We start from the raw sequence: 72,089 nt of genomic DNA on the forward strand, positions 1-72,089 counted from the left end.
AATGGAATTATTTTCAACTGCAAGGAAAAATGAAATCATGATGTTGGCAGGAGAGTGGATAAAACTGGAAATCATTATGTGATGTGGAATATGCCAGGCACGGAAAGACAAAGACAAATCCCACGTGTTTTCTCTCATATGCAGAATCTAGATGTGTGTGTGTGTGTGTGTGTGTGTGTGTGTGTGTGTGTGTAAAAGAGAGAGAGAAAGAAAGGAGAGAAAGTGTATGTGTATGTGTGTGTGTGAGAGAGCAAAAGTATGTGTATGTGTGTGTGTGAGAGAGTGTGACAGAGAGAGAGAGAGTATGTGTGTGTGTGTGTGTGTGTGTGTGTGTGACAGAGAGTGTGTGTGTATGTGTGTCTGTGTGTGAGAGTGTGTGTGTGACAGAGAGAGAGAGAGTGTGTGTGTGTGAGAGAGAGAGAGAGAGAGAGAGAGACAGAGAGACAGAGAGAGAGAGAGAGAGAGAGAGAGAGAGAGAGAGAGAGCACATATGGTGATAGAAGTATAAAGAGGAAGAGATCTCAAGGAGGCATGAGAAGGAAATGGAATACACATGGCACGGAAGCAGACAGCTTTTGGGAAGAAAGGAGCCAGAGGCAGTAAGTGACTGGGGGATAGAGTTGTATATGAAAAATATATGATTGTATTTATGTGTTAAAATGTCATGAGGAAACACATTACTTTGTATGCTTACTTTAAAAAAAAAAATAGCAAAGAGGAAGATGAGTCTGCTGTGACAGGTCCATAATCCTACCATTCAGGAGGCTTGAAAGCTTAATGCCTGGCAGGGCTACAGGGTGAGTTCAAAGCCAGCCTGAGCAACTAATCTTCTCAAAAAGACAGTGGGGAGGAGGAAGGAAGGAAGGAAAGGAGAGAGAGAGAGAGAGAGAGAGAGAGAGGAGGAGGGCTAGGGGTGTAGCTCAGTGGTAGAGCTCGTTCCTACTATATGCAAGGCCCTGGGTTCAATCCCCAGTACAGAAAAAATAAAACCAAATTAGTAATAAGGATTTGGAAAGTAAAATGAAAACCATAGACAAGCTTTAAATACATTGTTCTCGTAGCCAGGCATAACCCTCAAATATTCGTACTTCCAAACAAAGGAACAAAGGATGACACATCAACTCACTGTCCCTGTGAGCAGTGGCTGCTGCTATTCACTCTTCATGTTTCTGAAGTCCTTCCTCCTACTCCAGAGCCATTTGCCTCACACAGCCACATAAAGGGGGCACAGAAAGCTCACAAAGGGGCCACTGTGTAATTTAATAGCTATGACTTAAACATGTTGACCCTTCAAACAAAAGATCTGCAGTGTGTTACAGAGATCTTGGAGTCCCAAGCAAAGAGTTCAGCTCCAGTCTTCAAAAGGGGGGCTGGAATGGCAGACACACACACACACACACACACACACACACACACACACACACACACACACACACACACACACACACACAGTTTCTTTGCAATAACAGTTTTTGCTGCAAGTCGGACATACAAATATCCAGATCAACATGACAGAAAGGATCCTATTGGACTTTTCAGCTAATTACTGCAAACATGTCATTTGTCTGTATTTGACTGGCTTGCTCTTGGGACTGTGCCGTTCTCGTCCCTCCCGGCAACTCCCTGAAGCCACAGCTCACTAGCTGGGTGCTCATCACTAGGGCTCTCGTAGAGTTCCTTGAACCTTTGCCCTGGTGAGTCACCATCTCATCTTCTCACTCACCAGCAACATCCTGCCCTGTGAGTCAAGCCAGCTTTTCTGTCCCTCAGATCTGCCACTTCCTACATCCCACGATCTAGCTAGCCCCTTGGCTCTCCCACGAGCACATCCCTACTCCAGTCCACCACAGCTCTGGTGTGACCACAGCCACAAGCCCCTCTCTCATGGGGCTCCCCAATCCCACTCATTCACTGTATAAACCGGTGCCCTCTAAATAGCCAAAGAAGTACCCAGAAACTCAAAACCCGTCACATTACACAGTTCAGAAGGTATCCCCCTCCCCCTTTATAGTGAAAGAGATTCTAGAATACACACAATACCTAAGATGATTCAACATCGGTATCCCTCTCCCAGTTCGTGTATCCCACGCCTCCACTCTGAAGGCGCCCTTAATCCTACACACGCAGCATACGTACAGCCACAACAAACACCTTACACCTCCAAGCTCAGTGGGACCTTTCGCTCCTCTCAGCATCTGCATATGCCTTTGCCTTAGGTGCTAAAAAGCCAGTCCCAACTTCCTGCTCTACTTTTGTTTCCACTGCCTTGCTTCTCTCCTCAGTCCTAAACCTGAAGGTCAGTCTCAGCTTCCTTCTCTCGCCATTGCCTCACTCCCCAGAAGCCCCTTGTGTGGAACACCATTGCCTCACTTCCCAGAAGCCCCTTGTGTGGAACACCAGAGTATAGAGGGAAACAAGAAGGCCAACTAGAAAGTTTTCAGGGCTCAGTGGAGAGATGGAAACAGCTCAGCGGGAGAACTTTGGCCTCGTGCAAGGAGCACTTAGTCAGATGAGAGTGGTTTTGTACTAGAACCAAACAGGCACTGCTGGTATATTGGAGATGAAAGAGAAAGTAACGCACTCGATGACTCCAAGGGTTTGAGTCAGCCAAGGAACAAGCAAGTGGTCGTGCAATTTGCTAAGCTGGAAATGACTCAAAGACAGGCAGGATTTACATCCGGAAATCTTTCAAAGACTCTGTCTAGGTTATCTCAGTGATGTGATCGTTACGCATCTAAGTGAAACGACGGAAAAGGCAACCGGATACGTCAGACCGCTACTATGCATCAACTCATTCCTAAAGCATGGTCCTAAGCGACAAGGCAAACTCGTTAATGCTCATGGACTCCGAGGCGCATGGACCGGGCTATGTCCTGCACACCCAAAGCTTCATTTGAGAAGGATAACACGGTAGGGTGGCCGGAGTTAAAAGCACCTGGAGGCTGTCATTCAAATGTGAAGCCGGGCCCTACTGGTATTGTCAGAGGGTGTGGTGCGTACGTACAGCTTTCCACATGGCTTTCTCACAGCGTGATGACCTCAGAGCAACCCTGCCTCCTCATGATGACTCAAAAGTTCCAAGAACAACTATTCTGGAGCTGAAAAAAAAAAGTACAGATAGTCTGCGCCATCCATTCCACAGAACTACACCCTACTGATCACAGCAGGGCTGAGATGCCCAAGGTAGGCAGAATGGGATGGCAGTATTGCCTCTAAAAAAATCAAAAACATCAAGCCAGGCACTTGCGAGGTACAGGCAAGATCAGGAGTTGATGGCAAGCCTTGGCTACAGGAGACCTTGGTTGAAAAAAGGGATCTAGACTATTCCTGCATGTCCTTAAGAAAATGCAGGAAAGCTTCTGGGTTTAAGAAGCTTTCTGGTGCCCGATATTTGACCCGGTGGCACTCAGAGGAAGGATAGCAGGCTACCAAGAAGAGACTTGATACCCTATGAGCATATACAGGCGGAGGAAGTCCCCCTCAGTCACAGTCACAGGGGAGGGGAGTAGGGGGAAATGGGAAGGAGGGAGGAATGGGAGGATATATGGGATGGGATAACCATTGAGATGTAATATCAATAAATTAATAAAATAAATAAATAAATAAAAAGGAAAAAAGAGTCGGGCCTCCTGCTCAGCCTGGAGGTGCAGCCTACAGTCACAGCCACTTAAGAGACTGAAGCCAGGGGATCACAAATTCAAAGGCTGCCTGGGCTACAGAGTGAGTTCAAGGCCAATCCAGTCCACTTAGTGAGATATTATTTCAAAAAATAAAAACTAGAGAGAGGACCGGGGATAAAGTTCAGTAGAATGTTTGCTTAGCAAGCAAAACCCAGAGTTCCATCCTGAGGGCTACAAGAAACAAACAAACAAACAAAAAAGGAAGGCTAGTTGGAAGAAGAGAGGCAGGGAGGGGTGGCAAGCAGCTTCCTGTGAGAAAGGTCAAGTGGAAGAGAAAATGCAAGTTAACTAGGAATGGCCTCAGGCTAACAGTACATATGGACACTGAAAGAAAAAAAAAAAAAAGCAAACCCGTTTGTTTATGCTGCATAACTTGGTGGGTAAGATGGACCAAATGCAGAAGATGCAATGGGGTCATGTTCCTGGAGACAGTCTCTTCTTGACTTTTGGTGGTTATAGCTGGGGCAAGTCTCAAAACACCACCAGCAGATTTTGATAAGCGTGTTAAACGATGGTTTTACTTTCAAGTAGTTAAAAACTCAAAACCATTTTGGAAGCTGAATCACTGGAAATAGAAACAGCATTCCACCTGCCTGCGGACATCTCGTACTAGAGCAGATAGCTGGACCACAGCAACACAGCCCACGCTTCTTGGTCTCAGGACCCTGGGATCAGGCCCAGCAATGACATGTGGTTATGTCTCTCTGTCCTGCCACCACAGTCCTTCTTCATTGGCCATCAAACGTTAGCTCTTTATGGTGGCCCTGACACCAGCTGCTGGGGCATAGAAAGGCATCTTGTAACTGGCATCAGGCAATGGCCACTCCACCCAGGCTCTTCCCTGCACAAACACAGACTTTGTCCCTTGTCATGAAGGCAGGTGCTTTATATGGCTTTAGACTGGCTGACCCCTGGAGCATGCTTATAATTCACCCCTACATGGGCCCCTCCAGAGTGTCTATGAGTGACGAGGCAGGCTGCTTCTCTTTGTCTCGCTGCTGCATGTTTTCACAGGTGGCTCTGCCAGCCTCTCGGCCATTACATTTCTCCAAGGAGAAACAGGATATCTGGCTTGGTAGAGACCTAATTCACAAACCACATATCCGCGGAACTAGGGAGATGGGTTTGGGAATGTACTCTATAATCATGAGGACCTGGGTTCAAATCCCCAGCACTCACATTAAAAAACAAAAACAAAAACAAAACCCTAGGCATGACTCTGCATGTCTGAAGGAGGAGGGATAGAGACAGGCAGATCCCGGAACCTCGTTTTCCAGACAGCCAATCTGAAACATAGTTTCCAGTTCAAGGACAAAGTCTGTCTCAAGGGAATAAAATGGAGGGCAATAGAGGAAGACACAGGACATTGTCCCCTGGCCTCCTCACAAGAGATCGCCATTTGTGCACACATGAGCATGTGTGCATGTACACCCACATGCACACAGTACACATGTAAATATAAGCTACCATCAAATGCATACATATGCACACGCCATACTTTGATATGCACATCCACGCCATGCTGGCACATGTGCATGTGAGTATGCGCACACGTGCGCCCGCTCACACACACACACACACACACACACACACACACACACACACACACACACGAATCACATATTAGTTTCACTCAAGAACTACTTGAAGAACAGAAGGCTCAGTCAGGTTCAAGCAGCCCATGTGAAGAAAGCAGAGTAAGATCCCAGACAAGCCCTTGCTGGAGGAGTCTCTTCTTGGTATCACTCTAGACACACTACTCCTAGAAACTCATTTCAAGAATCTGGGCTCTGGATGAATCCCAGGGATCTCCTATATAGTCTCATATATGAGTCTCCTATATAGCTCAGATGAATAATATTAGGTATTAGTTTTAAGTCCTGCATGTATCAACCTTGATCTCTCCCTTCATGTTTGTGTCTGTCTCTGTCTCTCTCTTTCTTTCTCTCTGTCTCTGTCTGTCTGTCTATCTATCTCTCTCTCTGTGTGTGTGTGTGTGTGTGTGTGTGTGTGTGTGTGTATCTCTCATCTCGCTCTCTGCCCTCTCCTTCCCTCTCTATTTTAAGATAAAGTCTTACTCTATAACCAATGCTGTCTTGGAACTCTCTATGTAGCCCAGGCTGCCCCAGAACCTGTGGCAGTTCTTCTGTCTCTGTGCCTCAAGTGCTGGGGTTGTTGCTGTGTACACCACACTCAGCTGACATCTCTAGCATGAGGGGGCACATCTATTGGCTGTTTCTCTAAGTTTTGAGGCTTGCGCTGAAATTCCAAGGTGACAAAGCACCAGCACACCCTTATTCTACATACAATAACATTTCTCTTGATTTATCATCGCTACATAGTCTAATCAGGGCTGCCAAAAGAACTTACCACAAGAACAACATGTTCTAAACCTAACTGTGTACTGAGCAAATCAGAGAGCCCAGTAAGCACTTGAAATGTAGCCAACGATAATGAAAAAGTAACGCCGTTACCAATTTTCCTTAATATAAAATAGCCATGTGGTTATTCTTATGTCACTTTTATTATCGAATATATACATGTTTTATGCTTCTGTTAATTTTTTACCTATCTCAGTTACAATGTAAGATGGGCAAAGGCAGAGCCTTTATCTCTCTGTAGCAGTAGTATTCAACCTTCCTAATGCTGCCACACTTTAATACAGTTGCTCATGTTGTGATGACCCTCAACCATAAAATTATTTTGTTGTTACCCCGTAACTGTAATTTTGTTACTGTTATGAATTACAATGTAAATATCTGCTATGAGAAATACCCTAAATGGGATAAAATGACTGAAAAGATGAATGGGTCTGATAAAGCAGCCACCCAGACGGTGACCATGAGACTCTAAGCCAGGCACAGTAAAAACCCCACACACACACGCCACAGGAATATCACCTGCCCTGCCACCGGCACAGATAAAGAACAGCAAGGAAATCACATCCAAGAGAAATTAGTTTTCTTTTAGCTGGCTCCAGAACCAGATATTTCTTAAGGCCAGGTCCATGCTCTTTTATTCCTCCCAGTCCCTTTAATGGGGGCTTAGATTTATGCCTGAGCCACTACCTAAAGCTATGTCAGTCCTTTAATTCTTCAGCGCATACTTCATATTGACTCTATTTCAGGCATGCCACAGCTGTCTGCCCTCACAGACTCTGGTGAACACGATTTACTACGAACTTCGACTATCCAAGGTCTCCCACTTTATCCCAGCAGCTACGTGCTCCACTCGTCCATTCCCATAAAAATTTAAAACACCATGCATGGTTCCATGTTGAGCCCCACTCCACTCCCACATCCTGCTCTTCTGTGTAGCTGAAACAGAGCAGTCTGAACAGACGCCCTGCACTCCAAGAAAGCTGTGAAGATGTGTTGGCAGATAAGGCTTTCCACAGCTCCCTACAAGACACCCTTCAGATACTGGGAGCTTGTAAACAGCACATAAAAAGTTGAAACACGGCCAAAGCGTGTTTTACAAGAATGACCTTCCTCAGAAAAACTTTCTGTAAAACGGCACTAATGGGCAGCCCTCTACCCAACACTTAAAGCTACCGTTTAAACTGAGGCACATGAAACCTGCTGCGTGATTATTCCTTAAAGCAGAATTCTAGCAGTGTTTCCTGGCACACGGTGGCTATCACATCTGAAACCTGCCATCAAGATAGCAATCCGACAGCTGGGCGTGGTGGCGCATGCCTTTAATCCCAGCACTCGGGAGGCAGAGGCAAGCAGATCGCTGTGAGTTCGAGGCCAGCCTGGTCTACAGAGTGAGACCAGGACAGCCAGAGCTACACAGAGAAACCCTGTCTCGAAAAACCAAAAACCAAAACAAAACAAAGATAGCAATTAGAAAAGTACTTGGGTCCCCTGATCAGAAAGGAAATTATTCAGGAAACAGCTTTCTAAGAATGATTAAAAGTAAACTTAAGGTTGAGAACAATAAATACAGAAAAGACGGCTATGTTTAGATGAAGAAGGAACGCAGTCCGCTTGGTCCAGAAAAATTCTCTGACGTTTTCATTTAGGCTTGAAGGACAGCAGGCATGAGAGATGAGGGAGATGGAGGAAACGCCTCAGAAGCGAGCGCTTTGATTTTCAGCCTGGACCTGTGTCCCCTTCAGAACGGTAGGAAGGCAAGCTCGGGGCTTTTATTAGGGTCTGCCTTCTTCAGGGCATCTTGTTGTTTCTCTCAAGCTTCTTGAGGCTTCTAGAATCGTCGCTCCACGCAACTCTTCTCCACATTTCCCCGCTAGCCTTTCCCCTTCACTTCATTGCTCACTCCAGCCCTTGAGAGATCTAGTGCCCCAGGCAACTGGTAAATTAGGGAGGAGACCTGGTAGCTCTTACCTCTCCTCAGTCACTTTTCTCCTTGGAAGAATGTTCCTCCCGCCTGAAGTAGTATAGGTTATGCTGTGCTGCTGAGAGGAAACCTTCTCTCCATGAAAATGAGTGTAGGGAAATTATCTCCCTCCAACAAAAAGCAAACTGCGACCTGATGTCTATTTGCCTAGTTCTGAAGTCTCCTCCTCAGTGCTTGCTTGCTTGAAAGCAACTCCTCGCCAGCAACTGGGGTTTAATCTGGTCTTCCATCGAACATCAATTTCCTTCCCTAATTTTTACTCTGGGGGAAGGAATATGAAAGACATTTGAAAGACAGTGCAGAGAGAAGGGGTAAGAAATTGAGTGTGAAAAGTAAAATGTGCATGTTTAGGATCTGCGATCTGTGAGCCATGGTGTGCTGCGCAAGGTCAGAGCAGGCACGCTGAGCTACTTTGGTAGTGAGCTTGGTCTAGGTGAGCATTTTTAATCTGGAGGGTTGCCATAGTGCAGCACTGCATCTGGCAAGTGTGATTTCCTGTGCAGATTGCTTCCTGCCTTCCTTGGGCCTTAGAGAGGGCCGTTTGGATACTTTAGAGCCTCTGGGACCTCAGCAGAAATGTGGTCGTCACTCAGGAGTGAGAGTCCTTCAGGGACTCCATCATACTGGCCCAATGCCAAGTCTGAAGAGAATGTTAACAATGAAGACCACACACACACACACACACACACACACACACACACACACACACACACACACGAGATGATCGTAGCTATGTCACCTGTGTTGAAAACATGCACATGTGTAGGGACTCATAGCAGCTATGCCAGGAAAAGTGGTTATAACTGTAAGACCCCCAGCACGGTGGTCTTAACGTGGAGACCCCCACCAAGAACCAGCGAGACCAAGGTTTTGGTTGCAACACGCAAGAGGCTTTATTGTAGGGGGACGGGTACCCGGGCGTCTCAGTCTCTGGAGAGGCTGGCGCGCTGAGCGAGTTTTTTTGGGGGCCTTTTATAGGGATTTTAGCGGGAAGCGCAGTTACAGAAGCGAGAAGCATAGTTACAGGGCTCTGATTGGTAAATTTAAATGAGGCGAGGTTATGGTCCGGTCATCAGATGGGAACAGGGGAGTTTACCCGTTCCCTGGGCCAGATGGCCAACCATAAATATCTTGTTTGACAAGGACAAACTGTTTCTGTTATCTCAGCACGCTTTTATCTTTTTCCTCTGGGCCCCAGGCCTTATCTTATCCCGGGAACCTATTATTCTAGTCTTGCCTTGCAAGATAGTGTTACTGCTGCTATGCTTGCTATGGCGGGTGCACAGGGGAGGGGGTCTTACATTCCCCCCTCTTGTTGTAAATTGAATGAAATCTTTCATTCAATGACCTCTGGTTTTACCTGTTGGAGCTGTTGGTATTGTTGGGTTAGAACCAAGGCCTGTACAACCGATAGGCGGTCTCGGATGAATTGCATCAGTCTGTTAAGGAAGGATGCAGGGCCCAAAAAGTAGGAGCAGGATAATAATTAATAAAGGGCCCGTTATGGTAGATATTAAAGTGGTGAACCAAGGAGCCTTATTAAACCAGTTTTTATACCAAGTTCGTCCTGATTTAAATTGCAACTGTCGCTGCTTGAGCCTTTGACTCGTTGAGGAATCGGAAGGGGTCACAGGCAAGGAACCTTGGGGAGTAATGAGATTAAAGGGGCTGATGGTTACTGGCATAGGCGGGAGAGGTGCTAGGACAAGGGGTCTGGCAGGTGAGCCTTGTTCTGGAAGGACTTTGTTGGTCCTACAGGCACTGGGGAAGGACTTGTTAGGGTCAACTTAATTTTAAAAATCAACCCAGGGTCTTTCCCCGCAGCATATAAGCGCAATCCCCAGTTGTTTCCTCTAAGCCAGCTCTGATGGTCTCATTTTTCCATGTTAGTGAATCTCACGGCTATGGGGTTGCAGTATCTGTTTTTACAAGGCCCATTTGGGCTATTGCTGTGGGCGCACCTACTCTCAGGGTATTTATAACTATCTCTTTCTCCCTGGTTTGGCCTGTCATAGCTGTTTCTTTTTACCGTGATCAGATCCCAGGTGGAAGTAGGGATCCAATGAGCCTTACCAGTAGTTTTACAACCCCATGCAGCACAATAGAAATCAGAGGTCCCTTCACACTTGTGTCGAAGCTTTTAACTGTGGCCCTGACCAGGGCAAACATAAAATTTTGAGGACCGGAGGTTGGCCCGGTAGAACTGTCCTGAGCACCCGAATGTGCTCCCTATCCCACCCGGGACGCACTGTTTTTCAGCCAGTGGTTTAGAGAGGTCTGTGTGGTCGGGGAGATCCCAGGTGAGTGATCCAGCCACCAACTTACAAATATCTGGCGTTAGATCCGGCCACCAAGTCCATGGGGGGGTGCACTGCAGTGATCGACCAGACAGTGTTCCCCTCTTTATTGATCACCTCCCAAGTCTGTTGCATCGGGGCATGAGGGTTGTTGTCCTGACTCAGGGTCGCGTCCGTGACGCAGACGCAGCTTAAGAGGATTATCTCCAATCTCGAACTGATGAGGAACTGTAGGGTCTCCAACGGCGTAAGCGTCCTTTAGCTGTTCCCAAATCTCTCGCCTGATCGTCTCGAGAGCCTTTAAACGGGCTAAAAGATGGGTGGAAGGCACAAAACTGTCATCAGGACGTGCCACACTCTCTAGGATTTTAAACAGAGGTGGTGGTGCACCAAACAGTATCTCAAAGGGTGTCAGTCCTAATGGTCCAGGCGTGTTCCGTACCCGGAACAAGGCAAGGGAGAGAAGGGCTGTCCAATCACCCCCGCCAGTCTCTAAGGTCAATTTTGTTAAGGTCTCCTTTATAGTTCTATTCGTCCTTTCTACCTGTCCTGAGCTCTGGGGTCTATAAGCACAATGTAATTTCCAATTTATCCCCAATTGTCTGGCCAGTCCCTGACTTACCTGGGCGACGAAGGCAGGCCCGTTGTCCGACCCAATTACCTTAGGTATCCCGAACCGGGGAAGGATTTCTTCAAGTATCTTCTTGGCCACTACATTTGCCGTTTCCTTTTTCGTGGGAAATGCCTCGACCCACCCCGAGAAGGTGTCTATGAAAACTAGAAGGTATTTATTACCATATCGGGCTGGTTTGACTTCAGTGAAATCAACCTCCCAATAAGTTCCAGGTCGATCTCCCCGCAAGCACTTTTTTGCACAGTGTCTGCTGGAACCGGCATTAGTGAGAGCGCAAGCCTTGCAGTTTTTTTTTTTTTTTTTTTACCAGATCCTCTGCTGTCTTTTGTAGTCTGGGGATGTGATAGGGAGACTTATTGACCAGTTCTGTCATCTTCTTGGGCCCTAGGTGGGTAAGGCGGTGTATACTAGCCAGGTATTTTACCCCTCTTTCTCTGTGAGGATTTTTTTTTCAGGAATCCCCTCAGCCTGTTGGGGCATAACCTTAGCTATTAGAATCATTGGTCCTTGTGCCGCCTCTTTGGCCATCTAGTCAGCCATTTGGTTCCCCCTTTTTATAGGACCAGTCCCTTTTTGATGTCCTTGGCAATGGATGATCGCCACCTTGCGGGGCAAATGAACAGCCTCTAATAAACTAAGAATTTTTTTATTTTTTTTTTTTATTTTTAATGTCTTTGCCAGCTGAAGTCAGCAGCCCACGTTGTTTATAAATCGCTCCATGGACATGAGCTGTTGTGAAAGTATACCGGCTATCAGTGTAGATATTAATAGCCTTTTTCTCTGCCAGTCTTAGTGCTTGGGTCAAAGCAATAAGTTCAGCTTTTTGGGCCGACGTCCCTTCTGGTAAACTGCTGGCCCAGATGACAGACTTCCCGTCCACTACTGCTGCCCCAGCCCTCCGCTTACCTGCTACCACAAAGTTACTTCCGTCGGTGAACCAAGTTTTTACCCCAGGCCACGGCTGGTCAGTGAGGTCTGATCAAGTCCCTGTTTTTTCAGCCAGTATCTCTTTACAATGATGAACTGGGGTCTCGCCAGCTTCGGGTAGCAAGGTGGCAAGGTTAAGGATGGCGGGCGGAGCGAAGGTCACCCGCTCTGTCAGCAACAAGCTCTGGTAGTGGGTCATCCGGGCGTTGGTCATCCAACAGTCTGGTGGTTGTCTGATAATGCTCGAGGGCGTGGGAGGCCACCACCATCACATTTTGGCCCATGGTTAACTTATCGGCATCTTTTACCAATACAGCAGTTGCTGCTATCGCCCGCAAACAAGAGGGCCACCCACTGGCCACAGGATCCAGTTTTTTTTTTTTTTTGACAGATAGGCCACTGGGCGCTTCCAGGGTCCTAGAGTTTGGGTGAGGACCCCCCTGGCAACCCCTTTCCGCTCGTCGATGTACAGAGTAAAAGGCTTGTTCAGATCAGGCAGTGCTAGGGCAGGGGCTTCTAGCAGTGCCTTTTTAAGGTTCTCAAAAGCCAGTTGGTGTTCCTTAGTCCAAGTGAACTCCCCCCCCCCTTTTTTTTTGTTAGAGGGTATAATGGGGCCGCCAGAGTGGCGGACCTGGGAATCCAAAGCCTGCAGAATCCCGCGGTCCCTAGGAATTCTCTTACCTGGCGAGGAGTGGTTGGGGTCGGGATCTGAGTCACTGTTCGTTTCCTGGCTTCTGTGAGCCACCGTTGTCCATCTTTTAGGGTGTATCCCAGATATGTCACTTCAGTCCGGCACAGTTGTGCCTTTTTGGCAGAAGCCCGATACCCCAACTCACCTAACTCAGCCAGGATTTTCTGAGTCCCAAGCTCGCATTCTTCACGGGTCTCTGCAGCCAATAGGAGGTCATCTACATACTGTAGAAGAGTCACCTGGGGATTATTAGCGCGGAAAGGGGCAAGGTCCCGATGTAGGGCTTCATCAAATAGGGTGAGGGAGTTTTTAAACCCCTGGGGCAATCTCGTCCACGTAAGCTGTCCAGTTCTTCTGTTTTCAGGGTCTTGCCACTCAAAGGCAAGCAGGGATTGGCTGTTAGGGTGCAATCTCAGACAGAAGAAGGCATCTTTGAGATCAGGTGGCAGTGTTCAATCTTCTCTGGGTCTCCTTGGCCCCTGCCTTCTTTTGTCGCCCAGGTTCCCTGTCTGCCTAGGCCTGCCTGTTCCCTGACACCTTTTTTTTTCTACCACTGCGGCCAGTACTCTCATCAGATTCTTTTCCTGTCTTTTTTTTTTTCTTTATCCTCAGCTCTCTCTTTTTTTTCTCTTTCCTCATCCTCAGCTCTCTCTCCTTTTTTTTTCCTGTTTCACTTCCTCTGTCTCCTTTTTACGATAAACTTTCTCAGCTTCCTTCACCACATCCCTGATGGTATAATCGTGCAATCCCTCAATGTGCTAATGCACTGTAGTTTTTTCCTAATATCAGGTACTGACTGTCCAATGAAAGCCATGATTACAGAGGCTCGCTGTCCCTCTGACGTAGGGTCAAAAGGGGTATATCTCCAGTAAGCCTCCATGAGCCTCTCTAGAAACACCGAGGGGGGCTCGGTCGCTCCCTGCATGACTTCTCTTACCTTCGCCAAATTGGTGGGCCTCCTCGCGGACCCTCTGAGACCTGCCACCAGAGCCCGGCGGTAAATGGACAGCCGTTCCCTACCTTCTGCCGTGTTGTAGTCCCACTGAGGACGGGTCAGGAGGAATCCTTCATCTATTTCGGCCAGGGTCTGGACGGGGTGTCCAGCGTCATCTCGGATATTCTTTCGAGCCTCGAGGAGAATTTTTTCTCTCTCCTCGGTGGTGAATAAAACCTGCAGAAGCTGCTGACAGTCATCCCACGTGGGTTGGTGGGAGAACATTAGGGACTCTATCAGACCTGTAAGTCCTGTAGGGTTCTCTGAAAAAGGTGGGTGGTTAGTTTTTTAATTATAGAGATCAGAGGAAGAAAAAGGCCAATACTGTAGGAGTTGTAACGCATTTTTTTGCCTGTCGGGGCCGGCCCGACAGCACTAAGGGGCAGAGCCACGGTGGAATCAGGCCCCTCAGGGGTGGCTCCAAGGCGGCTCCCAGTGCCCGCCGAGGGTCCATCACCCATTGCCCCGGAAGCCGCGGGCAGGGCTGAGGTTGGGGCTGCCGGCTGGGGAACTCGGGGATATGGTGGGAGCAGGGGCATGGGCCATTCGGCGGAACAGAAAGTCTCCCATTTGCCCTTGCGGACTTCTACTGACAGATTGTGTGCAATGACACGGACCTCCTTGAAATGCTGTAAGGTAAGGGTTAATGGAGTGGCAAGAGTCTGACCCATGGTACCAAAAACATAAAACGAAAGACAACAGAGGACAGCCAGACACAAAAGACCAAAAACAGCCTGTGCGGGACGCTTGTGCCAAAACGAAAACAAAGCAGAGGTTGGAGACACAGGGGGTCCGGATTCCCCGTCTCCCAGATGAGGCGAATAGCCTCTCAGATGGGCCGGAGCCCCAAATTCGGATGGGACGGAGAGTCCCTACGGAATCCCGCCGGGACGTCTCCCGGGGGTACAAGGAAGAAGTCCGAGTCCGTCAACTCCTTCTTGTCCTTGCCAGATTCAGAGAGTCTGCGCAGACACCAAGACACGTAACGTAACGATTAACAGAGAGACGAGAGACGAAAGACGAAAGAACAACAACGACTAAGCCGGCCGGCACAAAGGCTTACCTCCCGAATTTGGGTCGGTGGTCCCTGGGCGGGGGTCCTGATCTCGGTGGGACCTCCAAATGTAAGACCCCCAGCACGGTGGTCTTAACGTGGAGACCCCCACCAAGAACCAGCGAGACCAAGGTTTTGGTTGCAACACGCAAGAGGCTTTATTGTAGGGGGACGGGTACCCGGGCGTCTCAGTCTCTGGAGAGGCTGGCGCGCTGAGCGAGTTTTTTTGGGGGCCTTTTATAGGGATTTTAGCGGGAAGCGCAGTTACAGAAGCGAGAAGCATAGTTACAGGGCTCTGATTGGTAAATTTAAATGAGGCGAGGTTATGGTCCGGTCATCAGATGGGAACAGGGGAGTTTACCCGTTCCCTGGGCCAGATGGCCAACCATAAATATCTTGTTTGACAAGGACAAACTGTTTCTGTTATCTCAGCACGCTTTTATCTTTCTCCTCTGGGCCCCAGGCCTTATCTTATCCCGGGAACCTATTATTCTAGTCTTGCCTTGCAAGATAGTGTTACTGCTGCTATGCTTGCTATGGTGGGTGCACAGGGGAGGGGGTCTTAATCTGGTCTTCCATCGAACATCAATTTCCTTCCCTAATTTTTACTCTGGGGGAAGGAATATGAAAGACATTTGAAAGACAGTGCAGAGAGAAGGGGTAAGAAATTGAGTGTGAAAAGTAAAATGTGCATGTTTAGGATCTGCGATCTGTGAGCCATGGTGTGCTGCGCAAGGTCAGAGCAGGCACGCTGAGCTACTTTGGTAGTGAGCTTGGTCTAGGTGAGCATTTTTAATCTGGAGGGTTGCCATAGTGCAGCACTGCATCTGGCAAGTGTGATTTCCTGTGCAGATTGCTTCCTGCCTTCCTTGGGCCTTAGAGAGGGCCGTTTGGATACTTTAGAGCCTCTGGGACCTCAGCAGAAATGTGGTCGTCACTCAGGAGTGAGAGTCCTTCAGGGACTCCATCATACTGGCCCAATGCCAAGTCTGAAGAGAATGTTAACAATGAAGACCACACACACACACACACACACACACACACACACACACACACACACACACACGAGATGATCGTAGCTATGTCACCTGTGTTGAAAACATGCACATGTGTAGGGACTCATAGCAGCTATGCCAGGAAAAGTGGTTATAACTATCACGCAGCACCTGGTGTGCTCAGTTCCTGCAGAAGACACCCAGTGTGTCTGCAGGAAGTCAACAGGGAATACCATCGTGTCAGCCTGGCCTTGGCTTCTGCCAGCCATTTCTTCTTGGGAGAACCTATTATCTACGGTCTTTAGACTCCCGTCCCGAACACCAATAGGCTACAGGAGACCTTTGAAAAGGGTGCGCAATGTGACTGGTTAAAATGTGAGCAGCAGTTACATCTAGCCCAGTTTTCATTGTGTAAAAATTATAGGAAAAGTGCTGTGGGTCTTTGAGTCTTGTTATCCTACTAAGCTGATATGTAAGCATCAGGTTGATCTCATTGGCGCATGAGGAAAAGTGATTGTTATCTGTAAGGAACCAGAGTCCCATGTAAAGAAGTATAAAATGGCATTCAATATTCAGTGCTCAGGTATGTAGTAAGTACTATAGTCCTATGGGGCAAATATGTAGATATTTTTAAACATTTTGCTGTAGTTGCACAATTTTTTGCATTTTTTACCTGTCATTGTTTCTTGTAATAAAACTTTTTCTGATTGGAAAAAAAAAATGAAAAAATGTGAGCAGCAGGCTTGTGGGAGGCCCCTCCAGCTCCTGTAGCTGTACAAGGCACGGCATCGCCTTAATAGCAAGCTTTGTGTGGGGTAAAGACCTCAGATTCCGCAGCCGCGTCTTGTCAAAAGGAATTTTCAAAGATTTTGAAGTATAAATGGGAAGAATATGTACTAATTATTCAGTTTCCAAGGCAACTGGGTTCCAATGAAATGTAGAGTACTCTTGAGGTTTTAGCATCTGAGAGATGATTCCAGGCCAGTGGGACACACCACATTCCACACTATTAGTCACAAAGCCAACAGCAGAGACTCCAGCCTTGAGTGCAAGAGAACAGCCGAGGCCTATGTAGCCATTGTTCTTAGGCCACATCCCAGTGGCCCTGGGCTGATCACAAGCCCTGACTGAGGGAGCTTGATCAGGGCCCCACAGGCCATGCCAGCATTGTCCTGTTGGAAGGGAAGTATACATTAAGGCATCGTGCAATGGTGACGTCTGTCTCCCAGCGTGCTTATAGTCAAAACCAAGCCATTTCTAAAAAGTCCCAATTGAGATTCTCAGCGCAGGTTGTGAGTTCCAGAACAAATGCCTATCGCAGAAGCCAGTGCTCCCCACCCCACCTCCCCCCCAACATACCATACTGGCAGTACTAGGTACCAAGTTCGGAGAGTAGAGCTTTGTCTGGGACAAGTGACTTACATCTTGGGGATTAGCTTACTTCAAATAAGTATGACTGTGGGGCCACATCTGTGCTGATTTTATAACCTCCCCCATACTCTAAACTAGGGCTCTCAATCTGTAGATGATGAACCTTTGGGGGACAGACAACCCTTGCCCAAGGGTCACCTAAGACCATCAGAAAACACAGATAGATAGATTAGGACTCATAACAACAGCAAAATTAGTTATGAAGTAGTGACAAAATAATCTTTTTTTAAGATTTATTTTATTTATTGCATATGAGTGCTTCATCTGCAGAAAAGGGCATGAGATTACATTATAGATGGTTGTGAGCCACCATGTGGTTGCTGGGAACTGAACTCTGGAAGAGCAGGCGGCGCTCTTAACCACTGAGCTATCTCTCCCGCCCCAACAAAATAATCGGATGGTTAGGAGTCAGGATGACATAAGAAACTATTAAAGGGTTGCAGCGAGAGGAAAGTTGAGAGCACAGCACACAGAGCCTTCCTTAGCCTTAACCCTTTCTAGATTCCTGCAGGAGTTTTCACAGGGCAACCCAGCTAAGGTTCCTAGAAGAAGCCCCACCCCATGCTGGGCATGAACTGTCCTGCTATGACTGAGGAAGAAATCCCGCGGGGCAGTCTGGGGCTCTAGATTTAAGTTTTTGAAAGCTAGGAAAATTATTTCATTCTTAACTCTCTTTTTCAAACTTTGGATTTTACCTTCCCAAGGGACTGAATCTTTGAATCTGTCCCCTGACCAAAAGCTGAATAGACTTTTGGTCATCCGCAGAGTGTAACTGCTATAGTCTTTCATGTGCGTCTTTCTGTTTTTGTTGTTTGTCTGAGGCAGGTTTTCTCTGTGTAGTCCTGGCTGTCCTAGACTCGCTTTGTAGACCAGGCTGGCCTCGAACTCACAGTGATCCGCTTGCCTCTGCCTCCCGAGTGCTGGGATTAAAGGCGTGCGTCTTTCTAATGGGCATCTTCCCGTGTCAATTTATTCACTCCCTGTGCAGAGCTTCTGACGTGCTACTGATAGACGAGACAAAGAACAAAGAAGGGAATCTTGAATGAGATGAGATTTTGCAGTTTGGAGCACAAAACAAACTTCTGAAATTATGTAATCACTGCTGCATTGCTGGGTCCACTTCAGAGGGTTCTGAAGGACCAATGGCCTGCCACCCACCCACAGTCCAGAACATGACAGCCTGAAGCTGGAGCCTGGTGGCAGAAGTGGCTTCCTCCTCCAGAGTGTCAAGAGAATGTTCAGAAAGCAGACGTGTTTTCTGACTGACTGACTGATAACAAGTTGGAATGTTACAGGTCCAAATGCCACCCGACGTACACCCATGGCGGGCTAACTGTAGCCATCTGAAAACCCTGTCACTGCTTCTCACCTGAACATTTTCATGTCATCTCGACCCCATCATCAGTCTCCTCAGGCTTTCACAGCACCCGTGTGACCAGACACCTTAGAACAATGACTGCTAAGAGCTTGCCTGCGTGCTGGAGGATGCTCAGCAGTTATGTATCCTACAGTAAAACACTTGAAAATCAGTGTTAACAGAACAGACTATGGCCTTAGAAGGCCTCAAAGCCAAGTAGCTGCTCAAAGCTGGGCTCTCAAGGCCTTGCTGGAGCAACAGATTTGAGAGATGGCACATGTGTTATCATTGCTAGGCACAAATGGCTGAATCACGAGGCTATGTCTGGCATTTTCTATGAGTTCTGGGAATGCTGGTCTACAGCAAGCACTTTACCAACTACCCTATCTCCTCAGATGCTGAGAGATAAATACCCTTTACATGTCTCTACTCTACACACTGAAATGAAGTAACTCAAAAGCAAGACTAAAAATCTGTGTCTCTTGACACCAGAGCACTGGTAGTCTTTTTTTTTTTTTAAGCCATAAGACAATCAACTAATCAAAAATCCCCCTCATCAACACATAATCTGATTTCTAGCAATTGATCAAAAGATTAACATTAGTAAGTTCACATGAGCAGTGAGAAATGGAATGTACAACTCTAGTCAATTAAAAGCAGTATTGGGAACTTTATTTAACTGTCACCCTATCATCGTCATCTAATACTTTTATTTTGACACATTCAGACAAGCACATTAGAAAGAAAATGTAAATTAAATATTATAAAGTGTACTGCTAATGACACATGGGCATAATACGACAGGAATATATAAGTTCAGTGGTTTTATTGCAGTTAGAAAAATTATATTATGAAAGATACAAAAAAATCAATATTATTTGTTTATGTTACAATCAGTATGCCATCTTTTACCATTATGGCTTTAAATTTTTCATTCTACCCAACAGGCGCCAAAGAATAGTTTAGTACATGCCTTAATAAAACAGTTAAAATATTTACAAATTCAAAATAGATGTTTTCATAACTGAGAAGTTCACCTGAGAATTCACTGTAACATTGCCATTTGCTTCTCTTGTTTTTCCAAGTTGTTAATGTGGCGGAGTCACCTCATGCCACCTCCACTATTCCCGCATCATGTATGTTGAACTCCTAACTTAAAATTGGCTAAGCATCAAGCTACAGTAAACTGTTATACAGCTTGCAGGTGGACAAGCAATGTCATCTCCATACTTTTTTGAACATAACAATTTATCATGATTTGCTTGTAGCTATAGTATTCAAATAAGGGGCAAAAATTTTAAGATGACATTATTGTACTGAGTCAGACATGAGAGCTTAAAAAAAAAAGTCACCAGGCACTGGGAAGGCCGGGTCATATAACAAGGAGCCATGATTGTGTGAATATGCAAAACACCAACTAAAAGCATTGTCAAAACTCTGCATGAAGGAAAAGGCATACGCTGTACACATATGATCCTATCATTTGTCTTCGGAATCCCCTCCCCCCAAAAAATATTGCCTTAAATGAAGTTTCTTAGAAAAGAAAATGTTTTTAGAAGTTCATGTTAAAATAGGCATAAATGTAAATGCTGTGCAATATATAGAAAACTTACTCACCTTGTGGCCAAAAGACAAAAGGAAAATCTTTCCTGTCCATCTAATACAACTTGAAAATCAGGAAGGTATGAGGTAGTGTAGTTCCTTGTATTACATGCTGGCTGTTAAAAGTAATGCTAAATTTTAAGAAATATTACACTTGGCCAATTACCAGACACCATTAAAATTAACCCTTAATGCTAAACTGTTCATATGTAGAGAGAAATTTAAACCAAGTGTCTTTAAAAAAAAAGAAAAGAAAAAAAAAAAAAGCCAGGCGTGGTGGTGCACACCTGTAATCCCAGCATTCCAGAGGCAGAGACAGGCAGATCACTGTGAGTCTGAGGCCAGCCTGGTCTACAGGGCCAGTCCAGGACAGCCAAGGCTACAGAGAGAGACCCTGTCTCAAAAAACAAACAAAACAACCTTTGAACTGAGGAGAGAGCTGGGTTTCATTCATCATTAAGATGGTTAAGTAATTTTCCAAAGCAAATATGTACAGTTATATTAAAGCAAAAGGTTTGACATATGTACACACAGAAACTGATGACAGACAGCTGAGTGCACAGTGAGGTAGGAAGTCAAGGGTTCCATTGGCTTCTGTAAGATGTTACACGTTGTAAACCAGAGACGTTTTCATATTATTTTACGCTATGTTGAAATCTAATATCACAAGTATCAAATAGCTGCATGGGGACACGTACACACAACCCTTTTGTAAAACACGGGATGCATCACCACAGAGTGAGCATTCTCTCCCAGGCAAACTGAGTGGCCTCTTCAAAGTTTCCACAAATTAAATTCCGATTTAATTTTCTCTTCCAAAGATGAAATACATACTACCCTGCCTCCTTCCCTGCACCCAAGAAAAAAAGGGCAACATCTGACAACTTACTATGAAAATTATGAAATATTGTTGCTGGTCCCCATAGCTTATAGCAAGCATTAGCTTGCTACCGACTTGATACCACACTCAGGGTAGTGTGTGCACTTAACGCTCTTTTGCTCTCGCGCTCCCCCTTTCTTTCTCTCCCCTCCCCGCACCTAGGCCCTTCAGTAGCTACAGCATGCAGTGAAGGTAAGTGTCTCTTTCAGATATGATGTTCTATTGACTGCTCCTCTGTACCCCGACACAGGACTACAAGTGCTGCTGGGAGCATCCCTTATTGGAGATGTTTTGAGACAGAGGTGCTTCAACTTTTCCTGTTCTCAAATAATCCACTTCTACAGAAGGTTCATGAGGGTCGGACCCTTCCCAAAGTCTTATGAAATTCCTATGTACCTTAGACATATAAAGTAGCTTTCAGAAGATTCTGAATGTACTGTCTGACTGTGACCTGCCTCATGAGATCAGGACTGGAAGAGCCCACATCTGGTATCAGCTCGGTACTTGGAACAGTTTCCAATTTTAAGGCATTTCACATTCCTTGGATAGGGATATTGAACCTGTATATACAACGTTTTGTTTCCACTGCTGAAGTCTACAGTGTGAGATTCCAGAATGGCTTTAAAAAAAAAAAATCACTGCAAAATGTTATGGGGTAACTGCTCACATTATGATCAATTTCTCTTCGGCCAACATTAATTAAGCACAAGATTGACTTTCCGAGGGCAAACCCATGATGGACTGAGACCAGATTTGATCGTTTCAAGCACCAGCAGAGCTGCGGGTCCACGTTCGCCTCCAGTAAGGCTTTTTGCAGACCAGCTCTCCACTAGGATGCTGACGAGCTGCACTTCTGGTCAGCGCAGCCATTCCTTTTGCCCTGACCCCAATGCCCTCTTGGGCATCGGTGACCTGCAATGAGACAGATGAACAGCCTCATGTGGTGTGAAGCTCTCTGGGGCCACAGCAACTATGGTTCTGGCCGGTTTGTGCACACTTGGGCCACTTTGGCCTAGTTCCCACTTCTTCCTCCATGGAACAAAAAAGTCAGGGAACAGAAAGTCCCTAACCTAGGAGTCACAGAGACTAAAGGGGGGAACAAAAGTGAGAGCAGAGAAAATGACACTTATCTACTGTATGTGCGGCCTAAAATTCTAGTCAATACTGAGGAGAGTAGAGGCCTCCAGCTCAGGCCAGCTGTGGCCTCTGACTAGGTCCTGCTGGGGGAGCCTCGCTCAACAGGTCCAGCCCATGCTGGACTTTGTGTGGAGCTGAGGAACAGAGAGTCCAGGTTCAAAGGGCATTTCTTTCCCATGTTATAGCTCTATACAAACACAGCGCTGGCATATCCTTTCCGGGTAGATGACCACTGCACGGCTTAGGGAGAGAGTTTTCTTTTTGATCAGTAGATTATCTGCAGCCCAAGAGGACCGTGTGCACATCCTTCAGGCTGCTGAGGCGGATGCTGCACTTGCCACTGTCAAAGTCATTTTGAATACTGGGAGATCACTACTTGGTGACTCTACAGTTTCTCGTGTGATTCTTTCGGCATCCAAGAGGTAAATCATGTCATGTCTCCTGGGAAACTCAAGGAGAACTCAGGGTCACTGTAAAGAGAAATCCTCTCAATAGGAAGCAGGACTGCTAAGCAAGAAGACACGGCCACAGTCGGCACTCAAGACGATGCCAGAACTTCAGCAGGAAACCAGGGGCTGCAGCTCGCTCATGCGGTTCACTCATCCGTCGTACACTTCTCAGTCATCTGCTGGCAGAAGTCTGAGATCCCGGCACTCGGCCGACAGGGCTCCAACAGCGTGGCCCGCTCCAGGGCAGCTGCAGGGGCAGGCTCGGACTCCCGCACGGGCTCCTGGCTGGCCTCGCTGCTCCCTCGCCCACAGGGAGGGGGTGCAGCTGGAGGCACGTCAGGCATGCTGAAAACTGAAGCAAAGGCTAGTTCACCACCAGGAGGACTTTTTCCTTTCTCAGAAATTAAGAAGGAAAGCGGGCAGTCTGAGGCCGAGTACTTGGCGAGGATCTGAATCTGCTCTTGACTCAGAGCGGCTTCCTTGCACACTTGTTGGCAAAGGCCGGTCAGGTTCTGCTTTGTCTCGCCCAGCGTTGACAAGATGTGGTCGCGCTCCTTCAGCAAGCTCTCCTTCTCACTTTGCTGCGCAGAGGGGAGAGAGAGAGAAGACAATGGCTCGTGTTTATTGCAGTCAAACATGCAGTACCTACAATGCCTTCTCCTTCAGCAGGACCACATGGAATGCTTCCTTTTCAACCAACTCAAACGCACACCCACGTCAGCTCAACACAGAGACTCCTGCACATCACTGCTTCGTGCAGCACTAGGCACGACAGCTAAGTCATGGAGCCAACCCAGTGTGCGACCACAGAGGAAGGGGTGATATTTAAGAACACAATGGAACTTTTTTCTGTCACAGAGAAAAATGAGGTTATGTCGTTTGCAGGAAAACAGATGCAACTGCAGTTTACATGAAGGGAATGAAGCCAGTGTTCAAAACACGAACAAGTCTAGAGGAATAAAGGAGACTAAAGGGAACAGGAGGTGAGAAAAGGAAGTGGGGGGTGTGATCGGTGTGTAATATGCACATGGATAACAGTGTCCTCGTGTAATGTAGTATAGTACCACGCACAGGAATACGTAAGCTGACAATTGAACCCACACACAGTAAATATCAAAGGCTCATAATCCTTCATCCAAAACTCCAAGAGTCAGGCCTATGCTGGAATTCACAACTTTTCACACTGTAGAAAGATAACATGGGTGTGCACACGAGTGTTCCATCATGTGTAGAGTCGCCATCACCACTGAACATCTTTATGCTTGTAAATGACACACTGATGTGTTAAATAAGGCAGAGTAGGGGATCAACTGGCCTGGGTTCTGGGATGATTCCAAGACAAACAACAGTCTAGGGTCTGGGTGTGAACTGTGGGTAAGTGTGGACCTGACTTGTGTGGAGACCAAGTGTTCCTAGATACTGTCTGCTTTCCCGAGATGTCACTGTGAGACCAAGATTCGGCCAACGATTTTAAGTATGCACCCTCAGCTACATAATCCACACGTGGTGACTTAGCAAACAGGAATAAGAGTTCAGCAGAGCCATAGACAAGATGGCTGGGAGGTGAGTCCCATAGTTTAGGGAGCGAAGGGGTTCATTTTGGGTTAATTGTTTTCATTAGTGAGGGTTTTTTGTTTTTTGCTTTGTTCTTTTTTAAATCTCTACAAGAAAGTGTACCACAATTTTTTTTTTCAAGTTTTCCTGGCCCTGGCCCTTCTGCCCACATCAGGTCTCACCACAAACTGCCTCCTCTTTCCCGTCCTACCATTTCACCCCTAGTCTGCTATGAGCTGAGCAACCTAATAATCAAGCTGCTTGTAACGTGAGAGTAAATAAATGTTACCAGAAGGTCAAAGGTTCTGCTTATGAAAATTATATGACTACTGTCTTAGGGAACCAGAGGTGACCTCTGTCTACTTTCTGCTCCCTGACAGGTCCTGGATAGCTGACGTTGCTGGAGAACACTGAGATGGGGTATTTCACAGAGATAATTTCTGCATACTTTAGGTCCCTTCTGGCACAAAAACATTTTAAAAAGTAGTAAGAGCTTTCTTGATACATATGTACTATTACAGCTTCATACAAAAAAATATCTACAGTGGAAAATGTTAAAATTATATAATATTTTTAAGTAGGCAATGAATAGGAATTCCTTTGTTATAAGCATAATATAAACTTTTATATTGCAAAGGAAGTCTTCAATTTCTTAGATTTCTAGGTTTCTTTCCAAACATAGTAAGAGTGGGTCAAGAATGAGCATGCGCATCTTGTGTGTACTGTGTACGCTGGGTCGACACTTCCTCTTACACAGAATTTGTCAGTTACAGACTTCAGATAAAATCAGTCTGCAGGTGTCAGGAACAGCACTGACTCCTCCTCCCGAGAAAGACCACGGTTAAAACCACTTGTCCCCTCTCTTCTCTGAACCTCTCAGAAGCCCGTCCTAATGGGAATAGAAACAAAAAGGACCCTTTACTCAGGTGCTGCAATACTCAAGTCTGCATCCCTCCGTTTAACTGAGATGAAGCCACTCGAACTAGCAACACAGTGAAGCCAAGTGATGCTGGACTGCGACGGTGACCCCAGGCTTCCTGCCACCAATCAGAACCATTGCTTAAGAGACTTATGCAATTCTATATTAACTATCTATATGGTCCCTCCATATCCACACTCCTGTCCCACTGAGTAAGAGATGACATTAAAATGTCCAGGAAGAGCCTGGGAGGATGGCTCAGTGGGTCAAGAGTGCTTGTTGCACAAGTGTAAGGACCTGAGTTCAAATCCCCAGAAAGCACATTAAAAAGCTAAGTGTGGCTGATGCTCTGTAGCCCCAGCACTGGGGGTAGAAAAGGGCCTTAGGATGATTGCTGTGGCTTGCTGGCCAGCCAACCAGCCAAAAATTAAAAAATAAAATCAAAAATAAAACAAAGACAGCCAGCTACAAATTTGGTGGAAGAGCCTGTCTCATGGCGGAAAGGCAGAGGGCAATGGGGAAGCGCACCTGATATCCTCCTCTGGCCTCTCATGAGCACATGGGCACACATGTGCATACACTCACACACAAGTACACACTCACAGATACACATATACCCAACACACAATTTTAAAAATAAGAATGTCTTACAAAAGATGACTTGTGCCCAGGTATACCATGAGATCTAGAATCTTCCATCTGTTCCTCACAATCCAAGCAACTCCTACCCATCCACATCTGTGACAGTTAACAGGTGTTTTTCTACTTATTCTAATTTAAAATATAAACTTACGGTGGCCAGTCAGAATAGATGATACATAGTAAACAAAAGGAAGCCAACATAATTGCTTTGTAGAGCTGTTATCAGCACCTCCCAAACAAAGGAGAAGTTGAAAGAGAACCTAGCAACTTAAGGGAGACTCTGCCTAAAATGGAGGTGGCAACAGTTCTGCACTTACTTAACATGCACCAAGCCCTAGGCTAAGTACTGGGGTCAGGAGAATGGTGTCTGAGTACCCCAACTTCAAACACAAGCTAACTTCTTAAGATTATAGTCACATGATCCTTAACAGGGACATGTTCTAAAAAATGTCTTAGGAGGCAACTGGGCCACTTTCCAAACATCAAAATGGTGCTGCCTGGGCTGAGCTGTCTCCTGTTCGCTCCTGGCCTGCAAATCTGAACGATGCGTTCCTTGCTGAAGCTGTGAGCATTTCTGTATCTGCACCTATCTAAACACAAGAGAGCTCAGTGAAGATACAGCTCAGAAGAACGCACGCCTGCACGGGCACATGCAGATTAGATGTTGCTCTGGGTTGGAGGGCAAGTGAGCGAGTCCTGGAGCATTACTGTGTACAGCAGGGCCCCTTACAACTGTATATTCAAGCTATACTGTTTGAATATGTTTGGGTTTTGTTGTTGTTGTTTTTTTGTTTGTTGTTTGTTTTGTTTTGTTGTTTGCTTCAGTAGCAAACCTAGTCTATCATAAGTTGTTTACTTTATACTTTAAGGTTTTTTTTAAACGTTTGGACTCTTGAAATAACACTTAGCTTACAATACAAAAAAAAAAAATGGGGCTGGCATAAAGTCCACATTTGTACCTAAAGTAAGTAGAAATACTGCTCAGCTAAAACAAAGTATTTTCTCTATGTCCTTAGCTTTCTTTTCCCTATTTTATTTTTTTTTTCCTTTGTAAAATATTTCATTAAAAACTGAGACAGATAGGCTAGGTGTGATGACACACGCCTTTAATCCCAGCACTTGGGAGACAGAAGCAGGCAGATCACTGTGAATACCAGGCCAGCCTGGTCTACAAAAGCCGGTCCAGGACAGCCAGGACTGTTACACAGAAAAAGCCTGTCTCAAAAAACAAACAAAACCTGAGACACATATACTGGTCCAGCTTGTACAGATCAGCAATATCAGTGTTCCTGTTGACACCTCCACACCTTGCCCCTGTGGTGGGACTTCAGGAGTGTGACACACACAGAACCCATCTTGTGACAGCACTGGTTCCTGCAGTTCAGTCCTGAGGAGCAGCCCGGGTCTCACATTGCAGAGATAGGTGCAAAGCAGTGTTCTTGGACTGTCTGTGTCTCCGTATCTCTCACACAGTAGATAACTCACACTCCTCCCTGTCAGTGACCCTGCAGGGTGGGGCGCCCGTTAGTACCACTCCATTTATTACTTGGAGGAGGGTCATGTGCCGTAAGTGGAGATCAGAGACCAGTTGAGAGAATTCTCAGTCCACCATGTGGGTCCTATGGATGAACCTCAAGCTGTCGGGCTTGGCACCAAGCTCTTTGCTCACTGGGGCAACTTGCTAGCCTGGGAGTCATCTGCTGTGGTCTACAGAAGTTACCACTTTCTACACACTTTCTCCTGTGGCTTCCCTTCCCCTGCCTCACCTTCCACACAGTGAGAGCCACCTGTGAGCTTCTCCAGTGTGGAAAGTCGGGTTCAGGGGAGCACGGCCATGATGTCACTGTACAGCTCACATTTCTACTTTAAACACCACATCTCTTACTTGTGCCAGCTTCCTGAGTCTTACTCACTGCTAAGAACTTTCTGCCCCCTCCCCTTTTTGTGTTGGAGAAAGACGTGTGGGGCAGGACAGAAATCTGTCCTATGTATGTCCCTCACTTATGCAACTAGGGTTTGTACAAATGACCAGAACGAAGAGTGGTAAAGACTGAGTGGGGTTTGAGGGATGGACAACCACAGCCCAGCAGCACCACACATAAGCCAACAGGACTTTCCAGGTACGGGCTTGTGGAAAGCGGCCAGTGAAGGAACTCAGCTGTGCTCACAGCAGCCCGCCATCAGCTACCTGCCTGGCCTGCTCTGAAAAGGCAGGATTCTCAGCTCTCTGCTATGGCTTCTGCTCTAGTCACACACGAGGGCACTAAGCCTCGTGAGGCCAGTCCTCCCTGTTCCTCTCAGGGAATTTAGAGCTGACTGCAAATGTTACCCATCCTCACAAATCCCTCAGGAGCTGGGAACAGCCCTCTCATGGGTTTCTGGTCTGGTCCCACACAATTCACAAGACCTGGCTCCGCCCTCTAGACTCCACCACCTAACAGCTTGAGTATTCGGTCCACTCTTCAGAAGGTCCTCAGTATTGGCAGCCAGAGTCCCTATCAATGCAACGGGTAAACAGGAAACTAGCTAGTTTGGTTGCTGAGGCCACACAAAGGGCTAAGGAACTACCAGCCTTGCATTGGGACGCAGTGGCCTTTCTGTAGATGAAAGGAGGCCTTCAGGGCTGAAAGGAAGAGGGCAGAGGTCCAATCAGAGTTCACAGCTGAGCTGGTCACTTTTCTGTCAACCTCACACAAACTAGGGCCATCCCAGAAAAGACCTCAACTGAAAAAACATTTGCGACAGAAGGGCTGGGGCATTCGCAGGATCAGTTATTGATGAGGAAGAGCTCCACCCACTGTGGGCAGTGCTGCCCCTGGGCAGCTGGCCTGGGTGGCTGGGCGAAGCCATGGAGGGTGAGTCCATAAGCAGCACTCCTGTGTGACCTTCTGCCTCAGCTCTCGCTTCCAGGTTCCCGCCTTGACTCCCTTCTCCAGATGGTGGGCTGTTGGAATTTGCTTGTGGTTGGGGTGTTCATCCTAGCACTAGTAAGTGAATTACCACACAAGTTAGGAGGAGACATCAGGAAGGAAGTTTACTTACTGAGTGTAAGTAAACTATGAAGCAGGCGTAACAAGAACTAGCTGGTATTTACTGGCTCTCACTCTACAGTACGTAATTGTTGGAAGTCCTTCTGAAATCATTTGCTCTTTGCAAATGAACATCGTAACTATATAGTAAATAACATTCTCCCACCTACACCTTAGACTGCATCTCCTACCCTCCTTACTACCCTGCATAAATGAATTCTGCTTAAAAAAAAGAAAAGTTACCCACCAACCTAATATCTGCCTTCAGTCCCCAAAATGGGCCCTTTGAGCCAGGCAACGGGGAACTGCAAATACACAGCACATTGCCTGTACATAAAATAAAGTAAGTCTTCCTCAGTCTTGTATATCTTTAGGAGTGTGAGAAAACTGGTGAATGTTACAGAGGACTGTAAGTGATGATCAGTTGGGGAGAGATCGTAGCGGAGGAAGCAGAAGCAAGCACTCTAGTTCAATCATAAAATAGTCCCTGTAAGCCAACAGTACACTGCAGTAACCAACAAGCAGCACTGCCAGCTCAGCCAGAGCTGAACTGGGACATACGAGAGACTACAGCGTAAAGGCATGCGTAGGCCCTGCTGGCTGTGTGAGTCTGCTCTGTGGTCCTAGGGCTCTGGTCTGTGTTCTCACCCGGATTTCCCCTTCATCCCTTTACAGTTTTACTGTACCTTCTCCCTAACGTATGTGCACAGCATACACATAATAAAAATATTATGTTTTAACTACTCTTAAAACCATAAAGACTTCTTTTTATAACCTTATACTGTTTCTATTCTTACTCAGAACTACATGCTTGAAGGCCGCTTATAAACACAACTTTAACCTTTCACCCTTGACTAGCAAAAACACAGAACTAGTATTTGAGGACCCTCTGTCCTGTCTCCAGGCTGCTGCCCTGTTGCCTGGCCCTGCCTCAGCTGGCCTAGCCCCGTATCTGTCCTCACACACGGTGCTTTCTTCCAACGACCACAAGAGGAAAACAGAAATGGGAACAAATTAATACATCCTCCAGTGTACTCTGTGCTGATGCGGGCGCAGAGCCGTCCAGCAAGCAGGTGGTCCTCGCGCTGAAGATCGCGCTGCAGTGCAAAGGCTTCTCCTCAAAGCACAGTAACACATCCGAACTTCCCCCTTGGCAGAGACACAACAGTTCATCCGCTTGGTTTTGGTATCAACCAAAACAGGTAATTCAGGTTCACAGTTCCACCCAACCGGAAAATAAGCTTTTACAGGCATCAAACATCATAGATTAAAGTGCTGTGTAATTGCTTTAATCTTTATTCAACCACTAAGGATTAGACAGAACAGCAATTAAATTGAAAAAAAAATCATTAAAAATAAAATTTCCAGAAATAGTTTCCCACCTACACATTTTAGTATATCATGCTAAAACTGTAGAATGCATACACAATCAAAATAGTCAAAAGAAAACATTATTTTGTATCTTCTAATCTTTCTGAACATGTCCTAATTTCTTTTAAATGGTATTTGAACCCTGAACCTTACCTTGGAATTTAAGTAGCTATTCTACAACAGAAAGGTCTGGGAGTTAGTAACAACTTACCAGCTTCCCCCACTGACCAGCTCCTCCCATTGACCAGCTCCTCCCACTTACCAGCTTTCCACACTGACCAACTCCGCCCACTTACCAGCTCCTCCCACTGACCAACTCCGCCCACTTACCAGCTCCTCCCACTGACCAGCTCCTCCCACTTACCAGCTTCTCGATCTCTGACTCAAGGTTCTGGATGCAGTCAAGTTTCCGCTTGCGGCAGCGCTGCGCAGCAATTCTGTTCTTACTCCTTCTGCGGATGTCATGGATGCAGTCCAGCTGTTCTGGGGTCAGTTTGTGCATTTTCAACAAGGACTGGAAATCATTTCGTGAGAGTGAAATTATTCGTTGAGCGTTAAATGGCAGCTTCACCTAGAATGTAAAATAAAAAACATTAGGAACCACTACAACGACAACAATGAAGACATGCGCTACGCAGTAGCTACAGGTGAAGACACGCGTTACATTTTTCAGAGAGTTTAACACATTACAAAAGAGCTCAGACTTTGGCGCTGGAGGTACAGCTCAGGGGGTTCAGACTGCTCCCTGACCCTGCGGAGGACCCGAGTTCTGTGTCGGGCTCCCACGTCAGGCAGCTCACACCTGCCTGTATCTCCAGCTCCATGGGATCCAACGCCTGTGCTCTCTGTGGACCTCAGAATACACGTGCACATACCCATACAGGGACATACATACATACATATCTAAAGAAAATAAAGCCTTAAAAAATAGGCCTCTGGCCAGGTGTGGTGGCTCTCGCCTTTAATCCCAGCCCTTGGGAGGCAGAAGCAAGTGGATCTCTGACTTCAAGGCCAGCGTGGCCTACAAAGTGACAGCCAGGGCTACACAGAGAAACCCTGTCTTTTTTTAAAAAAAAATGGGGGGGAGGGGCTCTGTTCTCCAGTTTCTACATAATCAACCCCAACAAGAGCTAACAGTCCACCTGACACTCCTAAGCCTGGGAAAGTGTTCAGAAGTCAAACACTTCCGCAAGGCAGACAGACCAGCCAAACAGTGATGCACTGAAACCGGAACTGATCTTCCTACCCATGTGCAGCAGAAATTTTACTATCTACTATGTTAACAGCATCCTCAAGTGTCTGCGTAAAGTATTTTTAATTATGCTCATCTCCCGAAATAAAGTCCGTTTTATCTTAGAATATTGCCACATGGCAAGGACACAACACAGTTTTAGTCTAAGTACACGCCAGGCATTTCTATAGCACTGCAGGAAATTTCTTTTCTATCAAAAATGTAGCTTTCTGTGACGTATTTTAAAAGCTATTCATCTCACTTGCTGATGAAGAAACAGCAAGAACAAATTAGGAGTATTTTTTCTCCCTAGAATATGTTTTGGTCTGTTTTGGTGGTTCCGGTGCCCGAGCCCCAGGGCCTTACAATCCCTCCCTTTCCAGGAAAAAGCAGCCGATGCAGATTTATGCCATCTGAGCGCTACAGCACAAAAGACAAAGACGAAAAATGGCATGTCAGGGCTGGCAGGAATCAGTACAGCTGCTGTGAAAACCAGCATCAAGTTTTCACAAGCATTAAAAACGTGTGCCACACAGCTAGTGATCCTACTCAGTGCAGAGGAACTGAAGTCAGAGCCCACAGTGATGTTTGCCTTCATTCGTTCACTGCGGCATTCGCATCCCCAAGCGCCGAGATGGAGACCGTGTGGACATCCACACACAGTGAGTGAATAAGGGAAATGTGACGTGTATGTACAGTGCGTATAAAAAGGAAAGCCTGCTATCTGAAGAGCATTATACTAAGTGAAATAAACCAAATTCCACAGAGTCACTCCTACGTTATCTCACCTACTACAGTTGATAACTGAAACTGCCAAACCAAGGGCTGGGAGGTGGGTAGTGGGACACAAAGTGTTGAGTGAGTTTTGGTTTTTTGAGACAGGGTCTCTCTGTGTTAGCCTTGGCTGTCCTGGACTCGCTTTGTAGACCAGGCTGGCCTAGAACTCAGAGCGATCTGCCTGCCTCTGCCTCCCGAGTGCTGGGATTACAGGCGTGCGCCACCACAGCCGGCCGGCCTTGAGTGAGTTTAAATTACAGAAACGTGTTATAGAGCTACGCTGTGCTAATACAATGACTGTAGCTAACAACGCCATGCTGTACACTCAGGGACCCTTACGAGGACTGGCCTCATGTTTTACAAACTCAAAATGCAGGTAAAACCCACACACAAAAAGGAAAACGGATGACTAAAAGTTATTTATAAAAGCAAAGTGAGAATTGCCACTATAAAGAGAAAACTGAGTTTTGAAGACTCAAGCAACCTAATTTCTAATACACGGGTCCCTACTTACTATTATGGAACCAGCATCTCACAGAAAACAGGAATTAAGTAGTAAGTACAAAGCTGTACATACTAAATGCACAGATCAAGCTTGGTGTGGCTAATGCCAGTCAGTAGCTACACATCATTCATGATAAATTACTAAGATATTTGTTAAGGCCAGGCGGAGGTTATGCATGCCTTTAATCCCAGCACTCGGGAGGCAGAGGCAGGTGGTTTGCTGTGAGTTCGAGGCCAGCCTGGTCTACAAAGCGAGTCCAGAACAGCCAAGGCTACATGGGAAAACCAGTCTCAAAAAAACCAAAAACAAAAAACAGAAAAAAAAACCCTAAAAACGATATTCATTAAATGAATACCTGAAATGACTAAATAAAAATATAAATAATAAATAAAAGCAATTGCTAAGAAAAATTAAGTCTAAGAAAACTTTCCCTATATACTACAGTCCAGCAGCAACTCTCACAGCCAACCACAGCTCACCAACACAGACCAGTCTCAGATTTGACAACCTGTAAGTTACGGATACTACAGACTACATGGTATCTTCACCTAAAAGTCACTGTTAACCACAATGACGGAATCGCTATCCCACCTGTGATGTGCATTTCCCCCGTGACTAATCCACACACACCAGTGTGAGGTATGTGCACACGACAGCCTTTCAAACTCACTACACTCCATCTCACCGTGCTGGAGTTTGTCAAGTGGTCTCTTCCTGCCTCCCTGCCTCCGTCCCTGCGTCCCTGCGCCAGGTGCAAGAGTACCTCTCAATGAATGGCTGTCTGATTATTGAGAGCACACTTTCACTCACCTCACACTCCTGCTCCCTGGCAGAACAGGACTCGCTGTCGCCCTCCGTGTCGGTCTCTGAGTCCTCACCCAAGCTAATCACACAAGCATATGGACAAGGGTCCGGCTGAGGCTCCGTGCCATAATCGTAGTTTCCGATTTCCAAGTTGCTTGAGCAGCCTTCAGAACTCAGAGTACTTATAAAGGGGCAGTTGACGGAGCTGAGCGTTGTGAAGGTCCGCTGGCCTGGCTCGGGGCTCTCGCTGATCCTGATGCCCAACCAGGGACACTCAGACCGCCTTTGTGAGTAGCCCTGTTCTGAGCTGTCTTTGGCTGCGGCAGGTGACAATTGCATTTGGCAAGGAGAGTCCGTGCTACAAATGTCATTCCAAAAGCCTTTGGCCAGGTGCTCTGCCACTTCCCGCTCCACGCTACTCCGATCACCGGATGCCAGGCTGCTGCTGTCTTCTTTGGGGCCCATGTCAGATTTCAGGTATAAATCCTGATTTTCAAGTGGCTTCTCTTCTTGGGCTTCTGGAACCGACATAGGCTTTTCTGTTTTCACTGTTTTACTTTGCATCCCAGCAAAGCCCGCATCACCTGACTGGTCGTACGTGTGTAAGACAGACAAGGGATAGAACCCATGAGGATCTGCAGAACTCTGAGGCAAAGGAGGCACTTCTGCCTGCTCTGCAGGGCACTGAGAGGTGGGGTCTTTGCACTTTGGCTCTTCTGTCTCCATGGCTGCCTTCGTTCCTTCACATTTTAAAATCACTTGCAAATCTGCACAGCCCTGCACTCCCCCTAAACACTCAAGTTCGGATGCCTCATTTGGTTGGACAGAAGCGGCACGGACATCTTTGATGGCAGAGTCTAGGGTACTACGGATTTTGTCAGTTCCAAATGCTTTCTGGAACTTTCTGTATTTGGGGCATAAAGATGGCAATGCCAGGGCTCCATCCTTTTCCAAGCACGGGGACTGGCACGTCTGAGTGACGCTGTCTTGGAGAGGAGGGGATGCTTTCACATTGCCCCGACACATTTGGGGGTCACACTGAGGAGTCTGAACATTTTTCTTTTCCAATAATTCCTCTGCTTCATCAATTTCTAGGTCTTTCTGTTCGGAAAGTGAAAACGTAAAGTCTGCTTTCCGACACTGTGAGGAGAAGCATTTTTTCCTCGCGCATTCCTGCTGCTCTGCGGTGGAGTCCGAAAACTTAAACCTGAGAAACTGAAAGCAGGATTCCTCGATGTTGTGTACGCTTAAAAGCTCCACGCACCTGCACACTTCGTCAACATTGTCCTTGCTTAAAATGAGTTTGGCAGTGTAGGCAAACTGAATTAAAGGTTCAAATCCTTTAACTGTTACCTGTTGGTACACAAGACGGAAAAAAAAAAGCAAGTCACTTAGCAGCTGTCTAGCCGTGACCACAGACGTAGGAAAGCAAGAGGCAGACACAAACTTCTCTGTGGTCTTCAAGCAGGCACTTTAATCTACTACAGCGGTTCTCAAACTGTCCGTCGCAACCCCTTTGAGAGCAAACAAGTTTTTCAGAGGGGGCCGCATATCAGGTGTCCTATATACCAGATATTTACATTATTTAACTCATAAAAAGTACCAAAATTATAGTTATGAAGTAACAATGAAAATAATGTTATGGCTGGGCATGGTGGTGCACACCTTTAACCCCAGCACTCGGGAGGCAGAGGCAGGCGGATCTCTGTGAGTTCGAGGCCAGCCTGGTGTACAAAGCAAGTCCAGGACAGCCAAGGCTACAGAGAAACCCTGTCTCAAAAAACCAAAAGAAAGAAATAAAAAAGAAAATAATGTTCTGGTTGGGAATCACCACAGCATGAGGAGCTGCCATTAAAGGGTCGTCGCAGCATTAGGAAGGCTGAGAACAACTGCCCTAGGAAATGCAAACCTAAGGGAGACGGACAGAGCAGAGTCCAACCTCATCAACAGGACTAACCCTCACTTTAGGAACTCTGTACCAACACAGGGGACTCACTGAGACAGCACCAAGACTGCCCCATGTGGAAACAAGTCCTCTAAGAAACAGAGCGCGACCAACGCACCACAGCCCTGCCAGAAGGACAATGACTTTGCCAGGTGTCTGAGGCTAAACAGCTCCCAGAGGAGGCCAAACGACATCAACAACAATAAACTACAGAGGGGAAGTTTTAAGAATTTTTAAAAACTTGAAAAGTCCTTATAAAAATGCACCTAAGCACTGGCTGAAGAGAGAGTCAGAGACCGCGGGCACTTGCAGCTGCTGCAGGGGGTCTCAGCTTGGTTTCCACCACCCATATGGACAGGCTCACAAATGCCTGTAACTCCAGCTCTGGGAGACTGGATGCCTTTGTTGGCATTGTACTCACATCACACCGCTACACACACACACACACACACACACACCCCTAAAAAAATAAATAAATAAACAAATCTTTTTTTTTTTTAATGGAAGTACTGGCAGGCACAGTGGCGCACGCCTGTAATCCCAGCACTCGGGGAGGCAGAGGCAGGTGGATCTCTGTGAGTTCGAGGCCAGCCTGATCTATTAAGTGAGTCAGTCCAGGACAGCCAAGGCTACACAGAAAAACCCTGTCTCGGAGGGGTTAAAAAAAAAAAAAAGAAAAAAGAAAAAGAAAGAAGAAAAAGGAAGTACTGTCTTGTGCCAAATACATGTAATAATCACATTTTTAATGATCCAGACTATAAAGGTTCTACAACTCTGTCTCCGTGCGCCTTCAGCAGACTCAAGGGCACTGGGCAGCAGAACCTTTAAGCAGACAGTGTGCATTTATACTGAGACTGTATTTGCAAGGCTGAAAACGTGCAGAGAATATTCACCCTTGGTTAAATCTTAAGAGTTACTTACTATCTGACCAAAATACTAAGCTTCTCCTAAAACACACTAACCTTGCAGCATTTAGCTTGAAACAGCTAAAAATAAAATGCACACCACCAAATTCTTTAGAAAGAACAAAACTGGGTCATTCTCAATGCCTGTGGGAATGTCAAATAAACACCCACTTTAAAAAGCCACTTGGTAGTTCCTTCTAAAACTAAATGCATGACCACCATACGACCAGAAATTGCACTCCCAGCTTTCTTTCTATCCCTTGTAAAGGAAAACATGCTTTCACAAAAACTCTGTATCAACTTCTTTCTGTAGCAGATAAAAGCTGAAATCTCAGTTCCTACCATGGGGGAAAAAAAATTCTAAAAAGAAAAATTAAGATGAAACTATCATAGTGGTCATCAGCCTCAGACAATAAGCTATTGACACAGGAAACTGGGACGACCCTTAGGGGTAAAGGTCACGAACACAAAGGGTCCCTTTCACATGACAACTTCACAGAGAGAGGGCAGATTAGTAGCTGCCAGGGCCTGGAGACAGAGGAGGGAAAGGGAGTGTGTGGGCCGCGTGTGGGAAGGACTTAGTATAAGCACATGGGACCTTGGTGCTCACTGTTCTGGACCCTAAGTGGTGTTGAATACAGGACCCATCACAGGATCCATCACAGAACCCACCACGGAACCTAAGTAATGCGTGTAACAGTACGGCCATCTGACTTGTAGGAGTGGACTGTGTCCTGGGGGAATAGTCTTCATCTTTCACAACGTTAGCCAGGGACCACCGAGCAAAGTCTACAAGGAGACTCTCTATTACTCCTTACAACTACACCAAGTTTATCATTACTGAATACACATCTCAATTAAAAAAAAAAAAAGCCAAACCTACCAAATAATATATGCAATTTTTCAATCTGTCGCTGTGGTGAAACAGCTCAAATATTTGAAAACCTGTGATTTGTAGTCGGGTCAGAATGAACGCGAGGCATCCAGATATGCACGTTATACATACATGTGTGTAAGCATATGTCTTCTGTCAAAAATCCATTAAGCAAACCTGTGGAGCCTCGTTCAACAGTCTGAAGTATAAACCATAGAAAGCGCACCACCACTGGGATTGAGGCACTTCTGTAAGATCAGTGGTAGGGTACCCCAGAGTCACACCCCAGCACTGCAGCCATAGCCGCACAGGAGATGCAGCACCAGCCACAAGCTCCCCTGTGGGTCAGTTTGGAGACTGTCTAATTACACACCCAACAGGGACCATCTACACGACTTCTCATACACAAGACGTTCTACACACTTCCTCCTACTCCCCTTAAAACTCCTTGTGTCCAAAGTCAAAATACGCAAACAGCATTGACTGCCAAAGCACACACTCCAGTAGGCAGAGCCAGGAAGATTGAGTGTGGCCAGCCCTACCTCGCCTCAGACAAGCTCCTTGAAGCTGGGGAAGTGACACAGTCCCTAATATTTACAAGCCTGAACTATACGGACGGGATGGAAAAGTGTATGTAAAACAGGGCTCTACCGTAAGACAACAAACTACTTTTTTTTTTAACATTCATTTATTTGTTGGGAGGGAGACGTGGGAGGGTGTGTGCCAACATGCACGTGGAGGTCAGAGGACAACTTGCAGGATTTGGCTCTCTCCTTTCACCAGTGAGTCCAGGGAACTAAACCCAGGCCAACAGCTTGGCAGCAAGTGCCTTCACCTGCTGAGTCATCTCACTGGCCCAGACAACATACCACTCCTTTCATCCCAAAGCCCAGACAATGTTAAGAAAAAAGAAATTGGGAGAAAAGCACACTACCCCGTGCCTACTTTTCATGGGATTTGTGTTGGGACAGACAGTGCACACACTCTTAACCTGTGTGTTGTCCCTCACAGGGACAGAGCCATAGAGCCAGCCCTCCCTAAGGCAGAACCTTTCCAAATGCCTGTAATCTATCTGGTGGACTAAGATGTAGGCATTACAGCAACAAGTATTAACATCCAAAGTGACAGCTTTCTGCCCCGGCCTATGGGATTCGACTAAAACTCGGGAGGAAGGTCACCTGCTGAAAATGCAAGACACAAAGAAGGAGAGCAAGTCTGATTGATCACACTCTCAAACTTTATTAGTCAGGCAGCAGCTTTTATAGTCAGACGGCAGGGAAGCATATTGCTATAGCAACCCAGCTGCATGCTTTTCTCAAAACACAGGGAATTCCAGGCAGGGTCATAATGTCCTGCCACACAGGGTATCTTGCTCTGTCTTTATCTAGCTTTAGTCTAACTGCTGACTCACAACAGGGTCGCTCCATCTCTATCTGTCTTTAGTCTAACTGTTGACTCACAACAGGGTCAGCTAGTTCCTGGTGAAAGGCAAGCTTTAGGAAAGACAGAGACTTAAAGGTGCAGACTTGGACAAGATGGCTGAACACTGGCCATATGGCCTATTGTCCTCAACAGTTTTCCATGTACATATTCCTGTAAGAAAAGCCAGAGAAGGGATGCTCTGGTAAGGTTCCTTGGGATGCCCATCTCCTCCCGAGACTACAGTTTGTTTCCGTTTGTAACCAGAAGGTAGCTAGGTAACAACAACAGGTTATAATCGCCAGCGCTGTGGCCCCTCACCTCTTCAGGCAGTGAGATGGTGAGCTCGGCAGCATCAGTCTGGCCTACGATCCTCGAGTGGAAGTAGCCGCTGCATGCAGCCAGCACCGAGCGGTGGGCTCGGAACCTCTGGCCCTCCACGAGGACAGTGACATCGCACAGCACATCCTTCTTCCGCTGGTCATTGAGGCTGAGCAAGACGCTGGTGCTGTGCACAGAGGACTCGTAGACAAACACTGCGCTCTCACTCACAGACATCCTGGGTGGCAAACGGGATCAGGGAGAGCAGTGGAAAGCATGCTTCTCGATGTAACCGACCTGCAAACACACATGGAAGATGTCACCTAACAAATCCTGTGAAGCGTGTTTTAAATGACAAACTGTCAATATAAATTAAAACAGGTACTTGTCGTATTTGTCACTGACACAACAAATGGAAAAGAAAAGTCTCCGGAGGATCAATCTAAACTCATTCAACAAACCTCAAGTAAAGTGGGCTGATGATAGTAACTCTAATTTTAACAAAAAGATCTTTGAGAGAAAGCATAAGACCTTCCTGAGCCCAGGACAGGTTTGACTGCAGCAAACGCCTGCAGCAGGAATCAAGGCAGTCCATGGGTGTGTCGAGCGTGGGAAGGGCACATATTGGGGTGGGACCCCCCATCCTCCGTGTCCCATTCACCCATGATGAGGAGGGATTAGGCAATGACTGTGCCTTCTATGCAGAAGTTCCACCAGCACACGGTAAAGTGGGTTCAGCAATGCAGGAAACAGGCTCCCATGTGCGGGGACCCATCTTCGAAGTCGCTTTCCACTCTGGGAGGCCAGAGTCAGGCAAAGCCACGATACCAACAACAACAACAAGGTTTATCATACACAGAAAGCCTGGGTATCCTCAAAAATGTTACAACGTAAGAGAAAGGCATCACAATCTATTTGGACAGCAAGTGGCTTCCAAACATTTTTGATCACATGCACAATGCTGGCACTCACAGAAAGGAAGTACCTCAAATACACACGTGCATATTTATTATCTTTGATTTGACTATTCTGATATATATATATATACACTCTGAGACACACGAGAAACTGTAGCGTCTAAGAGGTGACATTTTCCTGCAGCACACCCCTCCCCCATGGCCTGTATTGAGCACTCCCAGTAGTGTGCACCCCACTATAAAACAGATGAAGTGCATAAGCCCCCCTGTTTCGCTGTCATTTCTCCTGACATCTGATTCACTGTCTGGCCCCAGAGGGTCAGTGAAGGAGACACTGCCATGCTTTCAGCCTTAGAACAAGACAGGGAAGAAAGGAAAAGTCAGAACTACTGAAGTTCAGTCAAAGCACAGGTGGGGTCCACCTCCAAGTCCTGCTGTGTTCGCTGCAAACAGACAAAAACCAATCCATGAATTCTCTTCAACTTCCGTCAGCTTTTACACAAGCATATGGTTAGGCTCCATAGATGTGTGAAGGAAGGCACGGTTTTTCAGTAGGTGGTTAAGCTCGGCTTCAGGACACAGCCTTCCTGTAGCTGACCCAGCACACCACACACAACAGCATTGGTGGCATCAGCATTAAACGTGAGGGTGAGCACAACTTTACAGAAGGCGCAGTCAGAAGCTTCTTAAAATGGTTCTTTATGTTTCAGCTATCAACAAAAGTCGTTAACTAGGAACTGCCAGAAATAGTAAAGATTAGCTTTCCAGACATCCTGTTATCTTCTCTGGATAGAGCCAGGAGTTCCTCCTTCAAGGCTGTCGTCCACACTGGCCTGCCAAGCAAGGCCACCTCCACAGCTACCACCTGCCCTGTGACGGCTCTTAAACCCCCCTGCCAGCCAATTTAAAGGCCTTTAAAGGCCTATTAACCTTACACTTATCACTGTTATTCTGGTGAACGCTGCACGACCAAGTAAAAGCATAAAAGCCTCGAGACTGCTGTTGTCATCCGTATGTGATGCCAGGAGCTTGGTACTGACCATCAAAGTAAAATACATGCCCTGTCTCCACCCACAGTGGCTTTCCAACTTGCCATGTTTCTCCTCCCCTTGGAAACCCAAAATTGGGCATGGCACACCATAACCTAAAGGCTCTTTGGATTCCAAGGTGACACCAGCAAAAGCAACCCCCGTGGCCTGATCCTGCCTGCCGGCCCATTGCTTCTGAGGTACAAGGGGCCAGAAAGAGTCACTCCTCGTGTACCACCCCTGCTCAGGCATTTTTCAGCAACAGATTACATCACAGGTTCACATCCCTTGGGCAGCATGCCAACCCCAAGTGCTATGAACCACAGTTGAGAGCAGCTAGCATCAGAAAGTAAAATGAACCCCATGAGGACCCAGGCTCTCTACTGGTGGACAAGTGCAGGCCCCGTTAGGGATTTCACTGTTCCCGTGAACCTCTGGGAGTCACTGCTCACACTTTTCTCAGCCAGATACATATAAACAATTACACAGTTCTATGCCGGGTCCTGGTGCCTCTGCCCTTACCACTGAGGTCTATCCTTGTCTCCAGCTCTCACCCAAGCACTCATCAAGTCCTGGTTGTACAAATGCTCATCCTTCCACATGGCCCCCAAGCGTACGCATGTACCAATGTAGTTACATAAAATTTAAAAAGTGAAAAAAGTTTGCATATCAGCATTTAATTCTTACCCCATGCCAAGTACTCTGATTAATATACATATATAACCCATATACATATATATAGTAATATATATATATATTACTTTAAAAAATAATCCCAGGAACTAGAGATATGGCTCAGGGGTTAAGCTTTCTTGCTATCCCTGAGGAGGGCGGGAGTCTGGATCCCAGCACCTACTCAGGGCAGTTCACAACTGCCTGTAACTTCAGGGTATATTGCAATCGTCTGGCATCTGAGATCACCTACACATGTGTGCAGCACTCATGCAGGTGCTCGCACACACAAATAAAAACTAAGATTTAAAAAAAAAAAATCTAGAATGTAAAGTTATCCCAGTTGTGATGTCAGTTTAAAGACTCCTGGCTTGTCGCTAACAGCTTGGGGCTGAGAACCTCTGATTATCTAGGACCAAATCCCAGCACCTGCTGCATGGGTCAGCCAGGCTGATGAATGTGTCGTGGCTCAGCCCCCCTCATCTGCAGATCCGGGATGACGCCACCACCTCCCTGCGATGTCGTGATGTGTCTGTGTGGCGAGGAGGGGAGGGGACCGAGCATAGGGCCTGGCTCACGGCGAGCAGATAGTGCATGTTAGCTGTTACATACAAAGGGCAAACATAAAACTCAAGCACTCACCACTCAAGCAATGCTGTTCCTAAGTGATCTTGCTTGCTGAAAACCTTATGATCCCTCTTCAAATTTCTGAAGATCAGGTCCCATTCCTTAAATGGCTCAGAGGTTAAGAGCACTGTACACTCTTCGAGAGGTCCTGAGTTCAATCCCCAGCAACCACACAGTGGCTCACAGCCATCTATAATGTGATCTAGTGAGCAGTCATATACACAGGCCGAACACTGTATACATAATAAATAAATCTTTAAAAAAAAATGTTCTTAAGTCACACAGAGAAGCTTTTAGTCTACTCGCCAGCCCTCTTCTCTCACAAATCACTTTCTCTTATCTGCGCTACTCCCCAGTCCCACACCCTTCGTGCCTGCCTCATGACACCCTACAACAGAGCCCCAGAGCCTCCGCTCTCAATCTGCCTGCCTGCCTGCCGCTTGGCTGACTTCAGCCAGCTGACTCCTCAAGACCTTTTAGGCCTTGACCTAGATGTCACAACTTTGTCTAGACGGTGCTATGCCACAATCCAAATATGCAGCGCTTGCCCAGATATAGGTATCTGCTGCTGAGAGAATGATAGGACATTTTAATACCCAGATCAGGTCCACCTTCCAAACATTCCGGGCAGCTATTCGTGAATGGAAATGTACTAATCAGGGGTCACAGGATGACGTACTAAATGGCTTTTCCAGAACCACAAAAGGCAATAGGATCCCAGCTCAGCCCTCTTGGAGCTACAAACCCTAGACAAGCGGCTTAGGAGTAAGAGCCACCAACTGTAAACGCCATCACTACAGTGACTTGAGGCAGCAAAGACACCTCACCATTTGTCCTCATTTCTGCAGGGCGGCACCCAAAGGCACTCAGTAATCCTTTTTACCCAATACCTTCACGTCATGGCCACACATGGTTCCTTTCAACACGCACCACGCACTTTCCAACACTTCTCAAACCTAAAAGCAAACTACAGCACTCCAGCCCCTCACATCTGCAACTGTCGACTTATTAAAGGCAAACTTAGACTCACCACACTCACCACACTTGAATAGTTCCGTGTTCTTGGAAATGCACCATCATCTCATTCAAAGCAAAGGTGTGCTGACCTTTAACAAATGCTGACTCACTCACTAAAGTTGACAGAGGATGAGCACGCATTTTACAGCTTCCTGAACTTCGGTTTGGAAATGTCTGTTCTCTACTCGTGATGTACAAGTTACATTTTAATATAGCTGTTGTGTAGTGGTGGCTTTTTCACTTTCAAAATGACACTGAGAAACAAACATGAGGCTGTATCATTACATCTTAATAAGTTTTCAGATAAGGAAAAAAAACCTCAGTGTAAGGTGATCTAAGATGGTAGTAGGGCCAGGTGTGTGGCAATAAAGCTCTAAGTGTACAAAGACCTACTTGCGGGGCCTGGAGAGATGGCTCAGCGGTTAAGAGCACTGACTGCTCTTCGAGATGTCCTGAACCACATGGTGGCTCACAACTATCTATAATGTGATCTGATGCATACTGTATAGGTAATAAATAAATAATAATAATAATAATAAAAGAAACTACTTGCCACATAAATCCCAAGGCAATGATGTGTGCTGTCTCAGTGTGAACAAGACCTCCATCTTCACCAAACAATGACACAAGTTCTTTCTATGCACTAGACGCCACCAAGAACACACATGAAAGCAGGCCCACTCAAGAACACAACATTGGTGCTCAAAGTGAGGACAAGGGCCCAGGGTGAATAAATAAGGCCGAGATGTTCACCAATTCACACAAGAGGCCTGCTGTGAATTACATTACAGTGAGTACTGAAATGAAAGCTGGTCATTTTTTCATTTAATCATTCTATGTAGTGAGAAAGAAAAGATGTTAATCGCATGTGCATATGCACGTGCGCATGCACGCACACACGTTTATGCACATGTGTATTGTGTGTGTGCACACAACTGTGCGTATATCCAACAGCAGAAATAATACACAGGGACACCAAACATTGGGCTCTTCTGTGTAAGCAGTGCCTGGATCTGCAGCTGATCGGCCTCCGGAGGCTGCCTTCCTCCCCTTTCTAGTAGGTTCTTCTCCCGGGTGCTTCTACCTCCTATTGCCTTCAGCACCTGCTGTGACTTCATGTGTGCCTAACCAGAACACAGGGCTTTGGGTGTCGAACTCTGGGTGGCAAACTCCTGACCCCAACGCCTTTCTTGATCCTTGAAAGCCTCTAATTCTCCAAGTCAATTTCCGCTTTACACACCAAGCTGCTCAAAATGTTCTGAAATCAGGTAGTCAGCCTCACCATCACTCCCTCAGGTAGAAGACATACAGTTGACAGACTGTGGTATGTACACACTTAGCCCTTTGGCTTCAGGGGGCTTTTTTTTTTTCTTTAAAATGTTAAAAATTAAGACGAAGCTGGGCACCTATAATCTCAGCACTCAGGAAGGCAGAGACCTCTGTGAGTTCGAGGCCAGCCTGGTCTACGAGTCCAGGACAGCCAAGGCTACACAGAGAAACCCTGTCTTGAAAAACCAAAAAAATAAAGATGAGGCTGCCCACAGGAGAGAATCCTCAACACCATGATTTTTTTTTTAAATTATCATTCTTGATTTTTACTAAACCTTAACATCAAAACTTCATGGAAATTTAAACCAGCACCATCTTCCCAAGACTTGGCTCAGCTGCTAGGAAAACATCAGAAAGAAAACAAGGCAGTAACAGAGAGCTGCTATTTCCTTTAAACCTCTTGGAGGCTTCAATATCACAGGTGTTCAGCCATTCACTCCTGATATCATCTCTTGGGTCAGTTCTCTGAGCCGTAAGGAAACCTAAAGTAGGCCTCGACAAGAAGCTGGTGAAGTTATGTTTTAAGGCCCAAACGAGCAAGACAGCAAAGCAGAGGCCAATAGCACCATCCAAAGGGGTATGTTCCAAAGCTTGAGGGCCCTGGAGAGGCAGGTTGAAACGTTCTAGGCCTGAAGAGGCAGTACCATTTTAAAATTAAAACTTTTAAGTCAGCGTACCACACAAGGGGCTACATCACTGCACTTTCACACACTGTTCTAACTGGTCCTCCTTGCCCTGTGCCCATGCATCTGCTACCCCTCTTCTGCCCAGTTCCCCCCCTTCTTCTCCCCCAGTTCCCACCCCCCTTCTCCCCCGTTCCCACCCCTCTCCTGTGGCGTCTCTCTGCCCTCGTCCACCTGCTGCTTCTCTCCCGGTCCATGGACTTTCTGAAAGTGGACAAAGACAGCAAGGACCTTGCAGCTAGGTGCGGACAGAGTAGTTCACTGTGCTTTTTATTTGTGTTCCCGATGGCTAATAAACTGAGTATCCTTGCATGTGCTTGTTGGTCATTTTCTATCTCCTTGTGTGAAATAGATTTAATTCTTCCTAGACGTCTTTTTTAAAATTATCTTTGAGTCAGAAGAGCTGGTAGAACTATGATTATAGTTGCAATAAAACTATCCGTTAGTTTTGAGAGAACAGCTAACAGCTGAGTTCTCCAGCTCCCGACTAGGACTTCCCTCACCAAGTTCTAAGGACTTCTTTAATATCTCTTTATATGATATGATGATGTTTAGAGCAACAGAGGTTTGTGTGTCATCTGTTACGTCTATTCCTACTCATTTTGTGGCTTCTATAGCACTGTAAATAGATTTGAGCTCTTAAGTTTTATTTTCTTTCTTTCTTTCTTTCTTTTCTTTTTTTTTTTTTTTTTTTTTTTTTGGTTTTTCGAGACAGGGTCTCTCTGTGTAGCCTTGGCTGTCCTGGACTCACTTTGTAGACCAGGCTGGCCTTGAACACATCCGCCTGCCTCTGCCTCCCGAGTGCTGGGATTAAAGGCATGCACCACCACGCCCGGCTACTTAAGTTTTATTTTCTATGTTTACTAAACAATAGCAAATATACTTCTGAGACATGAAAATCCTACAACCTTAACTAGCTCATTAATTCCACAGGCTGCTTTGTAAGTTCTTCACTCTTTTCCACGCACAGTCACACCCCCTGAAAATAAGTTTTACTTCTTTCCTTCTTTGTGCCTCCTTTTCTTCCTTCACCAGAGTGACTGGCCATGAGTGGTGACAGTAGGGGTCCAGGAAAGTGTTCCATAGCTCACCTCCAGTGTGGCAGAGTTAGAGGCTTTTATAGATGAGCAAGTAATGGGCAGAAAGTGATCTTCATAGTTAACGTAAGGATCCCACAAGAAATTCGAAAGAAAGGCCAGGGCAGTGGTGGTGCACACCTTTAATCCCAGCACTTGGGAGGCAGAGGCAGGTGGATTGCTGTGAGTTCAACGCCAGCCTGGTCTACAAAGTAAGCCCAGAACAGTCAAGGCTACACAGAGAAACCTTGTCTCAAAAAAAAAAAAAAAGAAAAAAAAAAAGAAAGAAAGAAAGAAAAGAAATTCCAAAGAAGAGAACTGAAAATTTTCCCAAAGAGTGAAATTCTGCGTCACTCTGCCTTCCCTAGACCTGTGTCACACCCAAGTACACACTTCAGACACCCCAAGATCTGTAATGAGGTACCACTAAAAAGAAAGCAAGAGAATTCTAAGGAAGGAGCAAGGTCCCCTATCAGAGCCTGAACAGCAGATGCTCAAGAGACAGCTATAAAATAGCATTTGAAACAATTGCTGTCCTGCCTGGGCAGAGCAAGCTACACTGTATCTTTCTCTTAGACACAGTCATTTCTCAAGGGGAAAAAAAGGGATTTCATAAATCATATTTTTCGAATGGCACCTGGCCTATGATTTGACTTTAATGGTTTTTTGAACGCACAGGGTGACACCAAAATGATGAGAAAAATACACATTTCCACATAGTTTCATTCACACTCAATATTAACACAGATAAAAATCACGTAAACACATTTTACTGGTTCTTGTAGAATGGCATCACAGTAATAGGACAGAATGAAAACATTACCTGTCTTGACTAAACAAAGGTGATTGGCTAGGGGATGGAACTCAAGAACCCAGAAAAAGAAGTAGTATTTCTACATGACTTATAATGCAAGGTCCACATGATCCTGCTCTTCATAAAGCCAAGAAAACAATTTTTAAAAACCAACTATTTAGAGTTGAGTTGGGTAGGCTCCCACGAGAATGACTAGAAGGGGTAGGGGAGAAAGACGGGAAATGAGCAGAGTCTCAGAGTGATACATAAACACAGGGGTGGTCACCGAAACATCCAACACCAGACATGCGTAAATACTGCATCCCTGCAGAATTAGGGTGCGGTGAGCCAGGCTCTCCCCACTAACTTCTACACTCCAAACACACTGATTTCGTTAAAAAAACAAACAAACGTGAAAGGCGTTCACAGAAATAGTAACAAAGACCAACCAGGTTCAGTTAAATAATAAATTCCTGGTAAACTGGCTGTGAGAACTGATAAAACTTTTAAAGATTTTTTTTTCAAACAGGAAAGGTATCTAAAGGAGAAAAACCAATCTTACACTAAAATCTTAGATTTTGACAAAATGAGGAGAGAAGGTGTGGGAAGCCATGACAAAATCTGCCAAGGTAGAAATCCCGCTTAGGCTGCATGCTGTGACCTTCCAGCTGCTGAGCTCTGCCGGAGGAGGTGGTCTTTGTGTTCCAGGCCATCCTTGGACTATTTACCTTTGAAGGAAGTAGGGAAATCCCTACTAAGAAACACCTGGAGGGTTGAGGAAGTTCTTACAGAGAACTTCTTGCCTTGGGAGCTAGGGAGAGAAGGATCAGAATAGATCCTATTGACCTTACTATATAAAGTCTTTTTTTTTTTTTTTTTTGGTTTTTCGAGACAGGGTTTCTCTGTGTAGCCTTGGCTGTCCTGGACCCGCTTTGTAGACCAGGCTGGCCTCGAACTCACAGGCGTGCGCCACCACACCGGGCTACTATATAAAGTCTTACTCATCCGCATTAAAGGGAATCTTGATCAGAAATTTCCTGACTTGATTTGTTATTTCTCGTGTCTCTGTATCCTACTTTCAATCCGCACTCCCTCTTTCAGGTGAACCCTGATTCAATTTTTCCTGCGGGCTGGGACCCTACAAGAAGGTGGGAAAACATGTAAAGGGGGGGGGTGTGCAGTTACACAGGGTTCCTGTCCCCAAATCCTAATACAGGGGTGCTTCTCAAAAGTTCTTGACCCCTGCTATCCCCTTTGTGATGAGGATCTAGAATTACCCTCTGGGCACACCTGTGAGGGCTCTTCTGGAATATAGTAGCTGCAAAGGGGCCAACCTAAAGGGGCAGCAGTGCCTAGCAGGGTAGTTCCAAACCTCACACTAACACCGCAAACCTTTAACACCGTTCCTCGTGCTGTGGTGACCCCAAACTATAAAAGAATTTTGCTGCTACTTCATAACTGTAATTTTGCTGTCATGAACTGTAATGTAAACATCCGACAGCCTGAATATCTGACATGCTATCTCTGTGAGGGCCGAGGCACGCACAGGTTGAGAACCTCTGATCTAGCAGCAGCCTACAGCCCAACGGGGACAGCTTTCACTCCTTGTCTCTTTACTTTTTTTGTCTTGCTAGTGAGGTCACGCCCCAGCTGCTGCCGCCATTGTCACTGTCACTGTCTGTCCACTACAGCCATCCTTGAAGGTATTAGAACTCAGATTCTTCAGCCTTCCACCAGGGAATGAAAACCAGCCATTCCTGGGGGGAATCCCCCAGGCCTTTGGTCCTGGATTAGCACTGCTAAGGCGGAGGCCCAGTGGACTGAACAGTCGGTTGTCAGGTGCACCAGCCCTCCACTCAGAATGCAGAGAGTCTTTGCTGGATGCCCAGGCTGTATCCTGTAAGCCAATCGAGTTAACCCGCTTTAATAGACAGCAGTTCCATCAGTCATTGCTCCAGAGATCCCTGCCTAACACGCTTACACTTAGAATCTTCCCCTTTTTTGCCGGGCGTGGTGGCCCAGGCTGTATCCTGTAAGCCAATCGAGTTAACCCGCTTTAATAGACAGCAGTTCCATCAGTCATTGCTCCAGAGATCCCTGCCTAACACGCTTACACTTAGAATCTTCCCCTTTTTTGCCGGGCGTGGTGGCGCACGCCTTTAATCTCAGCACTTGGGAGGCAGAGGCAGGCGGATCACCGTGAGTTCGAGGCCAGCCTGGTCTACAAAAGTGAGTCCAGGATAGCCAGGACTGTTATATAGAGAAATCCTGTCTCGAAAAACCTTTAAAATTAAAAAAAAAAAAAAAAAAAAAAAGAATCCTCCACTTTTCTTTCCCAGGAAGAGCAATTCACTCAGGCAGTTTCCACATCCCTCTCTTGGCAATTTCATGCAAGTCCACGGTGACCTCAGCAACCGTCAACACCCTTCTCATCTCCTCCCTGCAATCCTTGGGCCTCTAGGATCCCAACAGCTCGTGGACTTCCAACCTCCCTCTCCCGCAGGCTGCGGTCTGTTTTCATTGGTGATCTCTGTGATGAGTGGAGTTCACTGTCAACGTGACAGGAAATAGAATCATCCGGCAGGGTGTTAGCCTCTGGGCATGCCTATAAGGCGTGTCCTGACTGATGTGGGAGACCCATCTTTCTGAGAGCAGGACCATGCCGTGGGCAGGGGGCTCACTCACATTCGCATGAGTTCGTCTCTGTTTTCTAACTCTTTCCACCCTGACTTCCCAGCCAGGATGGATTATAGGATAGAAATAAGATGTAGAATAAACTCTTTCTCCCATAGGTTGGTTCTGTCAGAGCATTTTATCCTAGCTATAGGAAAAGAAATCGAGACGATCCTCCTCTCCCTGAAAGCCTCCAGATTTTAGAGAGCCTGGGCTGAGCCCTCACAGGCCACCTTGTCTTGGTCTCCCCCACACCACCTCTGAGGGCTCATGTAAAGCTGCAGCAGGAGCATAATCTCAAGGTCACTAGATATTCCTGTTGCTTGCGATCTGATCTTGGCTTCAATCTTCAGACTCACCTACCCAGATGTACACTCAGGTTGTTATATGCCAGCCAATCGGGCATCTCGAACCAACATCTGCAGAAATAGCCAATGTCACCCATGCCCACGCTCACAAATACTGAGGTAATTTTTCCCTCCGTTTCTGCATTCAAATTATCAGGTATAAACGCATCACCTTGTAAACAAAAAGTATAAATATAAGCACAAAAAGCATGCCTTAAGGCAGGCAAGGAGGCACACGCCAATCTATAATCCCAGCAACTCAGAGAGGCAGAGGCAGGCTGATCTCTATGAGTTTGAGGCCAACCTGCTGTACAAAGCGAGTCCAGGATGGCCAAGGCTATACAAAGAAATCCTGCCTCAAAAAAACAAACAAACAAAAAGCATGCCTTAAAATGTAGCTCACGTTTATTTTAAGCATCAATTAAAGGATAAGTAACATTTCCATCTTCAAAATGGGGTCTCCTGCTCTCACCAAAAGGATTAGCGCAGCACTGAGGAAAATCTACCAGCAACTTTAAAACATGGGAGCCCACAGCTACAACCTCACCAATGACTACCAAAATACACATTAAGTTTCATTTCGTTTTGTTTTCGAGACAGGGTTTCTCTGTGCAGCCTTAGCTGTCCTAGGCTCACTTTGTAGACCAGGCTGGCCTTGAACTCACAACGATCCACCTACACAACGATTCCAGCTTTCCAAGTGCTGGAATAAAGTGTGCACCACTACGCCCGGCTAAGTTTGATTTTTAAAAGTGGCTTGGGGGCTACGGAGGTGGTTCATGGATAAAGCAATTGTTCTGCAAGCACAAAAATCAGACTTTGGGTCCCTGCACCCAGAGTGGCATCTCACTTCTGTAGGCCAAGCACTACGGGTGAGGAGAGCACAAGGAGGTGGATGCAAACACAGCTCTTGCCAGCCGAGCCAATCAATGAGCTGCAGATTCAGTGAGAGATGTGTATCACAAAACAAACCCAAGAAGCACTGGGGTGGGAGTGATAAAGGAAGACAGCCAGGTGCCATGTGCTTACACCATATGCCGGCCATTAAAGCAACTCAGAGGCTCCATTCATTTTCCTTGACACTGACATATTGAACAATTGGCTTGGGGGACAGTGACACAAACAAGTGACTGATAGGCACAGCTTTTATCAGAAGTGATAGGAGTAGCATCTATCCACCCACCCATCTATCTATGTATCTACCTATCAGACTTTTAGGGAAAGTTTTACACACTGATAAAGAGGCATCCTGAGGTGGGGGGGCAGGTAGGGGTGATTTCTCTTCTTCCAGAAAACTTAGTCATTGAGATAAATAAGCTTGTGGCAGCTATCTGGCTACCCTAAGAGGTCCGATGCTGGCGCTGTCACCAACTCTTATCCACAGCTAAGCTTCTGTGGAATGTCTCAGACTTGCCAACGCAAGCAGTATCCTCTACCAAACCATGTCGCCATCTTGCCACTCCGCAGGCCCTTCTGACCTCCCCAGATGCTGGCTTCTTACAGCGCATTGTGCTACAGGTGGCCATGCTGTACCCGCAGGCCTGCTGGTCTAGTAAGCTAGAACTCCTGGGAAGTTCTGCCAATATCTAGAGAAGTTTCTGGCACATAAAGCCGGATTTGTTTTCCACATTGTACACGTGGACCCAGTACCCACCAAGCTTTGGTGTCACAGGTGCTGAGACCTACTATCTGCACACACTTATCATGCATGTATCTGTGTGTGGGCTCCTCGAGATAAGGACAAGGCACCATTAAACCAATCCACATGAGACTCCGGCCATGACCTTCACAAATAAGGGCTGCTGCAAGTTAATGGACGACGAAGAGTGGAAGGACACACTCCTATCTGAGCTCTTCCACCCAGAACAACTGCTTATGTCAGTCCCCTCGAGTGACTACTCTAAGGTCCCCCAGGTCCTGGAGGTCTGACCCTAACTAGCCCAGGGATGAAAGGCAAGCCTGCAGAAACAAAGCACGGCCCTCAGAAACTCAAAAGAACTAGCGCATGATGGGTACTTGTGGAGTGTTGTACTACAAAGACATAACTGAGCATCAACGTTGACAGTGGCCACAGACTCAGCACCAACTGGAGTTTCTTCTGGTTTCGGCTACAACCGAAGGGGCACGTCAGCAAGACGCCTACTCAGCAGGGCAGCACGCTTCTCACCAGCACAAGTGTTGCTAAGCCAAGCAGGCCCAGCACTTGAGAGACGGAGGCATGGAGGCCTGTGATGTTCACAGGTACCAAAACCCTGTCCAGTAACAAAATCTTTTACTAAAATGAAAAGAAAAAAAAAAAACTTAAAAGAGACATAAATTAGTGGCTGATTCTTCTCATGCCTTTAATCCCAGCACTCGGGAGGCAGAGACAGGCGAATCGCTGTGAGTTCGAGGCCGGCCTGGCCTACAAAGTGAGTCCAGGACAGCCAAGGCTACACAGAGAAACCTTGTCTCGAAAACAAACAAATAATTAAATAAATAAATGATGGCTCCTACACAGGGGAAACGGTGTGCTGTGCCAAGAAGATACTTTAGAAAACTACAGTATATAAACATCAGTACCTTGTAAATGACACCTGAGCCAATGTACAACAGCTTTTCACTTCAGAAATAGTGGTTAAGCATAAAATATACACTTTAATAAAATTACTGTTCTTGCCAACACCACTTACTCTGGAATTACAGTCTAATAAATGTATTAAAATGTTAATAAATGTTTATAGCTATATATCTTGTAATCAACTCTCTGAAGTGACTGAGCTGACTCTACCAGACACTGGTGTCCTTAGGAGAAGGAGAAGACATCAAGGCCTAGGAGGTCACCAGTAACCAGAGAAGTGAGATGGGTCTCTCTCTTTCTTCAAGCGGACCCTGAAGATTTCACCTCCCTAGGGTGTCTAGATATACAATCAATAAAACAGGCTGATGGGGGGAGAGTGGAGGAGGGCAGAGGCCTCACTCTACTATTTAGTCTACAGCCTAGGAAGTAGCCCATGGCCAACGTCCCAGCTCCAAAAGAAGAGCCAAAGAGCTCTGCTGTAACGCACTTTTGAGTGGAATTGAAGCTTTAGGAGAAAGTCAGAGCAACTGTCCAATGTCACTGACCTCATCTAAAACACACACACACACACACACACACACACACACACACACACACACACACACACACACACACACGGAGCCGGGCGTGGTGGTGCACGCCTTTAATCCCAGCACTCGGGAGGCAGAGGCAGGCGGATCGCTGTGAGTTCGAGGCCAGCCTGGTCTACAAAGTGAGTCCAGGACAGCCAAGGCTACACAGAGAAACCTGTCTCGAGAAAACAAAAAACAAAAACAAAAACCCACATGGCAAAAACTTTTAAAGCATGGAGTAACTTTATCCATGGTATGGCAGAATGCTGGCTCACTAGGGAGTGGCACTACTTGACAGGGATTGGGAGGTGTGGCCCTGTTGGAGGACCTGGGTCACTGGGGTAGGCTTTGAGGTTTCAAAAACCAAAGCCAGCGCCAGGGTCTCCCTCTTCCTGCTGCCTGTGGACACAAAAGCACAACTCTCAACCACCTCTGTGGCTCCACGTCCTCCTGTGGGTCACAATGCTCCCTACCATGAGGAAAATGCAGTGAACTTCTGAAACTGTGTAAGCCAGCCCCAAATAAATGTTTTCTTTTCTAAGAGTTGCTGTGGCCATGGTGTCTCTTCACAGCAGTACAACGCTTCAGGTCAGCCCAATGCACCCTACAACAGTTGGCAGCCAGGTTCTATGTAAGCCAGGTTTGTCTTCAGGTAGTTTTTAATACCCTACAAATGCATTCTAAACTCTGAGGTCCTAAATAGAACTAAGAAAGGTCTGCGCTGAGGGATGATAATATGAAAGGAAATGTTAGGTATAAGAGGTAGGGAACAGCTCTACAATCCAAATTATATTTGCAAAATCTACTGTACATCAATTACAGGTAAAAATAAATAAATAAATCACCAAATCAGTTTCCTTCCTAGCTCAAGAGTTCATTCCTGCCACTTCCTCAATTATCAGTATGAAAACAGAAACTCAAAATCTAAGTTTTTCAACTTATAGTCAAGGACACATAATACCCTCTCCAACAAACTTCTGAAAACAGCGGAGTGTCGAATCCCAGAGAACCAGAACCAGCCCACACTGGATCACTCTGCAGTCAGTAGACTAGCTAGTAAGCAACACAGCAAAGGCACATGGAGTGTCTCTGAGGAAATAGACTCTCACATGGGGTTAAGAGACAAAGCCAAGGGTCTGATGCACATTTCGGAACAATCATAGGTACAACTGCGCTATAAACATGCCCCCTGCCCTTGGGTCCCTATGGTGGATAACTTCTCTATAGGCTAAAGTCACCTAAAGAAAGCACAGGGCTTACAGGATGTGACTGCAGTAGAACAAGCGGCCAGTTCCATCCCAGCACTAATAAGAAGGGAGGAGGCAGACAGAAAATTTGAAGTACTTTTCATTTCTTCAGAAACCAGTTCATTTAACCGGCATGACAAAACAGGTGCTCCAGAGCAGAGCCCATAAGCACCAACCTGAAACCTGGCTACCAACCTACCATCACACCATCCATGCAAGCTGTATTTCTAGCAGCAATGCCCACAGCATGCTTCCAGCTCACCTGTGGTGGTGACCACTTAGCTCTGCACCAAGAGCTACCTAAGAGACCTTGCAAGTAAACATACAACCCACCTCTTTCTGGACACCAGGAAATAATAGGACCTAAGGAATGTATGCCCTGACCACTTGATTCACAGTGACACTTGAACCTTACAGCAATCTATGGCATAGACCACCATCACCACCATCATTGTCACCATCACCATCATCATCACCACCATCATTACCATTGTCACCATTGTCATCATCACCATCATCACCACCATCACCATCATCACCATCATCACCATCATCATCACCACCATCATTACCATTGTCACCACCATCATCATCATCATCATCATCACCACCACCATCACCATCATCACCATTTTCAGAAACAGCAAAGACCCAAGTTACAAGGCAGTCCCAAGGCCTCAAAGATGATGACTTAGCCAGAACATGACCTTTAGCAGTTCAGTCCCACCGGAGCTTAGCTTACGGCTTTTCTGTCAACTGTACAGGAACCCGAACTGCAGATCTGTCAATGCCATGTACTACTAAGCACGGAGGCGGTGTCCACAGTGATGTAAAGCAGCATTTTATCTGCAGTGTTAAAATGTTTACTCTCTGCCAAGGGCCTGGATTTAGCAAACAGCACTCAAGGGACCCGTGCTCTAGCCACCAGTTGATGCCTCTCATTTGGCATGTTTGTTTTTTAAATCACAAGAATCTCATAAATCTTCCATCCCACCACTTAAAATAATCCCTTTGTTTTGCAGGATCCTCAAAAGATTCAGGGCTCAGGGTCCAAGCAATTGTCCCCCTAATAGAAAGTTAGAAGTGAAGGTGGCGGTGACTGTTAAAGACCTCAGCCAGGAACAGGGCAAGCTGCACTGGGAAGCGTCTTCTGACACCAGGTCATTTCAACAGGTTTTGTAGCTGTAATTGTGAGAGTCACCTCCACAGTACAGAGGTGCAAAGGCCTTGAGGTGGAACTGAATGGTAAATAGAAGCCACACCTCCTGGGCAGTGAGATGGTTCAGTGGGTAAGGGTGTCTGCTGCCAAGCCCAAGGGCCAGAGTTTAATGCCCAGACCCTGGTGGCGGAGGAAGAGAACCTATTCCACAGGCTGTACACACACACACACACACACACACACACACACACACACACACACTGACACCTGTGACCTGTGTGCCAACGCACATACACACAGAGAGAAAATAAATTAAGACAAAAATATTATTTTAAAAAAATGAATTAGTAGCTACTCCTAAGAGGTTGACAGTCGAAGGAATACCACTTCCCAGAAATATCTAAATGCAGTTTTAATAATAATCACAAGAGAAAAAGAGGGAAAACCCATAGGCTTTCAAAGGGCAAGAGAAGGCTATAATTGTAAAGACTTTGATATAAATACTACACTGCAGTGTGTAAATTATCAAGCATTCCCACTGTACCTTCTAACCACTACCCTGAACATTACACACATTCAGCAAACCAACCACTGGGCCTGCCTTCAAATCCAATAAAATATTATCAAATGTAATAATAATCTTGTACTTCTGTCACTAACTTTAACAATGTAGAAAGAAATTTGCATCTTTTAGTCTTTACAGTATGAAAACTACATATGAAGTGAGAACTAAATACTTAAGAATATTTTTAAATAACTACACCTCTCAAAAAGAGATCAGAGCCAGGCATGGGGGCGCACGCCTTTAATCCCAGCACTCGGGAAGCAGAGGCAAGAGGACCACTGTGAGTTCGAGGCCAGCCTGGTCTACAAAGTGAGTCCCAAGGAAAAAGAAAGAGGGGGTGGGGGGAGGGAAGAGATCAAAAATTTAAAAAACAAAACCAAACCTGTTGCAGATTTGGATTGATGGTATAAGCAGTGGAAAGTGAATTATATATTCTCCAAGAGAAATTTTTAAAAAGTGCATACACCACATTACCTAACATGCAAGTGTCGCTGTCACTCTGCTTCTTTAACTTTCTGCGCTGGACGTTTTCCTCTCAGATGAGTCATCTTGTACCTGATATCTACCTAATATCTGAAAGAGACATGATTGATAACACCTAAATCTAAAGCAATAGACCAACTGCTTCCCTACTACAAATGCCCCAAAGAAATAATCATCAATAATAAAGAATTCATCATCATCATCATCGCATTGCGGCCAGTGCAATAGTTGACCTAAGTGAGGTCCATCCCCAGGCCCCACAGAATGGAAGGAGAGAACCACAGCTGAAACCCTCCTGACCTCTGCACAAACAGAGGTCCTAAACAAAATAAATAAGTACATGTAAAGAAAATTTAAAGGACAAAAGAAATCATTCTTTTGGTCACAAGGAAGAAGCCAGCTCCCCTCCCCTCCCCTCCCCCTCCCCGCGTTTCCATTTCAAAAGTTTTCACTGAGGAAGGGTTTGTGTGTGTGCTTTTTTTTTTTCCCAAGCAAAAACCAATCAAACAAGATCCATAAAATCAAGAGAGTCAGACAGAAACATTCTGTCTTCCCATCGACCCCCTAGCTCCAGGCTTTACCCAAGAAGATCAGTTGACTTTATCCTTCACCACCTCTCTGACCCCAGAAACTAGTTATGCACAAAAACCTAAAAGCCCTGAAAGGAAATCCCCTTTGTGGCCTCATAGGAAAACAAACTTTTATAAAGAAGAGCATAAGCATGTATTCACCACTAAGCATCAACACTAAAAGCAAAACAATTAATTAAGGCCAGCAGGAGAAGGAAATGTTACAATACTGTGTCCTCACAATGCCGTTGAATGCTTTCCTTCTATCTGAAATCTCTCAGATAGACAGCTTCCTCCAGCACAAAATGATTCTCCCGCAGGAGGCCACGAGGCTGCTGTTTAACCACCACCTCGGTGCCACTTGGCCACGTCCTAAGCGCGCTCTCCCACGTCACCCACTGATTACCTGGATCAAAACACACAGCCCGCAGCTGGGCCTCCTGCGTCCGGCCTCCTGAAGCAAGCCCTCGAGTGTGTAGCTCAGCCTTTTATAGTGGAGGCATGTGATGCGCCTATCTGCACCAGCTGTTCCTAATTACCTCTCAGACTGGGGTGAATGACTCAGCAACACAAACTCTTTTAGAGAGTCACCCTACCTTGTTATCCAACCAACGTAGCGAACAAAGGGAAGCCACTTGGCAGATCCGTCGGTTAAACAACAAGAGGCGATCACTCCTCCAAAGCTACCCAACTCCAAGATGACTCACCGGGAGCCTTTTCCCCCTAGAACTCCCTTACGAGGTCCAAAGCCAGAAGTGGCAAGCGCCTTCAAGCCCAGCCCAGAACTTGCACCACTACGAGAGCAGGAAGGCCAACCCACACCTCTTCCCATTTCTCTGAACGTGTGTAGCTCTCAAAGGCTCGGCCACTAACAAATCTAGGGTGGTCATCCTTTAATCTTTCTGAACTGCCTTCCATGCAAACCCAGTAGGCTGAGAGGAGTGTTCAAATACCTCAACAAAGACCCAGTAGGGGCATCCTCGGTGGCGAGCAGTCACAACTGTGTACAATTCTCCAGAAAGAGCAGCATCCTGCAAAAACAGTCTTTGTTCTTGCCAGCCTGTCGTCGCTGGAACTGGATTTTCCCACACACGTTCTTTCAGAATTACTACTACGTCTGCCTTGACTCAGCGCGTGCGGAACGTAGAGAGCTCACTACATAAAAGGCACCGGCGCATTTCCACTAAATGACACCAAAGTGCCGGAGAAGGAGGAGAACGTGTTGGCTCTGGCGCTACCGGACACAAACACAAAGCTCTCGTGATCGTCGAGAGCCACTAAGCCTAGGCTGTGAGACTCTAAATTACAAACGTGCGCCAAGCTGCAACAAAGGGAAGCCCGGAGCGCAGGGTGGTCCGGGATCCCCGGCCAGTTCGACCTTTCCCCCGCACGCAGGCGGAGCGGGACGCGGCCCGCGGAGCGCGGTGCAGGGCGGCGCCGGCTCGGCTGGCCCGGAGAGTCCGCGCAGCCCGTAAACAGCGCGCAGCCCGCCGCCCCAGCCAGGCCCGCGCAGCCTCCCGCCAGGAGCCTCGCTGACCCCCGGGAAGGACGGAAGGACAGCAGCCCGCACCGCCCGAGCCACTCACCAGAGCCGAGGCGCGGCGCGGCCCGACTGCAGGCGGCAAGCGGCGGTCAGGTGACTCAGTCCCTCCGCGCGGCTGGCCGCCCGTCCCCTCCCCTGCGCTCCGCTCCACTCCGCCACCGCCGCCAGCGCCTCCGGGCGCGACAGCCCCGCCCCGCTCCAGGCCCCGCCCCAGGCCCCGCCCCGTCGGTTGAAGCCCGGCCAAGCTCCAAGCCACGCCCCGTTCCAAGCCACGCCCTCCGCTGGTAGGATCCTCCCCATCCCGCCTCGGACGAGCTCTGTAGAGCGTTCCGGAGCGCGGATCTGAGTGAACACTTGGCCTCCAATAGCACCGCCCTACCGCTGCCTTCGGTGGCTAGGTGACAAGCCACTAGAGACCACCCATTTCTCACCTGCTGAGGGCAGGAAAAACAAAAACAAAAACAAAACAGACAGACGCCTCCAGCCCCCAACGGCTGTTGCATTGCTCAGGTTGGAAAAGAGTCTTTTTCCACACGCCCACCCCACCCCCCAGAAACCTTGGAAGCTCAGCTCAGCCAAGCTCCCTGGGCTGCTTTTCTGTAGGAGTCTGGTGTTTGAACTTGCCGAAAAGGGTGTGTCAACATCGGTCTCAGGCAGGACTTTTTGTAGCAGATTTTGAGAGGAGGAGGCTGCCGCCCCTCTAAGTGATCACTAACTTCCCTTCAAGTTGTTTGTGTCAGATGAGGCCCTTCCTCGAAACCACAAGGCATGTGACCTGGAGTTTAGTTTGCTCATTTTAACCCATTAAATATGCATAATTCAGCCGGGCGTGGTGGCGCACGCCTTTAATCCCAGCACTCGGGAGGCAGAGGTAGGTGGATCGCTGTGAGTTCGAGGCCAGCCTGGTCTACAAAGTGAGTCCAGGACAGCCAAGGCTACACAGAGAGACCCTGTCTCGAAAAACCAAAAAAAAAAAAAAAAAAAAAAAAATGCAGGTGGATCATGTGAGTTCGAGGCCAGCCTGGTCTACAGAGTCCAGGACAGCCAAGGCTACACAGAAAAACCCTGTCTCGAGGGGGAAAAAAAATGTTACTGGCTTTTGAGATCAAATGTAAAGACGGAGAAAAATGGGTAGCTAAACACCAGAAGCCCCAAACTGCATGTGCTCCTTAAACACGAACAGACAACCCAGGGACTCCAGGAGAGGGTTGCTACCAAATAGTTATATCATCTACCTGAGTGCATTGTTCAGTGCATAAGCTGTTTGTGACTTAAGGACATTCAATTACCTCCAAAATACATGAGAATGTGTCGTAAGTGTCATGGGATGACAATGTAAGTGGTGAAGTGATGGCTTCCTGAAAGTCAGCGGGGCAAAACCCCTGGCTTAGTTGAGAGGAATGTGGTCCATCGGGCTGAGTTCACTCTCCTTCCAACCTGAGGCCAAAGCACTAAAATCTGCCATTTTTCCACACCTCTGAGGTACACTGTTTTGATAAACTGCCTTGCGCTGTAAGTATTAGCTCACTGAGGAGCTCCCTCCAAGCGTGTTTATCTTGTCCTCCAAGAAGGCGTACCTTAGCGTGCACTGCCACCTCATCGCCCCCACCCGCCCCCAACTCTGTGACTAGAAGGGAAGAAAAGCAGCAAGGTAGATGGACCAAACAATAAAAGCATTGTGCCTGGGAGAACGACCGAAAAGTGGGCCATTTCCAGCAGAGGTTACTGTTGTTTATCGTGCGATAGTAAAAGGTCTAACAGTGGGAAAGAGAACCCGGAAGTTCAGCCATGGGAGTAGGAAACATAAGTGGAAGGCTCGACCGGGAACTGCAGCCCACCGCTTCAAATTCCCTCATCGGGTTCTACTTGACGCTGTAAGAGCCTTATTTGATGGTGTCATCTCTAAATGTTTGTTCTTTTACTCGCAAGCCTCCCTTAGGGGACACTTTGCCTGGGGAGTGCCAGCTATCCGCCCTAAAGGTGCCTGGCTCTGCTGGATGTGGTAAGTACCCAATTTTACGATCTGCTGTTCTGCCCCTTCTTATTTATTCCTTTACTTTAGCGTCTGTAAATTCATTCATTCAAAAACCAAAAGTATGGCTAGTGTAAATGACTCCTCCCCAGACCACACAGAACATCACCTAGTCTTTCTCTGGTGGGTGCGAACATTCTTCTCCCGTCTAGAGCATGCTTTTGATGTTTTCTCACCTGATCATGATGGCCTCTGATCAATCAGGAGTGCCTAGATATTGAGACTGTCGGGACTGTGAGGAGCAACTCACATCTACAGGACATTAAAACGCAGACCTCTGCCGTCCCCGCCCCCAGATCCCGATTCCATAGGACTGAGCGCAGCTCAAGGATCAGCATTTTTAACATTGGTGCACCTGGGCTGCAGGTACCACTGGGAAAACCTAAGAAGTTAAACCTTGTCATCTATCAGGGAAAAATGAGAGATGACCAAAAATAAAACCAGGTCAGTGTGAAGGCCAGTGCACTGTGTCTGAAGCTGGACTTCATCCCTAGGCTGATGAGAAATCTTGTTTTGTTTTGTTTTGTTGGAGACAAGGTCTCTCTGTGTAGCCTTGGCTGTCCTGGACTCACTTTGTAGACCAGGCTGGCCTTGAACTCACATCGATCTGCCTGCCTCTGCCTCCTGAGTGCTGTGATTAAAGGTGTGCGCCACCACACCTGGCAAGAAATCTTTAAGGCAGGCAGTATTTAAATTAATTCTAAAGTTGAGAGTAACAGACGAGGGATGAGTGTAGGTTAGATGAAGGAAAGGATAATAATTTCAGCATTCCTTGCTTTGAACCAAAACCACTTTTCATTTAAAAAAAAAAAAAAAAGAATGCATCTTTCTTTTAAAACCTTTCTATCATTACATTCTCAAATGGCTAGGACAGTCTCAGACTTCTGGACCTCCTGAATTAGCACATTAGCTGCTAAGCCAATAAAACTTGGGCATTTTCCTCAGTGGCAGATTCATAGTGTTCCAGTTTTTCTTTTACCCTGATGAACATGTTCACAAATTAAAGGACACAGGTTTCTATGCTCTTACACGAGTGCTTCATCTGCCGACTTCTAAGGATATCCTTGGATTTTTTGCATTACTCATTCATTAGAATGTTAATGAAAAAGACTGCTCAAAATTATCTTATACTCATGAGATCTGGTGCTTCTTACCAATATTTAAAGGGAAAAAACATCTTTAAGGTTCTGGGAAGATGGCTCAGTGACTAAAGTGTTTGCCTTGGAGGTGTGAACACTTGATTTAAAATCCACTACATACCTGTAATCCCAGCACTGGAAAGACGAAGGCAGGAGATCCATGGAGCTCTGTAGCTAGCCAGCCTAGCCAAACAAATAAGCTTCAGGTTCAATGAAAGACCCTGTCTCAAAAACAAAATGAAGGTGAAATTATGAGATACCAGGTTGACCTCCGTATGCACATATACAAGTGTACATGTGTGTAGACAAATGAAGATATTCACACACACATATATATCCCCTATACACACACACACACACACACACACACACACACACACACACACACACACGACTGTAGGGAATTTCGGTTATTTTCAGCTGATGTTGACAATTGAGAAAATCAGCCTGGTGTAGGACATAAATATTCTCTGCTGCTGCTTCACAATGACTTACACTTGGAGCTTCTTTGTGCCATAGTTATAGTTCCTAGTCCCTAGGAAGATTTACCCATGAAGCAGAGACATCTTACCCTGTTGATCACTTCTGTTCCTTGACTAAACAAAGCCATGGCAAAGTTTTCAGTGTGTGCCCTTCCTGTCAACACACCAGCATTCTCACACGGCATCACACATGTGCATTGTCACATTTATTCCAAAATAACAGTCTTTTCAAACATCTCTCATCTTTATTTTCTTTTGAGATGCTAAACTGGCTTTATCACAAAACCAAAATTGTGTCATTAAATTAACACTGAAAAGCATTTTTAAATATCTCTAGCCACAATCCAAGAAGAGATATTTTCAAAGAAATCTAGAAATACCCACGATCGCTTTCTCTTCCAAGGACAGAAAGGCCTTGCATGGCTTTCAGGGATAAAAAAAATCTAATCCTTCCATGAAGCAGCACATGGTGACTAGAAGGGATGACACGGCTCAATATTTGGATGAAATTTAACATGTACCCTGTATCAAACAATAATTAGGCTCCTCCCCTTTCCCTTCCTGACACCAGGGAAGATCCACTCACTCACATTCAGCTCTGTGTCCACCTGAGCTGGGGCACAGCCACCAGAGGTGAGCTCTGGGCTCTTTCCCATTGTCAGGCCCAAGGCTCTCCCTGCCTCCCTGAGAAGTCCTGTCAGCATCAGGAACAACCAGCCAACACCAGGGACAACCAGATGGCTAAATCCCATCATAAGAACACAATCAACAAGAGCCAGGACAACATGGCACCTCCAAAGCCCAGCGATTGTACCAAAGAGAAAGCCCTGTATATCCTCACATAGCTGAAGCACAAGAAGATGACCTTAAATCCAAGCTTATAAAGGTGACAGAGGCCTGTAAAGAGGAAATGAATAAATCCCTTAAAGAAATGCAGGAAGCCGGGCATGGTGGCACACACCTTTAATCCTAGCACTCAGGAGGCAGAGGCAGGCAGATCGCTGTGAGTTCGAGGCCAGCCTGGTCTACAAAGTGAGTCCAGGATGGCCAAAGCTACACAGAGAAACCCTGTCTTGAAAAACCAAAAAAAAAAAAAAACAAAAACAAAAACAAAAAAGAAAAAAGAAAAAGAAAAAGAAAAAAGAAATGCAGGAAAATACAGCCAAACATCTGAAGGAAATGAACAAAATGGCTCACAGCCTAAAGATGGAAATAGAAGCAATAAAGAAAGCACAAACTGAGAGAATACTGGAGATGAAAAAGCTAGAGAGGAGACTAGGAACTACAAATGCAAGCATCACCAACACAATACAAGAGATGGAAGACAGAATCTCAGGTGGAGAAGATATAATTGAAGAAATTGATACATTGGTCAAAGAAAAGGTTAAGTCTAAAAGATTCCTGGCACAAAACATCTAAGAAATCTGGGACACTATGAAAAGATCAAACACAAAGAGAAGAAGAAGACTCCAAGCTCCAAGGCCCAGAAAATATTTCAACAAATCATAGAAGAAAACTTCCCCAACCTAAAGAAAGAGATGCCTACAAACTTATAGGAGGCCTACAGAACACCAAATATATTGGACCCCCCCCCAAAAAAATCCTTCTGCCACTCAATAATGAAAACACTAATTTGCAGAGCAAAGAAAGAATATTAAAAGCAGCAAGGGAAAGGGGCCAAGTCACATATAAAGATAGACCTATCAGAAGCATACCCAACTTCTCAACAGAGACTCTAAAAGCCAGAGAAGCATGGGCAGATATATTGGAAACTCTCAGAGACCACAGATACCAGGCCAGGTTACTATACCTAGCAATGAACTCTCAGTCACTAGAGAGAGAAAACAAGATATTCCATAGTAAAGCCAAATTTAAACAATAGCTATCCACAAAATCATCCCTACAGAAGATACTAGAAGGAAAATTCCAATGCAAGGTTGACTACATCCAAGAAAACATAGGAAATAAGTTACCTCACACTAGCAAAACCAAAACTGCAAAAAGAAAGGAAAACACACACACACACACACACACACACACACACACACACACACACACGCATGCACACATACACTACATCACCAATATCAAAATAACAGGAATTAACAATCATTGGTCATTAATATCTCTTAACATCAATGTACTGAACTCCCCAGTAAAATGGCATAGGCTAACAAAATGGAGATGAAAACAGGATCCGTCATTCTGCTGCATACAAGAAACACACTTCAGCACCAAAGATTGAATTACCTCAGAGTAACGGGCTGGAAAAAGGTTTTCCAAACAATTGGACCCAAGAAATAAGCTGGAGTAGCCATTCTAATACCTAATAAAATAGACTTTCAACCAAAATTAACTGAAAAAGATGGGGAAGGACACTTCATTCTCATCAAAGGAAAAATCCAAGATGATGTCTCTCAATCCTGAACATCTATGCCCAAAATGTAAAGTTACCCACATTCGTAAAAAGAGATGCTAGTAAAGCTTAAATCATACATGAAACCCCACACATTAATAGTGGGAGACTTCAACACCCCACTCTCACCAATGGACAGGTCATCGAGACAGAAACTAAACAGAGAAATAATGAAACTAACAATAGTATAAATCAAATAGACGTATCAAATGTCTACAGAACATACAGACACACGTACAAAATACCTCCTCAGCAACTCATGGAACCTTCTCCAATGTTGACCAAATACTTGGTTACAAAGCAAGAGTCAAAGGATACAGGAAAATTGAAATGATTCCCTATATCTTATCAGACCATCAGTGTTGTGTTAATATTACTCCCCAGTTATCTCTGATTGGTTAATAAAGAAGCTAAAGGGCCAACGGCTGGGCAGAGGAAACAGTAGGCGGGACTTCTTTTCCCAGTCTAGGGGTCCCAGGTAGTGAGAGGGATGGAGGGAGTCATCGGGCCTTGAGGAGTGATGACCCGGCCATGAGGACAAAGATGGCTTGTAACATGGGCCATATGGCTGGAAAGTAGCCAGGATAGTATGGACTGGTCAGCATTGATCAGTAGCTGTTCAGCTTTAGTGCTCTAGAGCTTATTCATAAATTTAATAGGTCTCCATCTCATTATTTGGGAGCTAGACCAGACACAGGATAAGAAATACTTTGAAGAAAAGATTACTCCTTGAGATTTAAAATCTATAAATAAGATCTGTGATGTTCAAGGAGAGATGTCTATACCACAGAGACACAGAATTTAATTAATTGGAAGTGGCTAGTGTGCACCACTAACTTACTCAGCCTTTGTTCCTCCAACCTTCTCCATCCTGCCCTGAGTTCTCAGTGACATGCCTCTTAGGATGCCTGGGTTCCCCATCAGTTGTCTGTATAATAGCAGGTTAGTTGCTTTCCCACCATGCCATGGGTTGGTTATGGCTATATTCCTTTCTCAAAGGCCTCAATTCCTTCCAGGCCACCTTCACCCAGACCTATAGCCAAAGCAAGATCACTTTAAAGGTGCTGGTACAAAGTGTGCCGTTCTGCATATCTTTCACATTAGGATGCCCCACCCCTCCTCAGTGTGTTAGTGTTATGTCCTCATCCCTGGGAGTGGTCTCATCTGGTTCTTGCCAGTTGCCTGACTGACCATTAGGTTAAGAGTTGGATGAGAGTGCAAGGGATATAGTAACACATCTAACCAAGGAACTTAGCTGTGGGTAAGAGATGTTAACAAAAGCTGAAATCCTGTGCACTGCCTAAGGGTGAGGTGCACTGCCATAGACATTGTGTTTGACTGCAGGCAGGAATGCAGACTACCAAGGTTGGCAACATCCAGCCCTTAGCCATTGTGGTGTTTTAAATAAGAATGGCTGCCCATAGGCTCATATATTTGAATGCTTAGGAAGTTACTAGGAGTCATGACCTTGTTGGAGCAGACATAGCACTGTTGGAGGAAGTGTCATTGGGGGTGGGCTTTGAGATTTCAAAAGCTCATGCTAAGCCCAGTGTCACTCCCTCATCCTGCTGCTTGCAGATCCAGATGTAGAGCTCTCAATTCCTTTCTCCAGCGCGATGCCTGCCTGCACGCTGCCATGCTTCCCGCCATGACCATAATGGACTGTAAGTCAGCCCCAGTTAAACGTTTCCCTTTATAAGAGTTGCTGTGGTCATGGTGTCTCTTCACAGCAATAGAAATCCTAACTAAATCATCAAAATCATTCTGGTCACATTCTTCTTTGGTTCTTTTTTCTTTCTTTCTTTCCTTCTTCTTCTTCTTCTTCTTCTTCTTCTTCTTCTTCTTCTTCTTCTTCTTCTTCTTCTTTTTGGGGGGTTGGGTTTTTTTTTTTTTTTTAGACAGGGTTTCTCTGTGTAGCCTTGGCTGTTCTAGATTCATTTTGTAGACCAGGCTGGCCTCCAACTCACAGTGATCCACCTGCCTCTGCCTCCCTAGTGCTGAGATTAAAGGCATGCACTACCACCGCCTGGCTTTTCTCTTTGGTTCTTTCTAATGGCATCCGGCTTGGTTTGTAATGTACTTTTGCCAACAGAGACAGACAGAAGAGAGGGTAAACAGTGCTATTTGATATACATGTTGGCAGTGGTCTCGTAGTAAATTGCTCATCTCTCATTGTTCTCCGTGCTTCTGCAGCTTTGAAAATCTGTGCCTTTGAAAGCTGAATCACCACTGATAGGTTTGTAAGTCAGCGTTCAGAATCAACAAGGTCAGGGTCACAGTGAGTTCAATGAGGCAAATCTTGGTGAGGGCCGGCCCAGGTGGTCCCTACTTCACAGAAACAGCCCTTAGATTCATCACAGGTTGTTGTTCCATGACTCACCTTTGTTCTCCGTTCTCATTACCTTTCTCTAATTTTCTTTATATTAGACAGTGCTAGATGCCTCTTCAATATCAGTTTCTCCTTCATCCTTTCTACCGTCATTCTGCCCTGTACCCACTTGACACCTTCCCAGACTCCCTCATCACGCACCTAGTTCTCTTCAACAGGAACTTCACTGAGTTTCCAGTAGAACTCTTTTTTTTTTAATTTATTTATTATTATGCATACAGTGCTGAAAAGGGCATCAAATCACAGTATAGATATAGATGGTTGTGAGCCACCATGTGGTTGCTGGGAATTGAACTCATGACCTCTGGAAGAGCAGTCAGTGCTCTTAACCGCTGAGCCATCTCTCCAGCCCCCTCCAGGAGAACTCTTACTTTCTGGAAACCAAAGGCCCAAATCAGCTGGCTTGCAATTTGGCCTCTGGCCTTTCCTCCCCTGAAAGCCTGGAGGAGGAGTCCTTTCATTCAAAAGTAAAAACCGCAGAGTCTTAGACCAGCAGAACAGGACGTGTAGGCGCAGCTCAGAGTTTACTCTTCGTATTCAAGGAAAGAAATCCTCATTCTTCTAAGCTTCTAAAAGCGAGTTTCTGTTACAACAGGCTAGATGGTGGGTTGACCAGTAGGTCCAATAATCTCAGGACTTAATCTCAAGCCCCCCCCCCATAGTTTTCTGATACACTCCGGGATGAGTAGGGGTACGTGGACTACTAAGAAAATAATAGATCAGGCTGATTTTAGTACAGCAAAGCTCATTTGTTGAATTCTGCCCCCACCTGAAGACAACGGGAGGCTGAGGAATCTTCAGAAGGTGAGCGTGAGATAAGGACATGGCCCTTGTGACTAGGTTTAGTGCCTTCGTAATGCATTCCTGGGGAAGTGCCTCACTCTTTCCACCCACATGAGGGCATCGAAAAAAGACAGCCAACTGGATCACTAGAATGAGCCATGCTCAACCCTTGCCTGAGAATTCTATCCTCTGGGACTGTGAGAAATAAATGTTTAAGACACTGCAGTGTGTGGCATGTGTATTGCCATGTAAACGTTTGAGACACTCAGCCTGCGATTGTGATCTGGAAGCTGGCAAATGAACAGCAGTGAGCAGCAGTATCTTACAGGAACAGAGGAGCAGAGAAAGGGATCTGACCAGAAGGTTCTGGAGACTGTTAGTATTGACTTCCACATCTCGACTTCCTCTTGAGTGTATGTAGATCATGAAGAAGAACACAGAGACGGCAGTAAAAATACTCTACGTTTCAGGAAATGACTCTTTTGAGACATGGGACAGCTGCCAGAAAGGGAAAAGGGGAAGTTACAATCCTTCAAAACAAATTGAAGGATTTTTAGCTCTGTGTAAACCCTGGGAGGGTGTGAGGAATTGTACGGAATTATCCTGACACTTCAGACTTTCACTCCATTTTAATGCATTGTAGAACACAATAACTATTGAAGAAAGACCTACCTCATAACTGACTGGTTCCACCAGCTAAGTGGGTAAATTTTTAAAAATGGGCTGCATATTAAATGAAATGAGCTCACAGAAAGATGAGACATTAAATTCCATTTAGTTAAAGAAAATGTTTTTATATACTAAAAATCTGAAACTTTTACATAAATCAAAGAAACATCTTAAAATTTCCATTAATCTTACTAGTTGTAAAAGCATCTCAAGTTAAACTAATTAGAACATCAGAAAGATGGCCTATTGGCTAAATAAGACCTTAGAGAAGTATTATGGACCAGGGTTGGGGAGAAGAAGGATGGTAAATTAAAAGGAAGATGACCAAAAAAAAAAAAAATCATAATTGTTACTAAGCTAATACGGCTTTTAGAAGAAATATCACTCAGTAAAATTCTTATTAAGTGCCTGTTTTTAAGTATGATGCCGAAAATAATACTGGACATGGAGGACTGTTGTTAGGAAAATGGCAGCAGCAGGAAGGATGCCCAGTTCAAACTCTGAACCCATCTCTTTCACACATACTAATTTACAAAGCATTTTCATAGGCTTTGTTTCCATGGAAACACCACCTTTCTAAGGGAGATTGAGAAGGAATCATCACAAATGGAAAGGTTAACTTATCAAGCAAAGGGATCAGAGCAGGTGCCACGTGTCATTCTTTGCCCTCATTGCCAGAAGCCCTTTCCTGCAGTGGAGATAGTCTCTGAGGATCTTGTAAATAAATACAGATAACCGATAAATAAATAGAGATAAGCTGCCGGTTTCAATGTTGCCCTCATATACTGATTGACACTCGTGGCTAAAAGCTTTACTGTGTGAACCCTGTGATGTGCAATCATCCTAAAGCTGGACCTGCTCCTTAACAAAGAAAGCATGCTAAGCAATCTTACTGTGAAGATCAACAATGGCAAGCCCCTGGCCTGTGCGGAATCCAGCCTAGAGGTCATCTCAAGCAACCCAGGGATGGGAAGGAACAGGAAATGGAGGGTGTGAAGACAGACTTCCTACTGCTAACCCAGCAAGTGCAGAGAATTGCTGCTCAGTAGCCTTGGGTACTTAGTCCAATTCAGGTGACAGAATGTCGCTGGTGGGAAGGCAGAGGGAACACAGATCAGGACAGGCCTCTTTAAGAGACACTTTTGTCCTCACAGAGCACCACCTCAGGGCAATCACAATACTTTAGAGCCCGACAGGTTTGAGTACTGACTCCACGGCTTGCAACTTGGGCTTGGTCTTTGGTCAGTAACAAGGGCTATCTTGGCTCTTACTGCAAACACTGAACAGGACAGAACAGGACAGTGTGTTAGCTTTATAACCATGGCAGCCAAGAACTTTCTTTTCAACAAATAAAAAGCAAAGGTATTACCAGAGACCAGACTCCATGAGACACCCCCATCACCCTCAATTTTCTGACTCTGAGATAGAATAAGGGCATGAAGAAGATGTGGGCATGGAAATTGAGCGTGTGTTGACATCATGTGGTGGGTCAGTGATCGCTAGTGGAGAAGCCCCTGTGAGGTCTCACCTTATGCCACATCCTAGTTCTAAGCTAGTTGAATAATAGTTGGCAGGATAGAGACTAAAACGTATGGCTCCAGCGTCTGCTGCATTTTTTTTTTAAGCTGATCCTCTATGGAAGCTGCTCACCCTCCTCTTTCCTGCATATGCCCAGCTAGAAATGCAGAGACTTTATTTCTCCCTGGGAAGCACTTAGCTGACAGATGCCAGAGCATAAACATCAAGCTCCCTTGGCTGCAGTTAGGGGACTGACTACTCCACAATAGACCGTAGTCTCCAAGGTCCCATTGCAGGCTTGCCTCCTGTGGGATGCTTGCCTGAGACTGCCCTCTGGTCTGCGAGTTAGCTGCTTTTCTTATAGCTGTGGTCCAGCTGACAGGACACACCTTAAGAAAGGAAGGTTTATTTTATTTTGAGCATACAGTTTTAGGAGCTAATCCATTGACAGGAAAGGCATGACGGAGCCGTGTGGGACTCTGCTGGATAAGGTTGAAGTCTGTCTGACTTCAACTTTCGAGCGACAGCCGTTTCACTCTAGGTCTATAAAGGCAGGCTCCCTTTCCTTAGCGGGGGTCCCATTCCATCTGATCTGGTAATCTCAGATCCTGTAAGGAGCATCACAGTTACATAGCCCTCAGGGGAGATTACAAACCTGATCTTTTCTGATAAAGAACTTGACCAGCAAACACAGGGAATTCCTGGAAGTACCCCACCCTATGCTGAGATCCTAGCCTCCAGCAAATGACCTTTAATTGTACCTAGAAGTTATCCCCTCATGCACAGGATAATTAAGTACTGTTTTCTCCTTCTTGTGATGCCCCACCCCCATCATGTTATCACTGTATGCACACATTCACCCTCAAAACCCCTTTCCTCTGTCCAAGGTTTATAAATAAAGAATGGACAGCTTGCTTGGGGGCGTGGTGGGAGGGTAGGGCTCATGGTCTCTTGCTCACCATTCCTTTCTGGAGGGGACCACTGCCGGATGCCCAGTGAGTGGTCAGGCAGCAATGGCAGAACTGCCTTTGCAGCTGCTGTGCCTGCTCCATCACCTCAGTGAAGTGCCTCACCAACCTGCTTGCCAGGTTTTGAACATCTGCCTGTTTCCGCTGTAACACTTGCGGAGCTCCACTGCCTTTTGAGACCTGCAGTCTCATTCTAAAAAGAGATAAGTCGTGATACCGTGTAGAAAACTCATTGTCCACCTCCCCAGAGATGCAGGGAACTTGGCCTAGTGCCCAGGCTACAAGCCTCACCCTACAGTGCTCTAGCTACCCCTGAGTGAGAAATGTTCTCGTCCAGAGGCAAGCAGTGCCTGGACCAACCCACAGGAAATGGGACCCAGGCCACTCACTACTGGATGCAGAACTGCAGACAAGGTTCTCTTCAGAGTGGCCAAAGCTTGCCGCTGGGATTCATTGTAGTGTGGTATGGACCGCAAGGCACACCAAGGCCCCTTGATACTGGACTCTACACCTTTTACCCAAATCAACCTGATTTCCTTAGATATTTACCCAATGGCTAAGTTTTTTTGGTTTTGTTTGTTTGTTTGTTTGTTTGTTTGTTTTGCTATGATGACACACCATGACCAGGGTAGCTCTTAGAAGGAAAAACATTTCATTGGGGCTGGCTGACAGTGTCAGAGGTTTAGTCCATTATCATCATGGTGGGAGGCATGGCAGCACACTGGGAGACATGGTGCTAGAGAAGGAGATGAAAGTTCTACATCTTGATCCAAAGGCAGAAGAAAGGAGACAATGTGCCACACTGGGCATAGCCTGAGCATATAAGAGACCTCGAAGCCACCCCCACAGTGACACATTTCCTCCAACAAGGCCACACCTCCTTATAGTGCCACTCCCTATAGGCCAAGCATTCTCTCTCTCTCTCTCTCTCTCTCTCTCTCTCTCTCTCTCTCTCTCTCTCTCTCTCTCTCTTTCACACACACACACACACACACACACACACACACACACACACACACACACACGAGTCTGTGGGGGCCATATATA

General features: G+C 46.1%; 1 protein-coding gene across 6 annotated transcripts; it reads right to left on the minus strand.

Moving 5' to 3' along the window:
- Positions 1-19,068: 19,068 nt before the first annotated feature.
- On the minus strand, positions 19,069-58,841 carry BACH1 (BTB domain and CNC homolog 1). Of its 6 annotated transcripts, XM_084800833.1 has the most exons (7): positions 58,690-58,840; positions 58,057-58,134; positions 56,526-56,624; positions 38,787-39,083; positions 33,329-34,675; positions 30,370-30,576; positions 19,069-23,071 (listed from the first exon to the last, which is right to left on the minus strand). In XM_084800833.1, the coding sequence occupies exons 4-7, from the start codon at positions 39,021-39,023 to the stop codon at positions 22,637-22,639; spliced, it is 2,226 nt and encodes a 741-aa protein (XP_084656959.1). In that variant the 5' UTR covers positions 39,024-39,083; positions 56,526-56,624; positions 58,057-58,134; positions 58,690-58,840; the 3' UTR covers positions 19,069-22,636. The 6 variants fall into 6 exon arrangements, with proteins under 6 accessions (XP_084656959.1, XP_084656960.1, XP_084656961.1 ...); XM_084800834.1 differs by lacking the exon at positions 58,057-58,134; XM_084800835.1 differs by lacking the exon at positions 56,526-56,624.
- Between the last annotated feature and the right edge of the window lie 13,248 nt (positions 58,842-72,089).

Source organism: Acomys minous, assembly GCF_964271855.1.
Source record: "Acomys minous genome assembly, chromosome: 11".
Taxonomy (NCBI): Eukaryota; Metazoa; Chordata; class Mammalia; order Rodentia; family Muridae; genus Acomys; species Acomys minous.

Coding starts and splice junctions, on each gene's coding strand:
- BACH1 (XM_084800832.1), bottom strand. CDS start 39,023: ATGTCTGTGAGTGAGAGCGCAGTGTTTGTCTACGAGTCCTCTGTGCAC. Junction 34,676..38,786: donor CCATCTCACTGCCTGAAGAG/GTGAGGGGCCAC, acceptor GTGTACCAACAG/GTAACAGTTAAAGGATTTGA. Junction 23,072..30,369: donor AGTCAGAGATCGAGAAGCTG/GTAAGTGGGAGG, acceptor CCCTCTGCGCAG/CAAAGTGAGAAGGAGAGCTT.